At 38.5% G+C, this 72,089-nt stretch overlaps 1 protein-coding gene across 2 annotated transcripts; it reads right to left on the minus strand.

Annotated features, from left to right (window-relative positions):
* Positions 1-3,738: 3,738 nt before the first annotated feature.
* cplx2 (complexin 2) lies at positions 3,739-45,868 on the minus strand. 2 transcript variants are annotated; one of them, XM_036548684.1, is made up of 4 exons: positions 45,733-45,868; positions 22,708-22,873; positions 7,683-7,858; positions 3,739-4,420 (listed from the first exon to the last, which is right to left on the minus strand). In XM_036548684.1, exons 2-4 carry the CDS (start codon positions 22,736-22,738, stop codon positions 4,223-4,225), a joined length of 405 nt encoding a protein of 134 aa, XP_036404577.1. In that variant the 5' UTR covers positions 22,739-22,873; positions 45,733-45,868; the 3' UTR covers positions 3,739-4,222. The 2 variants fall into 2 exon arrangements, with proteins under 2 accessions (XP_036404577.1, XP_036404578.1); XM_036548685.1 differs by lacking the exon at positions 45,733-45,868 and adding an exon at positions 26,507-26,630.
* Positions 45,869-72,089: the final 26,221 nt, after the last annotated feature.

Raw genomic sequence — 72,089 nt, forward strand, 5'->3', positions numbered from 1 at the left:
CATGATTCTGGGGTTTATGATTTTATATCTGTTGTATTTCTGTAATTGGCACATTGTAGCACTGAAAGCCATGTGGTGTCCTCTGAGTTTCTGCTCAATGTGACACTTTTACAGAGAACTGGGGTTGGATTTGAGCACGTCAACTAGATTAAGAGACATCTACCAACAGGGACAACATGAACTAACAACATGAGTTTACATCACAGACAGACACATAGACACACACACATACATATAGTACAATACATAGAGACATCATCACTGTGGACTTTTTTCTTTTTTTTTTTTAAGAAAGACAGCATTTTTCAGATGAACTATTTATAGTGTATATATGTATATATACACGTACATACATACATACATTTAGTATCTAATGAGAGAGAGTCCAATGGTAGATAGGTAGATAGCATCATTAGACAGAGATTTTCTTTACAGAAAACAAATAAGACTAGAAAGATTTCCTATTCTGATTCATCCTTTTTTTACCATTTTGATAAATTATTGCAGTCTAAACAATATGGCTTTAACTAGTGAAAGGTTCCACACAGCAAAAAGAAAAAACAAAGAAAAAAATGGCACCCCCCACTAAATACAAACATTAAGCTTATTTCTTCAGCATTTATCTAAGACACAAGCTCAGTTTATAGCTAGCGGCCTTTGGACAGGAATTTGAATGACTTTAAAGGAATTCAAAAGCATTACTCCCCCATGTTGCCTCGGATCAGATTCATCCGACACGTTCTTTTTGGACAGGTATAGTTACAAAATGAGGTCAATATTCAATTGATTTAAATTAATTTTAAGCTGGGTGCTGAAAAAAGCAGCTACTACGATGTTGTATATACTTTTGCTTTAGTTCATGCTTAATTTATTTAGGATCTAAATATCAATTTATTTTTACAAATAACTGTAGATCTTTGTTTACATTTTCTCCCAAACTAACAGTTTCACATTTGACAGACAAATTTCAAGGCATTGACTGTGGACATGACATGTTTTCTTTTTTCTGCATGCATCAACACTACTGTCTAACAGCAGTAACTGTAAAATTGTACGTGCTGTATTGTTCATGTGTACAGTATAGTGATTTACAAATAGTGTATTCATATGTATTTAGTGTGTTTTGGGATCAGCACTGAACCATCCTTTACTACTACAGGTACTCTGGTTCAACTTGGTGTTCTGGCAGATTTTTTTTGTTTGTATCTGAATTTATGCCCTCATTACAAAAAATAAAAGACAGCCATTAACCCCTAAAACAGGCAAAAGAATTCTATCTCCAGCCCCATTTCAGTCTGGTCTCATCCATTTTAATGATGTCTTTTAACATAACCGGTGGATACAGGTAGAGTTTAGTCTTGCCATGTTTGGAGCACTATACTATGTGTGCTGAAAAATGAAATGCTAGAATAATGAAGTTAGTTAACTGTCCATAATTCCTGCAACTATTTTATCATTTTTTAAAGGCTAACCTGAACCTGAGATTTTTTAAACTAAACACATGACTACATGCCTACAGGAATTGACACATAAAGCCAGAATAGATTACCTTGTTTACACTGATGTGAGTAACAACTTCAGAGTTATTCTTGCCTTCTTCTTTGGTCTTGGTGTTAATGAACACAAAAATAAAGGCCTTCATAGTACCTATGTCATTGAACCCTCACAAAATACACTAACGAAAGCCAACCTCTGAGCTGGATGTATTTCAAGTAAATGCAAGATGTATCTGGGCTTAAATACACCAGACTAATATTTTATGAAAAGAAAGTATGCATTCATATGTTCTGCACACATATCCTTTTAAGAACATATATTTTTAAGTGTTACACATAATAGCGCAGTATTATTATTGCATCATAGGGGAGGTTTTATGAAAATAATGTTTGGGCTTTATTTTCTTGAGTTTCTCTCAAGAAGAACAAAAAATTATGGGCATTATATTTTTAATAAAATTGTCTGTCCAAAATATATATACATGTAGGGAGAGTTATAGAGTATTTACTTTACAAAATTCATAAAATATTTCAGGGTAAATTTGCTAAATGTGAATGATATGGCATTATTTCAGGACAGACACCGATAGGGAAAGAGATAGAGAGAAAATTATACTTAGATTGTTATTCTAAACTTTGAATTATTCAGTATGGGTATGCTGTTCTCTTTAATGGTACATGACTACAAGTAAATATTTACTTTAAAGGTGATGTACAGGTTTCCATGATAACACCATTATTTGTGTAAGAGGACCCTCTCTCCACTCTCCTATGGCAATTCGTATTAATCTAATCAGACTGTAATCCTCAATTCAAATAATTGGTCCCCATTAAAATCTGTAAAATAGTGCCTCCCTTTGCTGATTCCTTAACTGGGTTGCTAAAATTATTTTGTAAAATATATTCATAGAATGGGAAAGAATGTAAACCTTCATTACAGAAAGTCTGTCTACAATTTGGCAGTTGTTGGATTTCATGGAATTTTACTTAGTTCACTTATCTAATCTAAAAGAGGCATGAACATAAGTAACTACACAAATAAAATGATAGTTAAATGCATACTGCTTCTTGTGACCACAACAGTCAAAGCTGAATTCAAGAGATATAACAGAGTGTCAGTGCATTCTTGTTTATGCTCAAATCTAAAAATCTTGGTCCACCTAACGTTTAAAGGTCTTTTTTTTCAGTACCAGCACTGGTAATGTATTAATCAGCAATTTTTGAAATAAAGATCATAACATATACTTTATAATATGCAAACATAAGCAATATCATGAGTGAAATGTGAAATGACATCATATATCGGCTACTTCCACTTATACGTAGTGGTTGTGTTTGATTGTCTTTGGGACTGTGTTAACCACTTCTAGAAGAAGATCATTCACACAGTTTTCAGGAATTACAGTTGTCATAGACACCAGTGACCATTAGCATTAGCAAGTTGTTAAATGCATTGTAATTGAAAAGTCTTTATCTTTATAGATATCATATTTTTTTCACCTTTTCTTGGTTACCTGCTATTTTGTCTTTTTTTAAGTAAACTGTTCTCTGAAATCACACATCATTTCATCTGGAAAAAAAGTCTTTTTAGCTATGTATTACAAAGTCAACGCGTTATTTTCTTTTCTGGCAAGAAAATAATGTAAATTAGAAATTGGTAGCCGATTCATGATTACCTAAACACTTACTTTGGTTTTAAAAGGCAACTAAAAATGAACAATCTCAAAAATAGCACAAGGCAAAAGCATACTGCCAGCGAACAAATGTTTTTCAAAGCATTGAGGTTGTTTGGAATGGTACTAGAGGGATATTGTAGACAGTCCTATCCCCAGTTTACCATCAAAAGTGGCCTCAATGTGATGTAGCTAAAAAAAGAGGCGAAAAACCTACGGGCAACTTCACATCAAAAACCCGTAGCAACAGCTGTTTGGTAACTCCGGTGTCTCAAAATGGAACTTTTAAAAGGATAGGCAGCTCTTCAAACTCCAGACTGAACCTGAACTGCATTTTCTGCCAGTCCATTTAGAATCATTTGCCAATTAAAAGCCTCACATGAGTTGCAGACCAATGCAATCTCAAAACATGGTAGACCTTTAATGTGTTGCCGTTCCATTTACATCTATTCCCTTTTGTGAGGGAACAAACAGTGAAGGTGCAGTCTAAACTAAGTGGCAGTTTTTAAAGTTAAGTCTGAAACATACCTCCACAGATCACAATATATTAGCTAAAAAAAGACTCTTAAAGCAAATATAGAAATGTTATGACAGATCCAGCTTTCCTTACACAGGTATGCCAGATATCTCCAGGCAAATTACTGCCAAGGTGGACAATAAAGTGTGTCCCTCATCCATATACTTTGTACTTATCAGTTTTGCTCAGCCTCACAGCGCAAGACTGATGTATTATTCTTCCCAGTGCAACTTTAAATCTCTTGATGGGTGTATCAGAGCTCCTAGTTATATGGCCTGATAGATTTTTTTGAAAGGAGCTAAAAAATTCAAACAAACAAATAAACAAAAAAAAGCAAGACAAATATGAATATTTTGTAGACTGGCAGTTAAGAGACCAAATGCCATGTGGTTTTGATTGTGTCTTTTTTTCTGGCAGTGTAAAATAACAACAAAAGCCTGTCAAGGCTGTAGATAGCCTGATTTATCCGGAGCCACCCCTCCCTCCCCCCAGTCCCGGGCCTCTCTGCCCGACCCCTTGCCTGTGCTGCAGGTCCGTTACTTCTTGAACATGTCCTGAAGAGGGCCAGGCAGGAATTTGAGAACGGTGTCCAAAATGCTCTCCTCGTCCTCCTCGTCATCATCCCCGCACCCAGCCGGGATGGCTTTCTTGGGGCGTGTCAATGACCCCTCACAGGCCTGCTCCATGGCTGCTTTCTCCTCTGCCTCTTTCTCCTCCTTCTTCTTCAGCCCGTACTGCAATAGGAAAGGACATAAAGGTGTCAGTGGGGGCTTGATGACTCTCTGTGCTCTGATTGGTGGGCCCTGGACATGTAGACCACAAATGCGGTCAGGTATTAGAGCTGGAGCAGGAGCACCAGGGGCCGGTCACTAATGAAAGTCTCATAACCTTTGGAACACAACTGATAGGATTATAATTATGGTGATTTACTAGATGTGCATGATGTCATGGTCTCTTCTCTCTCTCTCTCTCTCTCTCTCTCTCTCTCTCTCTCTCTCTCTCTCTCTCTCTCTCTCTCTTTCACACACACACACACACACACACACACCGATTATCGAATTGTTTACTTCCCAAGATGCACAACATTTTGTCTGGCCGGTGAAGCGCACTTGGCTATTAGACTTCAGTTGAGCGACTGCTGCAGCAGCAAAAAGATTAAGTCTGTACACTGGGCTTGTTGTTCAGCTAAAAAGCACATTTCAAGCTTAAATAAAACATGCCAATATTCTGTGAATACCCTTTTTTACTACCAAACTCCAAATTCCACAAAGCGAGTGAGGCCTTTGGTTTTGCTTTTTATTGCAGAAACATCATTACACATGATGACATCTCTTGGTTCTTTGGCTCAATCAGTTTTTTGCACCCCACCACAAGGTACGGTCTTATAAATGTGGTAAGATACAGTTCTCCATGCCTAATGAACAGAAATAGCTGACTCGTCCATTCTGTTGCATAGTAGAATGGAATTTGATATTTATAGCTTGTCATCAACATAAATCATTGTATGGGTGCCACAAATATTTTCATCAAGAAATTTTAATCTTGCCTTGGTCTAACAATAATTTATCGCATAGTTACTGTGTGTATTGGGACATATTACTCAGTGAAATAAAGCAGAGCATTTTTCATTAATTTTAAATGCAGTGCAGAAACTTCTTAACAATGACCATCTACCAGGGCATCTGAAACCAATACTCTATTGTCTGGCGATATATATGGCATGGTCCAATATGTGGATGAAAGGTAGTTGTATCATCTCTAAATCTGTAATTAATTTCCTGGACTTTTTCTAAGAGCAAAGAGAGTGCTGGAGAGGCTTTGGATTCCTAGTAAATCATTTATATGTCCTTTATCAGTGGTAGATATGTTGATAAATAAATAACAGAGTTATTGCTGCACTGTTAGCTCCACCATCTTCATTTACTGAGGCTTATTGCCATCGCTTTCAAAAATTTCCTTCGCTGTTGCAGGACTCAAGAAATGTAAGAGAGATGCACTCTTCAATATAAAGTATAAAGAAAGCAATTCATTTCCTGTTGTATTTTTTCATTAAAGAGGGATTGATAAAGCCACGATGTTGAGACTTTGTCAAGTCCTGATTGCGCATATATATATATATATATATAGCTTTAGATATTTTGTAATATGTATTAGAAAATATCTAAAGCTGTTTTCTATATTCTTGCTTTAAAAAATGACTGTGGTATTACTATATGGTTTTAGTATAAAACCTTAATATGGGCTCACAACAAACATATATTTAATTCCAAACCCAAAAAGGTTCAGTTCATTGTGCACTAATTCAAACCTTTCAGTCTCTTCTCCCTCCCATGATTGTGTAGATAAACAGTAATCACAATGATATGAATGATATGATAATGAAGGCTGACAAAAATGCTCATATTTTGATTTGCTGACAGATTGTTAAAGAAAGATTAACAATCGTTTTTATCCTTTTCAGAGACGTATTATACAGTATTGTTGCAGTACACTTGAGTGATGGTGAGCATGTTTGTTTCTGATGACTCTGAAACCGAATCAATATCACTTTCCATTTGAATAAACTGATGTTGAATGGTCATTTACAAAATGTACATACATTAACATTAATATACATACATTAAGAGAGAGAGAGAGGGAGACAGACAGACAGAGAGGGACAGAGAGAGAGAGCTCTTTAGACAGTCACTACATTTTTGCAGTGGATCTACCTAACCCAAAGAAAATAGAGTTTGTGCTCTTCAACACTGTCAGCATAGCCAAACAAGCAAGGCAATATGGGACTGAACAGGCTCCACCATTCAATGGTCTGAAAGGCACTACTGTAATGACTGTGTGGACCAGCACTGCCACCGACATGCTGAGGGCCTCAGAAGAGAAAAGAAACATGGAGCAACAGGGAAGAAAGAGAACAGCAGTGACAGTGATTTATTTAGGACTTGTAAGTACATTTTTCATTCGGCCCTCATTTAATGATAAGGAGCAGGCAGCCGCTCTGGCACCAAAAGCCCAGACATTCCCTGCCTTCTGTCATGGAGATGCAAAGCAGAGAGGATGAGCGGACTGCAGGCACCCGGCCACCACTGGGCACAGTTTCCATGTTCGGGTCCCTGCTAGTCACTGGAGCATGTCAACGACACTCACCCATTTATCAAAAGCCTGCAACATCTACCCCCCCACCCCCCATGAAAGATTGACACAAGACAGCCCGGCCACATCTTGGCACGTGCAAAACTGACACCATCACAGCAGGATATGAAATTGTGAAATGATTTCACCATATAACAAAATCCTGCGAGTGGTCCTTTGATACATCAACCACCCCAGGCAAAATTATTTCAATGTCTAATGTCCAAGGGCCACGCTAGGGTTATAAATATTTAAATTGAGGCAAGTTTTATGCAGGTTTCATGCTAGTTTGATGCTAATCAGTCCTGACATGGGTGTAAAATATAGATGACTATTTTACTTACAGTGTTGTTTTATTCACCATAAGGACACAGACTAAAGGGACTACCCACCCAGTCTGAACTGAACATTTTCTGAGCACTGCTGTGATGTTATGGTAAGAATTAAAACGGGACAGAATGTACTATTCATTCATGTGAGGACTTTTGTATTTATTGGAACTTCTCAGGATTGGATTTAGACATGTGACATCTCACTACACAACAAGACTGCCAGTGAAACATGCTTGGACCTTGACCCCTATAATTGAAGAGTATAACTGATTTATGCATGTCATTTTAGCTCTCATGCATTATTCACGTTAAAATCCACATCTAATCTATGTGAAATTGCATCCTGTTCTTAGTGGGAATGTCAACAACACAATGGGATTTGCTTTTAGTAGCCACAGCTAGACAAAATCTCTCAATATTGCTAATATTTGCTTGAAAACTGACTTTACAGAGTTTGCACTTTGTCAGGCCTATTCCCTGGATTATTGTCTGCATGCAGCGAAGATTTTGTTTCTCCACACAGAGGGTGACTGACCTTATCCCGGATGGTCTGTCGTACTTTCTCCCGCTCTGCTTCCATGCGGGCGTGCTTTGCCTTTCTCTCCTCCTCTTGCTGCCTCAAGGCCTCCTGTCTCTCCTCCTCCTTCTTCTGGGCGTCTGGGTCCTTCTCCTCCTCTCCGCCCAGCATCTTCCCCATGTCTTTGGTGGCACCTGGCAGACACGGAATCACAGAATGGGTCACGCACCCCTCTGAAGCCACAGTCACTGAGGACACAGTGCTCAAAGTCTCCAACTTTCTCAAAAAAAAAAAATAAATATGATACAGGAATGATGTCAGAGTGAAAGTGAAAGAAGAAGAAATGCATAATCTGATAGCAGGAGGACTCTTTGTTTTGGGTACCTTGTTTAAACTTTTATTTGACACAGTAGTCAGAAGCCATTAATAGAGGAATCGGCTTTTGTTGACTTCCATGCCATACAAGTGGTACTAAACACTAAAGGTTAATAAAAAAGCCCTCATGTATTGTAAATATTGCAAACCAAGAAGCAAACAAATTCAGCAAAATATAGCATCTCTATACTGTATGTAATCCACATTCAGCATTTCAGATGGATATTTTTTGTATAAAAATACCCATATCCATTTAACAAAAGCATGACAAGTAAAAATAATTAATTAATAAATAATAGATTCAATCTGTCTTGTATCTTGTGTTCGGGGTCTGTGTAAATGGGAAGGGGGTCTTAAATGTTTCTGCTTAAGTTAGTTATTAGCGTTTGCTTATTATAGGCTTAATGACTGAGTCATACACCACCCTGCTGCAATGATTACTATTTAATTAGCGATGCAGACACCAAGACAATTGGTTGAAACAGATTTGTTCTCATGGTTACAGGTGACTACAAATAACTAAAGCTCCCCCACCATTGTGTTAAATTAATTTACTTTTGATCATGATGCCATCATGCTGTATGCATTTCTATGTGGGACCAGCAGAGGGCACATTAAGAGTTAATGCTTAGTTCTAGTGCTTATAGTGAGATGGAGGACATCACTACTGATGTAGTAGCCATTGTGAATGCCGCCCTTCAGATCTATTACCAAAATGCAGTTGTTTTTTTTAAATCAAAATCCACTACTGTCTGTTATTTCTGAAAACATGAGAGCCCTTCCTTATTCATTTATATAATAATACACCAATATAACTTCAAAAACGGCATTCGTAAGATTTGCATATGACATTCACATAGGGACAGACATCAAGATCACTGATATAAAGAGCTACTTGCAATTCAGCTTGCATCTTACATGCTATAGTGGAAAAATAGTGGATAGTGGAAAATCTACTAAAATATTCAGGTCTCCTGCAGGGCATACTTTAATATACAAACACTCTCTCCCTCTCTCATTCTATCTCTCTACATCTCTCTACATCACCACACCCAGATCCTAACTGCTCATTCAGCTACAGTCATTACTGCTAATACAGCTACAATCATCAAAACACTCAACCTTGGTGTGATGCTGTGTTTAGGGTTAGGGTTAATGTTCAAAGCACATTATACTGTCCTATCCTGAGAGCTTCTCTTTTTGAAAATGAGTGACATATAATGACTATATATTGGCAACTAATTGTCAATTTTTTATGTCAGTTTAAAATGCCGCAGAGGAGACATTGGATATCGTTCTACAAATATGAAAGGCAGGATCAGTGTTTAAGTGGGTGTGGTAAAGAAAATCACCTAGCAGATTTTCCATGGAATGCTGCTTGAGATGTCCGTACAACTGATAAAACACTACAACTAGATGTGTTCTTCCGAGAGTGGCAGACGTAGAACAGCTTTTGTGCCCTGCTTCTAAATCTAAATAAGGTTGTTTGATTTTTGGGAAGTGAATTTCACAGCTACAGTTGGTTCCAATACATTCAAGTTTGAAATCTCTGTACTCATTAGAAATGTGCTGCAGTTAATTGATTTGACCACTGGGAAATCAATATGTACTCTAAAGCACTTTTAATCACTCAAGATGAAGGGTCCTATACGGTGCTATTGAAGGATCTATACAAACAGTGAACAAGGCTATTAATTGCTATGATATTTTTCAAGCCACATTCAGAAGAGAACAGATAGGTCATACTTTAAAAAAAAAGTCAGTCTGACAGATGACTGTTCTGTTTTTCACCAAAGCACACACCAGTGAATCAATGCCGATATATCAGGCATATACTGCAGCCCCCTAAACGTGAATAAACTGGAATCCAAACAGAAAGCAACAACCTCTTTCAATTCCAGTTTTCTCCGGGGTAATGAAAGCAAAGTAAACGCTTTGATGAGGCTCGCCTTTGAAATCCTCTGCGCTGATAAGCAGCTCCTCAGCGAGGGGGAGAGTGAGGAGTGGCTGGAGGACAGGCTGAATGACAATGTCTCGCAGAAAGCCTTCCCCAATGTGTGTCAAAGGCAGACGATCTTGAGAGTTACATCAAAGTGTTGGGAGTTACTGTGTTTGCGCAGCCTTGTGGCACCGTCAGCACCGTTGCCAACCCCCTGCTCAGGATCTGCTTACGGTGTGACAGGAGAAAATTGGCATCAGCACTCATCAAGCTCAAACATTCTACCCGGGCCAAGGGAGAGGGGCGCAGGTCTGATGGACACCGTTTATATTCGGACAGACAGGGGAATCCATCCCTCGGATGAAGCCATTGTCCTAAATGATGTAATTGGTTCTGCAGCAAAGTGCATTGTGGGATTGACACAAAGGGAGGGACTGTAGGTGAGGAGACAAGCTAGGATAAGTTTATGCTGTCATAACTAACGATCTCATCTAACAGCAACATAATTTTGCAGAAATGTGTGATTAAGGTTGTTGTAAAGGTCTCCGCTCCTTGCATATATTTCAGGTCTTCAAAGGGGAATCACCTACAGCAAGCCTGCTTGGGTGTTATTTGGAGACGCGGTATCCTTGCGATCTGCAAGAGCAGGCAGGAATCGTGACGTAGAAGGTAGGGAGGTAGGGCCAGGCCAGCTGGAGAGAGCCACGGTCACCGGAATGAAGCGCGGTTCTCTCCACTGGCTGCCATCTGTCTCGCTGGCACCGACAGTGGCAACCCTTCTCCCGCTGCCAACTCTGACCAGCAGAGCTCAGTGCGACCTGTCAGCAACCTTGAGAGTCTGGTACTACATTTCACATGGCAAGCGGGTGTATGGAGCAGTTGTGTCCTGAGGGTGACCCCAGACCAAAAGTGAAAAATCAGGCAAACTAAGAGACTCTCTGTGTCAAACAGGTTTTCACTTCAGTGTCTACAGATATTGCTCCCAACCTCAATCTTTCTTATCTGTAGTATAATTGATTGGTTGCTCCGTTGGTAAACTTGTTTAATTCCATGCCTGCAAAATCATTTTTCTTTTACAAATTTTACTCATTTTGAGATGAAATCTCATCCAATTGCATGTGCAGAAATGAGGTTCACAAAATCACAGATATAATCAAAGACACTTGAATGACTGAAAAAGATTGCAGTTATGCTCTAGACTGATCTGTGCTCCTTGCTGATGAAACAAAAAGAAATGTGTCATTATTTTTTGCGCTGCAAGATTAATAGTTAATTTCACAACCCGCAGTCTTTAGGGAGGCCAGAGCTATCTGATTGGAAGCATGCATGGCTAAACTACTGAGAAAATTTGTATCTAATTACCAGACCATCCCCCACTTTTCCACCCTCCCTTTCCCTCTCATCCTCTCTCTCCCTGTCTTTTTCCGTAGTCAGGAAAATCTCTCTTCCTCTCTCTTCGAGAATTCTGGGATATACCAATATTGTTGTTCACATGTAAAAGTGGAATGATTGCTAATTATACCAGGCAATTTATAAGTTAATTAAAAATCTTCTCCTTTTAGATTTCTACATACTTGCTGAAAAAATTAGTCATTGGAAAAATTATGGGACAACCAAGATATCACCAAGCAGTGCCAATCCACTGTGAGCATGCAGAGATAATCAAAATACAAGATCCATAAAAGGTAAACTATTATTGCCAAATGCTGTACGTTGTTACTGTAAAAGCATACACATGATAATTCTGCTGTTCTGAGCTTTTTATTGCAGCAATCTTGATACTTATTTATATTAGTTTCATTTATGTTAGAGTGACCTGCAATGGACTGTCAGCAATAGGAATGAGTCTCTACATTAATCTATATTTATGCTTCATGCAAAAGAGCCATATTCATAATTTAGTTTCGCCATAGTGATTCCATGTTTTATGGAAGAAGAAGGGTAAGATAAGGCTCTGTATAGCTTTTTTCATATGCTGATATGGTTGACATGGATACAATGAATGGAAAAATGTGGCAGAATGTCTTTTTCAAATCACTGTCTTATTGGGCTGCAATTCTGGCTGAGACACAGTCCATGCAATGCTGTTTTCCAGAGCAGTATTCTCTAGACTGAGCAGCTAAACTGAGGGTTTTGTTACTGATGTGTAGAAACTGTAACAATGGACTCCATTTTAAGGTCAACAGAAAGATGTCTTCCTGATAAAAAGGTTGTTGCCCTCTTATTGAAAACAATAAATAAATATACAATAAATAAATACAGAGGAGGGAAGAGGTCATCCATCGGCAGGTGACAGTTAAAACAGACAGATCATTGGTGGAATATATGATTGTTTACTGAAGTGGACATGGTCAGTGGCTACCTACCTCTGAGCCTCTTTCATAGGAGAGCAATAGCAGTATTTAACAGTCAATCAATCAATTTAATAGTTGCGGTTAAATTGGAATTGCTATACTGCAATCAATATTCAGCTAGGAACCTCTGGAGCAAGAAAAATGCAATAACAATAAAAAACAAGGAGGCACAAAGCCATGGCAGATATGATGTGACTTTTGTGTCAACCAAGCCGAAATGACCTAAATGTTAATATGCTGAATGCCTCAGCATCTGTGCCACTGTGCGGCCCAGGCCAATTAAGAGCAAAAAAGTGCATGGAACGCTGGTGGTGAACATAGCCCAACCACATAGTATCAAGCACGTCATGTGTGGCCCCTCATTTGTGCATTTGAACACAAGTCAAGCTGTATATGCACATATGTTCTGTTGCAATCCTGACACAATATTTCAACAGTCCACATTACTCTTCCAAATCAATAAAGAGCTTGGGTAAAGCCATCTCATTTTTCATTGCTGGTGTACACATACAATATTTTGTAAGGATTAATACTCATTGCAATCATTGCAAAGATAACCACAATCCAGTCCTCAGTAAATCACACATTGATTTAAGTGTTTGTAGCAATCCAATGATTGAGATTACTTTGCTTTTGCAGGATAATATCTGAAGGAAATGTAAACATCTATGTATGTCATACACACCTAGTCATGGAAAAAAGACACCACTTTCACAACTTACACTATGACCGAGGTCAAATACAATGTCTGCAGTTTCTGTGCTCAGAAAGCAGCCCATTGCTCAATTGAAACTGCCAATTATTAAAGGTGGTGAGTCCACCAGCTTGGCACATTACGGTTAAGCTTCTTGTTTTTTGAAATTCATCTTGAATATGAATAATGAATAAGTGAATAATTTTTGCCACGTGGCAACTATCAGTTGAACTTCCCACTTTCCTCCGTCATATTGACTGTGTTGTTGTTACTAGAGCTCAATCGATGGTAAATACAGGACCGCCTGAGTGAATATGAATTATGTATATAGCAGTAGGGGGAAAGCTTCAACTCTGTATTGATCTGTTTTACGGACACAGGCAGAGCCTGGCTGCTGGCCAAGTCTGCTGCAACTATCAATGCTGGGTGCATCCAATGAAAATAATAGAAGGTGAATGGGTTTGTCAGTGCCTAGTAGAAAGGAAAACCAGCTTAAAATAAAATGATTGCATTGCCTCTTTGTCCTCTGTATCAGTCAGGACATTAGTCTGTAGCCAATATAAAATATTTCTTTTCTTGTAATATGAGCGGGGTCTGGCTGTGCTTATCCTCTCCTTGTATTTTATCCAGTTTGGGTGCATTAAACCATGCATGGTAGCAATGATAACAGTCACAAGAGAACAGCAAAAGTCATATAAAGCGCAAAAAAGTTTGTTGAATATTCTGAACAAAGAAGACAAAGGCCCATATAGCCTTAGATAATTTAAACATAATCATTACTATAAATATTGTTTCTGTGCGTGTCTGTGTGTGTTTTGTTTGTTTCCATTTTTTAAATAAAGCTGGAAAAATGGATTAAAAATTCCTCTCTGAACAGTTGCCACAGGAGAGAAGTGTGAATATTCCTGACTTTCTACTTTCAGCCCTGATAGCTAGATATGAAAAAAAGCCATTTGGTCTTTCAGCTGTAGAGACATTAAAATTCAAAGAAAATCTGCAATCTCTTCAATTGGCTCTACAAGATCCTGTGTACTGTTATAGAAACATGGAGCAAAAAGTCAGCCTACAAATCACACCTCAAAATCATAAGGGACTCCTCAGACCAGAACATGATTCTATGATATATATGTAGAATTTATTTCCATATCTTTTCAGAAGACCTATAAGATGCATCAAGGGCATCTAAGAGTGGCTGGAAATGGATATATAAAGGATGGATAGGACAATGCTTCATGCATCACTCCACACAGGAGTATGTCCTACCATCCCACCAGTGTCTCAGTCATCTGTTCTGCACAAAAAGCAGATGAAAGGCACTGGCCATCCCAGCTCAGTTGGAGACCCAGGGCTCCTGGGGGTCCAGCCCTGGGGGGCGCTGGCAGTCTGTGTGAATGTGTTTCCTAATTGGCAACACTGGGTGAATGGCAGGAGACCTGGGGGGGACAGGTTCCTTCTCAGTTGGAGGTGTGGAGCTCATTGTAGGGGCTCACACCTCTGCCATTAGGCTGTATGTGATCCAGGTCAGGGACCAATGTCACTGTGACCTTGGGTGAGATATCATCTGTTTTTCTTGCACTGTATCACTGCGTACATAATTTCAAAGATTTACACTGATTCTAGAGATGCACAGTGGTTAGTGACAGTGGTGGGTCAGTGACAAGTGAGGTAGTTTGTAGACAGTGATCTTATTTAGCATTGTTGCTTACATACAGTTTCTTCCAGCTCTGTCACACTCTGTCTACATGTGTATAGGACAGGCATACTGGCTACCTTCACTAGCTACAATAGCGACTTGTGGTGGGTTAAATGTCACCACAAGCACAGCAGGAGGGAGGTGAAGGAGTCTGACCACAGTTACGATAGATTAATGTGTGCAAGCTCCCCTGCTTAATTATGAAATCCCTTTGGTCTCAATGGTGCTCGACACCATGTGGCCCCAGAGCTCCGACAGCTGTTTAGGGAGGACAAAAAGAGGGTAAATAATCCAACAGCCCTCATCCAAATCATTTCTGTCCTTCACGCAATGCAAGGCCACAGCCTTTCCTGGGACCGGTAACTAGATCTTTATTTGGCTTGAAAGAGAAATTTTCTTTGAAGAACTGATTCTACTGACGATGTCTTATTTTCCGCTATACGTAAGATGCAGACTCACCCTTTTGGGGAACTGCAACATAGTCATGCCTTAAGATTTACAAAATATAATTAACCTAGGATGAAAAGAATCCAGAAAGGGTTAAATGCTAGAGCCTTTGCTGTTCAAAGACTCTGATGGATTGGGCCCTCGAAAGGCGGCGTACATTTGCTGTAACAATAGTCCTTCACAGAACATCTGGCTGCACAGAGATAAGTAGTTTGCTTTAAGGGATTTCGTACTGGCAATTAGGAATTAAGGAGAAGCTTTGGGATAGGCGACTCAGGATAATATGGGCACTGTTTTATTATGTGGATGCTATTGCCCTTTCAAGTTTGAAAAATTAACATCTTTTTTTTCTTGCTGAAAAGTAAATGACAAGGTGGGTAAGCACCAAAAAGCTGAATCAGGTACAATCAGAGCAGCTATTGACTCTACCTTGTCTGATTTTAACAAGTACATTTAGATTTTTTTTTCAACTAGCACATTTTAAACACTTTTATTCCCAAACATGTGCCTGCATTCCACCTTAATTCTCCATTAGCTTTAATAGTCACTAACCTGCCCTGTCTCACCCCCCTTTCCTTAGTCAATTAATGCATTAAGAGTGGCATCAAATGAGAAACTATTAAAGCTAAGAGCATCAAATTGCCTTTACGCACAAAAACCAGAGGGAAAATTATAATCCTTCATGCAACACAAACCTCTTGCAATTTTGCAGTTCATGCAGATTCTCTGGTATGTTAGCTGAAATCACTTCACTATTTTATGTTGGACAGTATCAAAACTATTAAGGTTATACAATAGCCATGTTTTTACACCATGCTGTCAAAGTTATGCAGTCACAGTGTTAATCTTGGCTTAGGGTTTTGGGTTGGATCCCATAGCCCTTAGCATAGTCTTTTTGATCTCCTGCGGTATTCAGACTCCACGAACATAACCTGTTCATTTTCCGCATCGTCCTTCTCTTTTATCTGTCGTTTATTCTTCATAAAGCCCTCGCCATTGTGCAGAATACACATGCCTGAAGGGGACTGCCAAAGTGTTTGGGTAACTCCTCCATTGTGGAGCTTGAATTATGTAGGCCATCTGACTCCCCTGCTTTAAATATTCATGCTGTTTACCTCTCTTTGGGACCAAGCATGGTCCTCAAGCCGGCGGCCATCTGGAGGCCCGCGCTCAGCCATCCAAGCCACCCCATCGTGAAGATGGACCCCTCTGCAACCTTTCTAGCACACTGCAACAGGGCCACGCTGAAGGACAGAATGGTGGCTTAAAGCAAAGAGACTCCTCTTGATCGAAGGAGTATTTTATAATGCACAGACATATTTAGAGCACATTCAGTCAAGCAGAGGTGGTTGGAAACAGGCCTGCTGTTCTTATATTTGGGAAATCAATTATATAGGCCCCTATGGGACCTGCTTTTTGGAGAAAATGGATAGAATCACAGTGCCGAGACATAAGATATAAAGCAGAATAAGCAATTTCTTATAACTACCATAAAATAACCTTAAAGAAAGTATGTATTTAAACAATAAAAGCCTTAAATGCTGTAACAAGAGCCATATTTCATGCAAAAAACTCTGTTTAAACATAAGTTAAGGTTGGGCAGAAAAAAGTAAAAAAGTCATATAACAAAAGTGATATTCATTATTTGCATGTTTTAGGTAAAATGATGCATAAAATGACATCTAAGGTGACATCTAAGTATTGACATTAAATTTTCCATTAAATTGTAACTCCTTGTACATGCATGATATGAATGGTATTGAGTGTTCACTGAGGATTTTGAAGATAACTGGTCATTTGAAATAACGTTACATAAAAATTTTGATAAATAAATAGAATGAAAAAGTGTCATGTTGGTGTACTCCTGCAAATAATGATAGTACACAGAGAAATCAATGATCATCCCATGATTTTATGTAATCAGTGTTTTTCAGTGTGCTGGTTTTCAGAATCTTGCTTTTTTAATATCTTCCATTTGAATATAACAAAATGAAAGTATGTCTTACAGATCACTCACTACATGAGCCCTATCAGTTTATTTATTTCTTTTTTGTTGAAACAAAACTCATCAGCTGATAACATAAGGCAAATATTTCTTTTTCAAAATGGAATGGTTCCTAGACAGTCTCAGTAGATATAAGCCAGTTGCACAGTAAAACCCCCCGTGACTAGAGCGTGAGAATACCCTAAACTTCTGTTTGTGGTTGGTGTAGACTTTTTGAATATTGATTACTAAGTGAAATCTGCTCCCAATTTTTCACAAATAACATGTTGTTCCTGCACTCAACAGCTGCTCATGAGGAGCAACAAAAATACTTGTAAGCATATGTAAGATATTATGCATATACTCCTCAGGGAAAATGTGATATTATTTTTTTTTATTCTTTGATGCATTTAATATTATTAATATTATGCATTACTTTCATTAGTTATTCTTTATTTCCATTCTATTCTCAATATTAATGTTTCTTAGAAATACCTGTCACATTGAATACGTGGTTTTAATAATACTTCCTCTTCATATTTCAAATCACTGGTATTCAGAATATATAAATAATGCATAAAATGTTTTTGCACTTTGCCTACCATCCTCTGTAACATCACAGACTTGTTTTTGTGCTCTGTTGCATTTTTTGAAAGTGGAAGAAACTAGAAACGTTAGTGGTTTATGTATATGCCCCATAATCTTTAAAATAGATGGCATTGCCCTTTGATTATACTTCCTTCTTCCTTACTTGATTACACCACAGTATAACTAACCTACTTCCACATCAGGTCATTAAATGATGGACCACCCGCCATTTGTCCATGCAGACAAAAAAGGCAGTTTAAAGAAATGCACTAGAGGGCCTAATCTTATATAATGTTTGCTCTTGAAGCCCATTACTTAAGACGTTTTCACTCCATCTCACACAGCTCTTACATTTTCATGTGAGTGGCTGTAAAGGCTGCCTTGAGTAGGAACAAGGCCGTGTTATGTAATCACGTGCACATTCAAAAGCATCTGAATGGAAGTGAGCACGACAGGAGACAAACATTGCATGTCTTGATCAAGTAGGCAAGCAATTGCAATTCTGAGTACAGTATCATATGTTAAGATGTGTTTGTGGGTTTTCCCTTTATTCGGAGAACTGTAGATACACATGGGGGGCTATTACCCATGAATCTATCTCTCTATAATCCAAAATAAACTCAAAACCAATAGTAAACTCTACAAGAATTTTTGTTGCAAAAATATGAGTTGTGCTTGTTTTCAGAGCTGACTGTTATCAGTATTTCCTTTTCCATTGTGGACAGCACTTCCTCTTTCTGTATAGATATTTAATTTTGCACACAGGACAGAAAGAATTAAGATTACCATCAGATTTCCTATTATACTGGTGATTACTATTACTGTTGCATATGAAAAATCACATCCAGGCAAAATACATTAAGATCAATCACATAAAGAGAAAGGAAATTCATCTCACATGGTCAAACACATTAGCTAGCTTGATAAAGAATATTGTACCTGAATGCATAAACAGCTGGAGAGGCCAATACCTCTTAAGAAGGATATGTACCCCAAAGTTTCCTAAAAAAAAAAACTGTGGCCAAGTTCCCCGTAATGATTTACCCTGCTGTGTATGATAAACCCATGTGAATAAACCCAGAATGTGTGAATCATCAACACTCCACCCCATTGAATTGCCCTCGTGCAATCAGCACATTTTGTCTGAAATGAAGCCATATATGGTATGACATCATTTTGTAAAGGAGAGTACACTGGAAAGCTTTTATGCGGCAAATGTGAATTGCCTTGCTCCTCTTGAATTTTTTTTACAGCTTTGTCTAATGTCATGGACACTTAAAGCTATCTTTTCTCTGAAAAACAAACAAAACATACATATATATGTGTGTGTGTGAATTTATATTCATATATGAATTATGTATATTGTTTATGACAAAAGCAACTACATTAACATTAAGCAACTAAATTAGCTAAACTAAATCTATCAATATTGCAAGTGGTCTGTCTTGCATCCTCTTCTACACACAAGCTCTCTCAGTGGACCTGTGATGTGAAATGGGCTGTGCTGCTTAATAATTTGTAAGACCTGAGAAGGATTGGAGACTGTAACGTTGGTGCATAATAGATGATCCTCATTTCTAAAACAGGCATCTTAACACAGAGACAGACAATCAGTGCCTTATTACCAGACATTTCAAGGCATTTTACCCCTGTTTGCACAACCAGAATTATTATTTTTTTTATCAGAGTGGGAGATAAAGGGATGTGACTAAATGTGCATTCAACAACCATACCCTCTATGCTCCAAAATAATTTCATGAAGCAAATAGAGTGTTCAGACAATAAAATAATTAGGCTGTTGACTACCCCCGGTTGCTCTTGATGTAGACATTGTTTATCTCCCACAGCACAAGGGTGCCTCAACAGTCTTGAGGCATCATTGTCAGACACCAAACAACAATTTAGGAAGTAGAGATCAGTTGGCTCCTAAGTTCTAGTGTCCTTCTTAAAGCATAGACTTCAGATTCTAAGCTTACTTCCTACTAAGGATAGACTTTCATTTGTAAGTCAATTCTCTCTCATGCAAGTGTTTCTCTTTGCCGATGATGACTTTGTTTTTCATTGACTGAAAATGTAAAATCAATCTCTTGACACCTCTCGAACAAAGCGACTGCTCAAACATCTAGTCCACATATAGTTTTCTCCCTACGCATAGGTCCTGACTCTCTCTGGTAAGCTCATATTATGGAAAAGTGATGAATGACACGCTTCAGCTAGCTTTCAGCTTTTGCCAAAACAATGCTGAGAGCTGATGATTCCACCCACATTGGTGCTTAATAAGAACTGCGGCCTCAGTTATTGCTGGATTCACTGGAACTTTTTGGCACAATTAGAACACACAGTTCCATTGAGACTGGAAACCCCACCAATGAGAAATGAGATCTACACTTCACCTTTCTACTTTCTCTGACCTTACTCCAATACCACTGTTAAGATTGTGGAGACTTTCAGAGGTCCAAAAAATACACTACATAAAGCTGTCAAACTGCTGACTGGGTGGATTTAGAAAGGGAATTGCAGCATGCATAAATTTAGATGGGATGTTTATCTTTGTGGGGTTGTGTGAGGCAACAATCAATGGTTACCTCGACTGAGAAGTCAAGAGCACTCCACAATTGTCCAGGTGGACTAGCATCCCGTTTTTTTTTTTTTTTCTTTCTGATGACAAATTACTGCCACTGAACATTTGTCATGGCAACCTGGATTTGACTTTGAGAAAGGGGAAAGGGACTAGGGCAGAGGAGTGAGGAGAATAAATGATCTCATTTAACTCAATAACGCTCATGTTCCTTGTATTCTTGTTAGACAAGAGTCTTCAGCAACGTACCCCTTTTAGCCAGCCTGGTTGGAATGGATGTGTGGGGGTGCTGAATTTATAACCAGGGAGCACAGAAATATTGGTGTGCTTTAATTTGAGTATTTATGTCTGTTCATTCAAGCTAGTAAAGCAGTACTGTGTAAACAAAGTGCTTATCCAATTGTATCTTAAAAAATGTCCCTTCATTTAGAGTCTAAGTCCAATATATCTTATCACTTCCATCTTCAGATGTCTATGACCTGGTGGGGTGCTGCTGTTGCATACTTGAGAAAGGTACACAAAACTTAATTGCTTCAGGGCATATCTGACTGTAGAAATGTGTTTGTCCAACTGATGTAAATCTGTAGGCTTTATAATTTACTCTGGTTAAGCATGTCTTCTAAGTACTGGTACAATAAATACAACTTATTATCTTCTGTAATTGATTTTGGAAACAGATTCCAAGTTAGGAATTATCGTTTTTGATGCTGAACAATTCCATGTTTCACCTAAAGGGGAAAAAATAAATGTAATTCATTTTTGTTGGATTACAGTTAGGATTACAAATGATAGGTATATTTTAATATAATACTAACCATTTCATCCATCACATCACTTACCAGATAATTATAATGAAGCTGAAAATGAGAGTTACAAAGAGGATCCAGACAGTTTTTTTTTTTCCAGTGTCCAGTGCATTAGTCCATTTCCATGATCAATTAGTTGATGTTCAACAGCTTTTTCACCACATTAACTAATATTTTGTTTGTTTTATACTAGGGTCCTGGGACCCCAAAGCATCCATTAAACCCACATAGAGAACCGATCAGGTTATCATACAATAAATTCTAATGCAAATAGTATAATTTTTAAAAGCCAATTGTTAATAAGGTGTATTAAAGAATGTGGTGTCTGCAGGTCATTGAATGTTATATGCTGCAGTTATAGCTAACATATAATTTTATTACACCAGTATTAACATCCAGATAGCATGCTCTCTCACAAGCTTACTTTCACTGTATTTACTCTGTCTTAAAGAAAAAAACTGATAATCACACTATTAAATTTCTCTTTTGTTGACAACACATCTTGCAGTGTATCAATGCACAACCGAAGTGCATTAGTGAGAGGTAGCCCCACTATAGACTACTGAATGACTGCATGACCTGAGTTGAGAAGCATAACCTCCCTGAGCCAAGACCCAATAACATCAAAATCAGCACTAAGCCAAGATGAAATACATAAAAGGTTATCAGATGGCCACGGTCTCCTTTGAGAAGGCCATTTGCTGCCTTTGAGCCCGTCAGGAGAATTGATGGGATGGGTATAAATCTTGTTTTATTACTGGCAGCCATCCCACTGATTAATCCAAATCTGGAAATGGATTCATGGTCTCGCTGACCCACAGACAGAGAGTGCCCTCTCAGAGATGAGTACATCCACAGCGCTAGTATAAAGTAAGCACTCAATGGACGGAAGTCATCTCATTGATAGCAGCCAATGGACTCAAACTCAAACCAATGAATTCCTGGCTGAGCTGACTTTTAATATGACCTCTACACACCATTCAGGCAACATTAGGTGTGTTAACAACAATGCAGTTTGAGAATATATCTTTATAAAAATATGGCTACAATCTTTAAATACCATATGCAAAGAACATAGTCATTTACATTGCAGGGACCAATCTGTCAGAACCTAAATATTTTGGATCTGTTTAGGTTCATTTTAGTTCTGTTAGCACCTTAGAACAACTTTTACTTAGTGGGTGAGTGAAGCATTTAACTTGGCTGAGCAGCTGCCCACCTATTGTCTAAGCTATTGATAGCTATTGGTTAGTAACTATAAATCTGAGTTATAAAAGAAAATTCTCTTGCAAAGGTTCAGCCATGTAAATAATGTCTAATGTTGTTTGGGGGGAGGGGCAATCAAGGGTATGTCCATATGGTCATTGTTACAGCCATCATGATTAGTTTGAAATGCCAAGGTCCTGTTCTTATAAAATAAAACCTTGCTGTATTAGTTTCACATGTGAGGTGCAGCTGGAGTGTCTGTATAGAAAATAAAGACTACCATCACAAAATTAACTAAAAATATTAGCACTGTGCTCGTATATACCCTTGACTATACTATTGAGTACAAGAAGTACAGTTGTAGATCTAGGGCACTTACCGCCTAAAGCTTGCTTCATCACAAAATCCATGGTGCTCTCGGTGTTCCTAGTCGTCTATAAGCTGAAGAGAAATGTGCACACAGCCACTCTTCTTTCCAAAACAAACCCTTTTGTCTTTTTCCTGTCTCCTGTGTGCTTTCTTCTTCCTTTACAGTGTATTCACACCTACGAGGGAAAAAGTAAAAACAAGAACAGGAAGGAAGATGAAATTCTTTCTCTCAGAGCAGAAATACACACAGACACACACACACACGCATGCACACAGGCCCCTCTGTATACCCAGAGCTGTCTATTGGAGATTGGGCCATGTATCCCATCAGTGAATGGGACTGATGATCACCAGAGTCAGTCTGTGTCATTACCTCATCACTGAGATGGATTATGTCAGGGTCTCTGGCCAAAGCCCTGTCGACCCCACAATTTTTAAAACAGCGCTGTCTATTTGCAGCAGCCATGATGCTCTGTCTGTCTCAGAGGAAGACTGTGCGATTGGAGAGCACCAAGACGCCTCTTATAATTCATCTTTCTCCTCAGAAACATCATCCCTCATTAAAGCAGCTCCAAAGAGCACAAAAATTGAAACAAAAAAAATCTTGATGCACTCTTATAAGAGACAGATGAAAAGTGAAAAGGGACTTGAAACTGCCCTGCAGGAGGGCCCACCTAGATGGGTGGAAGAGAAAGAGTAAGAGCACTTACAGCAATACGCTGTTTCTGTCTTTATTTATAGATCACTGGCTAAATGGCCCAGCACTTCTGACTGGGGGTTGCATGGCTGTGGCAATCAGCTGAATTACTAGGATGCAAGGCATTGCTAGCCCTTTGGTTCATATCCCCCATACCCTTTTTCCAACTGTGAAGCACATTTGCGAGGGGGCATGAATGTTTGTATGCAAGCTAATACTGAGTGCTGCTGCTAGGTCCTTGCCTATAGTGCAGCCAGTGTAAGCAATTATTTATTTTAGAGAGACTACACATTTGTGTCTCTAATAATACATGGTCCACTTTCACAAACTGGTACATGTATCCCATAGCACTGAATTATAAAAAGTATGCATTTTCTGTCTTTTTTGCAAATTCTTGTACTACATTGAAGAAAATCAACTTGTTGGTGGATCCTTAAAAAACGACCACTATGTTTGCTGACCTTCACAATTAGAGTGAATTATACTGATCGAAAGGACAACAACCCAAGAGTTAGGGCTTTAAAGATCTTAAATTTTACTGCTCATAAAAAGGGATCATACAGGGAATTACTCAGATGAATAGTGGAGCATTAACTTGGCTTCTTTGAATACTGGAAAACACTGGACTGTGAAGATAGCATTTATGTCCTTTAGTCCACTTGTGTGCAGGAAAGTGCAGGCTTTGGTCTTTAGCTTTGTGCTGCCATTACCAACATGACCTAAGTCAGTTTTAAGACCAGAGACTTCTGGTTTATTACACCCTGGTGTCTGAAACATCAATTCAAATTACAAACGTCTCCGCACACCACTCTTTGATGGTGTGAGCTAATGCAGTCTTAATTCTTGCTGTTACTGACTACATAGCATGGATGACTGAACAATGGCAGCCCTTCCAGATAATGTGTCAATTTTACAATCACCAGCCTTCTACACCACCCAGGAGATACTGAGGGTTAGACAGACCTGATCTGAGACTGCTCCAGACAGGAAGACACTGTCTTGAAGTGCAAGCAGGAGTTATAGCACTTTACAGTTGAATCAAATTGATGCAATTCTTTTATCGGCATAGTATAGACCTTTTATTTCTATACAAGGCATATAATGAATAATTTACTCTGAATATACGATACAGAATCAATGCAAAATTAAGCCTTTGTAGCAGTGATGGTAGATTCACAGAGTAATAACAGGTGATGAAATTGTGAAAATGTGAAATATATCTATATCTGTAACTGTATACCTATATATAACGACGATCACTGCACCTACAGAGACACCATGCGAGACGCTTTGATTAATTAATTCCGTTTTCACACTGTACATGTTTCCGTGTTTATAACAATCAAAGCTGCTTACTAAAATATGGTACCACATGGATACAGTGCACAATAAGCAGAGAATACTGAACTTCATTACACTGTATGAGCTTTATAGTGCGGGTGGATAAAGTACGCTACACACCCAAATTAAATGCACCATTTTCCTTGCGTAGGGCTCATTCCACTTCACTGGATACATTTAAAACCCTCTTACGGAGTATCTATTATGAATGCCAAAATATGAAACCCACAGAAAAAGTTTAACTTTATAAATTCGTCTATTTGCCCGTGTGATTCGTGTGTATTTATTGAAAAGACGCCAACCCCCAGGCCGAAATTAACTCCAACGTCCTCGTCATGTATATGATGAATGCGCAACTTACCAGTATCTACAGTAAGAAAACTCCGTTTGAAGACGTTTTGCCAGTATTACAACAAACTCCACTGATGAAAAAGGCAAGGAAGTGGAAAAGGGGCATAAGACCAAGTAGCCTACTAAATGACATACTCACCAGAAGGTGAAAATAATGTATGTCACTATCAGACTGTTGTCCAGCTACAACAAGATTTTTTTAAAAATATGTTTCAGGCAACGTTATTGTGATTTAATTCACTCCCTGTTCACGTCGCATCAAACTCCGAGCTCTCCCGATTTCTCAGAACGGACCTCTTTTCTCTGGCTCAGGGGTCGTCCGTTATAGCCGACGTCCGTATGGGGAAAATGTCACCAATGGTGTCTTTAAGGATGCCATTTAGAGACACGTATCTTGTGATTATTCTGATTTTTCGAAAGTAGAATTTATTTCTCAAGTTTAATTCCGAATTGCCAATGGATGCTTTATATGATTTCAATCTATCAAAACATAAGAAGTGAAGTATGAGGGGGCTCGATTTATAAGAATGCACGAATGCTTTCGAGTTCACGTCAGGCTTTTTACAAACAAGCGGCGATTTATCAGCAATGTAAGAGAAACCGATTTTTTTCTTGGCAGCTGGAGTTGGGGCGCTCTCCGTCGTGGACCGCTCTGACAGGACAAAGAGCACGGTTAACTTGTGTAGTTCAGAACCTTGGCTAGCTCCCACATCTTATCTGGCACCTTTCAACAGCTCATTGGCGATTCGAAGAATTCAGACCTTGCAAATGTTAATCCACTTGCATCAAAACGTGATCTAAAAACACTTTGGATGAGAATATGACCATTGGAATTGAAACTAGACAACGTGTAGGCTAGATCTTTCTGTTAAGTAATGGCGACTCGAGAATAAACAGAAAAAATAAAGCCCCGTAATGACTACGCTTAACTCAGCTCCGTAGGCGCACAGCAAGACCAAAAACAGGCACTTGAATAACAAGGAAGCAAAAGACGTCCTGTCCCGACAGCAGGAACACTTTCTCACACGGAGACGGAGACCAGGAACGGCTTATTTTCACAAAACCGAACCAAGAGCTGTTCTTGCAGCACCGCGCACATTAACGAAACTGTTGCTGATCAGAACACAAGTAACGTTTTACCAACATGCTTATGAATCGAACCTTGTAAACAAGAATTTAAAGGAATCAATCTCCTTTCAGTAGAGCAGCTTGCAATTACAATTCCTTTTAAGAGGGACGTGTCCGCTTTTGTCCCAGTCGCAAGTCTGGTCACCATCCAATCATTAATGTTTGCAGACCTATGCACTTTTGAATAGTCAGTGAAAAGGATCGGGAATATCAGAAAAAAATATCTGATTTCTGCATTTTCCCACAACAGGACAACCTAACCATAAAATGCACAAATTCGCCGAATACTGACCTCTCCTTCAGTTGTTTTTTTCCAGCCTTCTATACCTCTCAGCGTGTATCCAATGCTTCAAGTTATAACTTCAGATTACAACCGCCTCTTGGCAAAACCATCGACATCCACGAGGCCCCCCGCCCTTCCCTCTCTCTCTCTCTCTCTCTCTCTCTCTCTCTCTCTCTCGCTCTAACCTTCAAATGTCACCTTTCTAGCCTCTCCCCCTCTCTCAAACACACACGGGCGCGCAGACACACACACACGTTTTATACGCGTTAACAGTGCAATAGTGTGCTACGACTGATTTTTACCGTCTTTGGAAGTCTTTTTGTGGGGAGTACTATTGTAGCACTCACGAGCTTTCCGAACGATACACTTGCTCATATTTGATTTCTTTAGCTGAGTCTGGGGTCCACTATTAATTACGCCTCGCTACTTCCCATGCCAGCTCTGGTTTCAGTGAGAGGAGTTCATAAATTACTCATACTGGCAGTGGCACCAATAAAATAAGTGAAGATTTGACTTGCGTTGTCCTATTCTTCGCTAGCTCTTTCTGACGCTTTCAAATGCCTTTGTAGATACGCGTTTCAACTCGCTATTCAATACGGAATTTGTGATTCTAACAACTTCTCGTTCATTCTTTGAATAAGCATATGCTATATTGTAATCACTGTACTGTTAAAACGTCTTGATGATTCTATCAAAGCACCCGCATGCGCTTTACTCCAGCGACAACACAAAATATAATTTACTTCACCACGTTCATGTATGTAAATTATAAATATTAATGAGCGTTTTGCAGTAAACACAGGGAACATAATCTTAAAGCAAACTATATATAATTGATTCAGGCTGTAGTTTCCAAGGATTCCATGCACTAATTCACACGTAAGCCCTGTGTCTATTCATGCATGCAATAACATGCAACATAAATAAACGATTACGTTTCAGCATGATTTTAAAGAAGAATCTGTCAAAGCTTTAGTCAGGATTCCTGTAAAATGTTACTCACATCAGTCGATGTAGGGAGGCAATTATACTCTAACTGTGTAAGAGAAAATGCAAAATAAGTCACGCGGGCAACAAATCTGAATACTGGATACTTTTTCTGAGCTGTGTCCGATTTGGAAATTTCAAAAGACAATAATTTCCAATGGGTATCGCAATCACAGCTCTGTAGAATTGTGCTCCGTGAGTATTTCACTCGGTGACTTCAAATGTCTCCATGACATATCCTTATCAAGGTAGTGTACGTTGGGATATTTGTATACTGTAAGCCTATAATAGACATCCTCTTGAATGCACCCAAACCAGTATTTCATACTGCATCCTTGATAATAACAGAGGCCATTATTTTCATTATTCTGTTGTGTGCGTGTTTTTAAAATAATTCTACTCAATATTGAAACAGTGTGTTCAAATATTTCCTTGAAACGGAGCAATATTAATGAGATCATCAGTAGGCTATATTTGATCATTATTAGAATAATATTCTTAGTGCTCATTGTCGACTTCAATGTTACTAACAAGAGCTCTTCAAAATCAATTCACTATTAACAAGCTTATAATACATAACCCAGCAATTTCATATCACACCATTTATTCACTCTGCTCTGTGACCTTCTTAATTTTGTTTTAGATATTTAGGGAAACTGTAACCTTTTTAGACACCACTTTCCTTTTACTTAAACTGGAAATAAAAGTACTTTAATTTTAGCTGGCAATAAATAATCTCTATGTCATCATTGTAATGTTTTGCTGCATATGCACAGCATTTGACAGCGGCACTAGTATGTGTTGACATTAATTAAAGCAGATTCTGACAACTCCACAGTTTAGGTGATTTTATGATATCCTCTCAAACCAAAGAGAGGACTGATCTCATAAGATCCCTTTAACCACTCACACACACAGGCAATGGGATCTGGATATATTCAGGGCATCCCCAAAGGCCAAATACATTACATATAAGCTATCTGAACAGACATAAATGACACACAGGCTTAGTTTTACAAGGTATGATGAAAAAGAGTCAACTTTGTGAGCCAAAGAACCCTGGGTTATATCATCCAATACTTTTGCTGTTTGGTTGTGTGGTTGGTGCCCATGGCTGTATAAAGAGGAAATATGCTGGCACAGAGGCCAATTGTGAGTTCCTGGCAAGATTTATATTGGAGAGCAAATATGCAACCTGCTCATTTTGTAATCTTACAATGTTAGTCACACAGCTACTGCTAAAAGATATTTTTAATGAAGACAGGGAGTATTCTTCTATAAGGTTTTCACAAATGGACCACTTCGTCAAGTGAATGAATGGAAGCTGTTTCTGCTCTATGAAGCACTGAGGTTTTTTTTTGATGTTACTGAGGTAATAGTTGAGATGTCTCAAGTCAATGTAACACATCTGCATTAATGTAGGTGTCTGATAATCCAAGAAATACATCTCCATTACACTTCAGTTTCCTATCTGAAGCCTTGATTTCAAGGTCCTCAACAACAGCAGATTGATAAAAATGTCTTACATACTGAAATAATTAAGTACTTCATTTTCAAAACTGTGCCAGTTGTGTATGCATGCTGTTTCCTTATTTTGCTTCTGACTGAAATCAAAGGATTAGCATAAAATTGTACAAAAATTGAAGAACAATCTCCTAAAATGTCTAATTCAGTTAGTATCATCAATAGTTTGTTGGCAACATCTTTTGCCAGCCAATAACAGTGTTATACTGACATATCTTTACATGATTGTCATTTGACAGATGCTCTTATCCAGAGCAACTTACATTTTTATCCATTTACACAGCTGGGTATATATTAATCCAACTGTGGGTTAAGAACTTTGCCCAAGGTTACAACAGCAGTGCCCCAGTGGGAAATCGAACCAGCAACATTTCGGTTACTGGCCCTGCTCCTTACCACTACACCACACCGCTGGCCTTAATCTTACTCATATATATTCTGCCAGATCCAATGTCGGCAGAGTAATTGAGGAATGTTACAGCATGGGTTCAATGGGAGGGAGCACAGCAGCAAATAGTATTCCTTTGAAGTGACCCTGAATCAGAGCGGCTTATATTTAGCCATTTATTTTGAATAGAAACAAAATCAGGAAAATCACATTGTGAGTATCCAATCACATGAGACAACTGTAAATGGATATTTCATCGTCCCTCTTAGAACACAATGAGTGATACCGTATTTAAAAAGATACAGATACACAAAAGCGACACACAGAGGGCAAATGTATTTTCTCGCCCCCCATGAAGGTTATCACGCTGCAGTCGTCGGCTCTGTTTTGAGTGCACAGTCTACGCGGCTCGACTCAATGGAGCGCGCCCGCTGTGCCGTGACACGGAACCTGTCAGCTCATCATTGCCCCATGTTAATGTCCTTCAGTGACCTTGGAGCCGAGCACCCTGCCTTACCTATTGTGTGTGACCTGATAGCTGCTCCTGCTGCAGCTGCCAGCTCCAGCACACTCAAACAGCAGCAGCCCCCCGCCCCCCCCCCCCTCCACTTCCCTGCTACCCCTGGAAAGCATGAGCATTGCTGCAGAGGGCATTTATTATTCTATATCATACCTCGGCAAGCTAACAGTTCTGTCTGCCTGAGCTCCTTTGGGTTTTAGGCCACTGCAGTGCATAAGGGGATTCAGAGTGATTCTCGAGGACACAGCCCATTGAAAATGCAACAATAAAAATGCAAATGACAGTGTTTGTGCTGTTTCATCTGATACAATTAAATATATGTTTTAAGGCTGTAAAATTGACTGCTTAAATGCTGTTCCGTTACAATGTGGGAACCGTTATTAAGTATTCAGCACGATTCTCTCACACTGAAGTATATTTCCAAATTTTCTTTGATGTTCTTCCACTTTGAAAAAATGAGGACAGAAAGACTGATACCATTCAGGGGTAGATTGAATCCATTTGGTTATATATCTCAAGTAAAATGGAACCCTTTTCTTATTCCTCCAAATACAATAAGAGGATTTTCAACAAATGACTTACATAATATCCCTTTCCATGGCCACCTACTGGAAAGCTCCAGGGCATCCCATTGTTACACTGGGAAATCACTGATGTGAACTGGGAAGTGTGCTTATCTGAATGGGACAGATGCAGCCCCATTAATTGAAGATTTTTTTTGCTTCCTGCATTAAGTAAATAGGTACAAATTCAAACACTGAGACTGACATGTCAGGAAACCATCACATGTAGGTTACATGTGGAGAAAATTACAGTCTTAAAATTATTTCAGTACAAAGCACTGTACCTGAGTCATAATGTCATGCTGTAATTACAATTACTTACAATTAATTACAGAATTATAGCCTTAAATTAGTACAGTTGTTAACCAATCAACAATCAAGTTTATGAACATAAAATGATCAAATAATATATATATATATATATATATATATATATATATATATATATATATATATATATATAATATGGCACACACCAAAATTAAAATACACTTACTTCCACTCCTCAGTATATAATCAGAAAAATGACTGCTAGGCCTTTTTTAAAATCGCATGTAACATCTTTGTTTCTTTGTTTGAAGGAGACTCAGAGCAGGCAATTCTGACAAGTGTAACAGGTAAGCATTTCTGTCAGGTTGCTCCCTTCACCTCCTTTAGTGATGAACCAAAAAGCAATAAAATGCTTAGCACAGCAAGAGTGCTGTAAGGGCATAGTTTTACTTTTTATTCATGAACCTGAATGCCTCTTCATTAGATCCTACACTATATACCTTATTTTATCAAAGGAATCAAAGTTAGCATGGCTCCTATGGAAAGCTGAAAAAAGCAAAAAAAAAAAAAAGTCTCTGCTGACATTTTATCCCATATCCCAGATTTATCCCAGATGCATTTATTAGTGATTAGTTGCAAAGCAATTAGAGACTGTTCAGGTAATAGGCAAATACACAGAAAAATATCACTGGCATAGCTTCAACAGCACACTCCACATGCTCACAAGAGGAAATGATAAGTTTGCAAGTGCCTGGCTGAAAGCTGATAGGAGGATCCTTGTGCTGCTAGGACAGGCTCTTAAGAGTGATAAGTGTGGTCAGCCTCTGCATTGGTGACCTCTATGGAAAACTACCCTTTTCATCCACAGCTTAATGGTTTGGCCAAGTGGGGCCTGGAGGTGGAGAAATCAATGACCGCAGATAGATGTCTGACTTAATGTTCCTCATAGCTGCCCGGCGGTATTGAGCCCGATCACACAACACCGGAGCATATCATCGAAAACACACCCTTTGGTCCGGTGGAGTCTGCTTCCCCATCTGTGAAACAGGCCTTTGTGGGTGGAAAAACGTAGAGCAGAGGACGGGAGCGTGGCATTTTAGTCTGTCTGCCCTCCTCTTTTCCTGGATGGAGTTTATTAAAAAAGGCCTAGGCCCACTGTAAAAATGTAGCTTTAGAGGAATGGATGATGGGAGATAAATCTTTAATAAATAAAATATTACCTCTAATATAAAACAGCACATTCACATTCCATCCTTCTGCCAGCAATTACTTTGTCTTGGACTTAATGTTTTATTTAGTTTATATGTGACAGTTATGGCAGAATTTGTTTTGTGTTGTCTCTATAGAGTATGTCTCTCTATGTCTCCTCCATCTTCCATCACTGAAGACTCATTGAAAGGACACAAATTGCTATGGCCACCTACACAACATGCTCAAAATGTACTCTAATCCCTACAAATCTTGACACTGGTATAAACAAAACAAAATCATTTTTCACTTTTTGTTGACAAAACTGAAAATGGAATTTCCATATGAAAAAAATATGACTGCAACACATGGGGTAACACCTTTCAATACCTTTTGAATAAGATCTGAGAGCAGAATGCAGAGAGGGAAGAAAAGCTTCTGTTGGCAAGAGGGTGCTTAAGTCACCATGATTTCCCCCCTTATGTGAGAATGTCTCATTCAAAAAGGGATTAGTAAGAATATTTGGTGTTCTAAAACCTGTTAAAAATGGTGAAGGGTATTAATACATCATGCAAAGCCTGCTCTGAAAGAGGAATGTTAAACCCATATTACACCACTCTGTTGACTGCTGCTGATTTTTTTTAGAAGTTTTCAGCACATGAATTTCCAGCCTTTGTCATCTTGGAATTGAGACAGATAAGTCATTCACTCATGAAAATAATGTTTATAGTGACCTCTACAGGAACTTTCAATGCATGAGAGTAAATAAATACCATAAATAACAGAAGTTTATTATTTGTGCAGTCAATTTTACTGGCCTCCTCTATGGCTTTTTGCCTGTTAGTATTTTGTTGGGAAAGCAGTTTTGCACATATAAGATGAACAATTAGCATACCAGTCCCACCCCCTGCTGTGGATTAGAGGGTTGCCCCTGGAGGCCTACAGTCATTTAAACGAGAGGGAGAACAAAATGATGGAATGTGCCCTTACACCCCCACATCTACAGCCCTGCAAGGACAGCATAGGGAATTAATGTAGACTTCTGATGGAAATGCTGTTTTAAGATGACAGGTCTGGTGCATATTCCTGTGTCCACACCTTCTCATTTATTGCGCACATTTTATGGGGATGGGGGCATGCTGTCTCGTGTGATGCCATAACAGTTGTCATCAGCACACCAGCAGCAAGTGATACAGATCACACAGCAAAAGACCCAGTGATCAGAAAAATCCGGTACCATAACCTGAAGTATTTTCCAGGATAACACTGGGAAAAGTGAAAGGATGAGTCATATTTCCACAACTGCTGTGTAAATAATGGAGACAGCTATCCCCCTTTTACCACCTCACTGCTAATGGAGGTGTTATTGTCTCAACTCTCTGCAAGACATGCCTACTTCATCAACACTTTGTGCAAGTTTACAAATAAATAACAATGGTGAGCGGAGAGGCCATTGCAATCAGGGACGGCATCACCCTCGAGAGGAAATGAGATGAAAGTTGACATTTACTATGACTGAAGTTCTGAGATTATGGAAAATATGATCCCTAGGCAAATTCAGAGACTCTTTTCTTTGTGTATATATACATATATATAATTTGTCATTTCATATTTTGCCCAACTTCAGAAAAAAAGCTATTGGTTCAAGGCAAAACATATTAACATTACATTTATCCCCTTTCTGGAACCACGCCAAACTGTGCAGTGCAGCACAAAATGTTAACACTGTCAAAAAAATTACACATAGAAAAATAAACAGCCTCAAACAGAGTCTACATAAAATGCAACTTCTGCTGCACCCACAGCATTGCTTTTATGAAGTACCTATTTTCTCCTACCAAACATTTCTTTTAGATGAATTCTACAAAACTGACATTTTCACAGTCAACCTACTAACTAAGCCTTCAAGAAAAATGCCTGATACAAACATTGCCAATTACTCTGGTGCCATTTAATAGGTAACCTTCACGATCTGGGTGCCTATGGCGCATCTACACATTGAAATCGCTTAAATATGCTCTGTGACATTTAATTCCACATTTTTTTATTTTATTTTTCCATTGTTTCTGTCAAGATCTTAGCTACAGCAAAGCTTTATATGTGGTGGCATATTTTGACTGCAAGGACTATAACGGGCAGTATTTTTGTCAGACTCTTAGGTGGAGTTCTTCAACTAAAGGAAAATCTGGGGTAGACAGCTACTCAGGTACTCACTTATTCCGGCAGAAAACGTTTTGTAAAACGTATAGCATGGGCACATGCAAGCCATCTACAGAATCCTATTTACAGAAGGTGACTTTGAGGCAGCCTTACCTAAGAAGGAAATGAGAATGGAATGAGAATATTTTTTTCTCTTTTGTCTCACTTTTACCTACTGTTGCTACTTGTACCATGCTCTCACACTGATACAAGGCCAGATAGACTGCATGGGTGCATGTGAGTGTTAGATCCCTGGACCAAATGAAGTGTGATTCCTGACTGGCAGGGTGATTGAGAGGGTGGAAAATACTATCATGAAGCAATTGCACAGAGACAAGGCAGAGAATGAGTGGCAGGCTCAACTCACAGCTAACTCTGTTTCACTAATGAAATAATCTTTCATTTATGGTCCTGGATCATGATCTTTTTTGTCTCGGTATTCAGTAAGATAACATTAGTACAGCTTACTCTGTGATAGCCAGAAGTCTTTACTTACCCGATCTGATTATCTGACTGGCCTTAGAAAAAAAAGAAAAAGTTTATAAAAGAGTTTTTTTGGTAAAAACAAAATAATTGAAAATATAACTAAATATATAATAAACGGTTAAATAATTCTGATACTAATATTAATAATAGAGCTTCTATTACTAATAATTACTAAAATTATCACACTAAAGTAAAACAAAACTAAACAAATAAATTAACTATTCACCAAATAGTTTTTTATTGATATCAGTTTTGTGGGACTAGACTTTTTTATAACTTATTTATTTGTACTGCTACTATTTTGGAGCTCATGCAACTGTAAATGCTTTTAATGCCAAATTGTACATATCGTAGGTAATCAACAATATTTTTCACTTGAAAAATGGATGGCTACTTCATAAATTTTCCATGTGCCCCATAGATACTGTACAAAGTCCAGGACATTAATACTGCAATTAGAACTGGCAATATGTAACTGCATTAACACATCATTGTGTTCCATCAGAGATGGTTTTATGAATATGCACACTAGGTTTCCACTTAGGGCCTTGCCTTTGGGAAATCCCCCAGCATTATCCTCATTTATAAATGGAAGCATTTTACACAGTTGTGTCCTGATTGGTCAAAAGCACAGCCTGCCTTGCATGGGACTCTTTTCTTAGTAATGATCAATTATTTAATTGTCATCATGAATTTGTCATGGCTGTTTTTCAATTGGGCCACATAAGTGCCTTTCAGTGAAAATTATGAAAAAGTAGAGCTTGCTATAATCCTCAGAATGACCAATTATCAAAACAGAGCAGCATTTCATATGCACTGGAACAAGAGATGTGTGACAATTACTTACAAAATTTGATTTGTGAATTACTGATTTTTTTTAAGTAGGCTACATTGTTTACTGAAGACAATTTCAGTGCAGCGATCAAGCTCAGGATCATGTGACATGGTAAAATGGTTATAAGGACTCGAAGAGAAAATGAAAACACCTTGTTAAATATATCATTTTTTTACTTTGTCATAATTGTCACAACTAAAACTCTAATTTCTTTTGTTATTGTATTTATCAATATACCTGTGGACAACCTCCTTTTTAGGTATATTTTTAGGAAAAAGAGCACTCATCTATACAAGCCCTTTGAACATATTGTTCTAGATCAATGACTCAGCATCTCAGCAAACTGTAGAAAATGGGCGCCATACCTGAACAATAACTATGAATTAAACTGCATACCATGAGTGATAAATTCAGTATTGTATTGCAACTGTCTATCACTTGTCATAGATTAACACCCCCAGCTCCATGAAACAGACATAACAATGACTAAAGCCACTTACCTACCGTCATGTATTTCCAATTAATGCAAGAACCAGTCTGGGCGATAAACAGAAATTATGACTAGATTACTCTCTTTTAGCAGAGGCACCAAGACACTTATATGCAATGAACATATTATGGCAAGGTGTCAGGAGAGTTAATACACTTACAGAGTGTTCTGCATTAATGCAGGGTTTGCATAATTTAGAATTCCAATCAATTCCAAAAACTGTGAGATATAATGATATTTCTGCAATCAGTATGCATGCTATATAACAGCAGCCTGTTTCACACTTTCACTGTTATCTCAACTCTAACACCGAGAGGACAGCACTCTGTATTATTCATCACATCTCTTGATTATCCCAGTAGCACCAGAGAGATTTTTTTTTTGCTCTGATGTTATTGGAACCTCGGACACTGCCAAATAGACAGAACACGAGAAATCCAACAACAAAAGAAGAGGAGAAGATGTGAAAACCATGCAGAGAGAGGAGAGGCTTGGGTGAATGTTCAGAAGAGTGTGTGCGTGTGTGCGTGCGCGTGCATGTGCATGTGGTGGGGGGTATATAACTGAGAGATCATAGAGATGGGGTGAGGGGATGATAGAAAGGCCTATCAGGCAACAATCAATACAATATTTCCTTTTCATAAAGAGTCTGACAAAAACACAAGGTGCCTAATGTGTTATTACAAAAATAAATAATAAAATAAAAACTCTCTCTGCTCTCTGCCCCTATTACAGTGCAAGCAGATCATAGCAAAGGCACCAGCCAGAGGGAATAGAGTTCAGCCAATCTATAATGAGAAAAAAAGGAAAGCAATGAAATAAAATGGGTTGCGAAATTCAACCAAAATTATGGAGAGACCAAGCATAGCAAAATGTGAAGAGACTACAATCTGTGGGTTTTTCAGTGCTAACAATACAATATTCGTACAACATACAATATGCATGAGAACCATGCACATTAAACTTGACCAGACTACAATAGCCAAGTTGATGACACAAAAACATTTATTTCATAATGCTTGTTTCCATCTAATTTGAAATAAATTGCAATGTTAATGCAAAAAGAAACTATTTCACTAATGAATACACATACTAATACTAACATCTTTTGTAAGTTCTCTTGTCTGCAGCTCTAGGCAGTGCAATATGTTGTGTGATCCTGTTCACAACGGGAGATGTCCACTACCACAGAGTAAAGCATGGAGCAAGACATGGAGGCAGGAGATGCTTCAATAAATGTGTGCGTATCTATTTTAGACTTCTACAACCAGCTGAAGTTAACATTACATACATCTGAACAAAATAAATTGCATTGATCTAAAAGCCATGAAAAACATAAATCAGATCAGACACCTTTGTGGTCCATAATATTAATCCTGGGGTTAAACACAGGCCAACCCCATGGCATGCAGTTGTACACTAAATCAATATCTACCCTGAATACAAATGTCAATTAACAATCACTGGATAAGCAAATCCAGTTTACAACAAATTCAGAGACAGTACCTCTGCCTTAAACTCTGTTAACTGTTATGACTATGCCAGAAATTTACTGCAAGATTTTAAAACAATTTTGCCGCAATTCACTCATTTCCAAGATCATAGTGAAATCTTTACTTTGCAAGTGACGATTGGGTGCCTTTACTCACACAATGTGACTAAGTCACCAATGTTTGTTTAATAGTCCCTATGTCCTTCCAGTCACACTATGATGCCCTGGTGAAAAGTCTGACATGTTAGAATTTTAGTCACCGCTCCTGCAGTGTAAGTAATACTATGACAGGGTTCCTGAGTGACCGCTGTCACTACAAAATAGAAACTTGGCAGTATGGAAAAAACAAACAGCGGCAAAGAAGAAAGTGGCTACTGCAGCACCATCTGCATTGACCCAGGAAAGTGGGAAGAAACTATCAGCTATTTGGTATCTCCTGCCACACCTACTGCAAAAGAGTAAATGACGATCACTGCTGGAGAGAGATAGTGTGGCACTTCAGCAACCTGGTATATAAATAGTAAAAAGCAAGATAACAAAAAGGTAACAATAACAATATCATTTCTAGCTACGTAGGCACAGGAGATAGGATGACAGCATATGAAGCTCTCTGCCTGCACAAATGTGCGTGGGTGTGCGTGAGTGCATTAAGGAGAGTATGGTAGCTAGTTAGCCATTCTGACTTTGAATTTGTACATTGTATTTCCAGTCTAAGGTAGACCACATCTACATTGGCAGGGAGGAGAAGCACTCAGGGTAGCCAGAGGAAATGCTTAATACTTCTAGAATGCATAAGTGTCTTTCATGCGACTTTCCCATGCGCTAACATTGATCCAAACATTCAACAAGGGGAGGGGAAAAAATGAGCTTCGGTATCTTAGAAGCTTTTAATGCTTCCCTGTTATTACACCTGAGATCATCTACTCAGTTACACATGCACATGCACTTCTAAGAGTCTAAACACATTTTGATGGGACTTTAGCTTTTGAAAATACTAATGCAATCCCTGGATTTACAGTGTACAAGTGTTTTTTTTAAGTGTTACATCACTTAGATTTGTTAGTTGATTAGTTGATTTGTTAGTTGATGTGAATTCATTCTGTGTTTTCCAGTGGTAATTTCTGATTACTTTCTATCTCAATTAACAAGTATGATCCATAATGAATATTTCTTTGGCAAATGCACAGATGTGTGATTTTTGACACTAGCATGGATACCGTGCAGTAAGAGGTAGAGGAAATGAAACTGCATTCATATCAGTGGTTCATGAAAAATAAACAACATGTATAAAAGGGCCATCACCTCAATTTACAGTCACAACCTTGTTTATAGTACAAGTAATTCACCCTATGTAAGTTGCCTGTGGTCCAATGAGTCATAGGCTCCCCTTGGGAGACTACCATATTGACAACTCCGTTTCCAGTCACCTCCTCACAGGGCACCAACCAGTCTCCTCTATGATTGCAAGCACACTGGTGAACATGAAATTCAATAATGCGCTTGCCATGAATAATGTCAGCCAGTGAATCTGAAATGAGTGCCCTGCTGATGGTCAGCGCAGAATTTAAGGTGTTAAGGTAATTAGTGATTGCTTAACATCAGATTGATGTAATGTATTTAAGACTGCACACACTTTGCCATCTTGATTGCTGCTCTCTGGTTTTGGTTCAATGTTTTTTTCCCCTCCGGGATACTGTATCATATAAACCCAAAAGTCATCTCTCAATGACTTACAGGAAACAAAGCTAGTTATGTTCTCTTTCATGTCTCTGCGATGTTAGTGCGAACTAATATATTTTTTCATATATGCCACATATGTCAGTCAAAAGTTTTGGAATGACTTCCATCACACGCATGACTTCCAGGTGTTCTGTGCAACATCAGAGCCCATAGCACCACAGTATGAAGCCAGGTGTTCTGTGCAACATCAGAGCCCATAGCACCACAGTATGAAGCCAGGTGAACGGAATCAGCCATACAGGTTGATGCGGCATGCACGCCTCAAAAAGCCTGAATGTGAACCCCTTTCCAGCTCCAAGCTGATTACAATCCTCCAATCTCTTCACAGCTAGCAGAAACACATTAAGAGGCATTATAGCAACAGGTGTGAGGAGTCGTTTCCAAGACAACCTCTTATTATGAGAAATGCTAGCTCTGAGGAGCAGTGACCTGAGAACCCAGGCAAGTGACAGAGCGACCACAGGGAAAGAGGGATATCTTTATTACTGCTGACCTCCGTGAAGCAGTACCTGGGTGACCACACGGATATACTACTACACTACTGAAAGGCCAGGTTCTCTTGCAGAAAGGGAATTGAGGGGAGTGCTTATCAGGACCAGCTGTGACAGTCATCCAGAAGGTCTCTGTGTTCATCCCAGCTCCTGGATAAACTCCCCCTGATCTCTCAGCTGGCTGCCACCCAACTGTGGCAATCAGTTTTGGGCCACTGTCCAGATGCTTCTTCATTTACTTTTCATTGCAGAACTGTGGCTTCGCTTTGGTGCTTCCAGGAGGCTACTGGAAAATGAAAACATTGGCAAATGCATTTATATCTCCACATTCATTTATTGCTTCAAGGTGTGATTAAGACATTCTGGGACTTTGCCAGGTAATGCCAGTAAGAGTTCAATACAAAACAGAGGTAATCCTGCAGCAAAGCCCGATGATCATCCTATTGTTACAAAAGACTGTTCAAGTGCGTGTGACTTACAGTGAATCAAAACATCCTTCATCAGCTCTCTCTCCCTCCCCCTCCCATGCAACTTGATAGGTAGGACACTCAAGAATATCTAAGTAGCTGTGTCTCATAATAACAACATAGAGAGATACAACTTTCAAGGTCACAATTTATATTAAGTAAATAATTTCGCAATGTAATTACAGTGACATTAAGGAGTAAGTAGCATCTATGTAAATATGTTCAGAGACAAATTGTCTAATAAAATTACATAATTTGGGCTTTGGAACATATTGACAGTTATTGACTAGAGTTGAGGTTTAGAATTGGATTTGGGGGTATATGCTTCATGGTATATGCATTATATCAGAAGTGACCAAATACAGCCATGCCACATATTAACTTTATTATACTGATATTGAATGTTTGAATGTTATTATTATTATTTGATGACAAATGACATTTACATGTTTATCCTGGTTACAATTGATCAAGTTTACCTACAGTATGGATTCATCACATACAAAATAGGCAGGAAAAGCCAGGAAAACAAGAAAAAAAGATTGTTTCTTCAGAATTAGTCATTATCAGCTTTGCCCTGCACTGTGTCTTTTTTGGTTTCATTTACAGCAACCAGAGATTTTCACTAGCATACTGTACCACAATAGACAGCCAAAGCCTACCGCATTAAAATTTAGATCACACAAAAAGGGCTCATCATTAGTTTGGGAGGACATCCAAGTTTTCACTCTATACTTCAGGAGAGGAGAGCTATGACAGTCATGTTTGATATTTCAAAAAAAAAAATTCCCCAGCCAGGTCTGCTGCTTTTCCAGGGACAATAACATATGCTTCTTTACAGCCAAATAAGACGACAGACATTTTCAGAAGCAAGCACTAACCTACACGGGAGTTCAGGAATCGGTCAGGCCACCCGTGCTTAGACAGCAGGCTGCCTTCTCAGTATTGTCCTAATTAGCGTGGCAGTGTGGCACCACTGGGCCTCCCTGGAGGATGGTGTCTCTTCCTGTCCACTCCTGCCTGTTGATGTGTGCCACAACAGCCACACACACTGTGAGGGGACCAGTGCCTAGTGCGTGGGGCAGAGCCGGGGTTTAAGTGAGGGGATCTGCGTGTCTGCTCTCGTTGACTCCCTGCCAGGAAGGTGTTGAGGCAAAGCAGCAGGCTATAGGCTGAACCCTGCTTGGGCGGCCACGGGAAGGCCAGTCTCCTGTGAGGGCTAATTAGCTCTGATGACAAGAAAACACCATAGCTAAGGGCACATAACTGCAGCCTGAATATGTGTTTGCAGGTACGAGTTTCTTTGTTTTTTCATGTGCACATGTGACAGTGTATTGTTGTGAAAGTGGGAATATGTGAGTGCATGCATGTGTACCTGTGCATGCCTGTGCATGTGTGCTTATGCATGTGTGTGTGCCTATGTGTGTGTGTGTGTGTGTGTGTGTGTGTGTGGGTGTGTCTGCGCAGACCCAATCTGGGAAGGGAAGATAAGCCTGTAGTTAATGTACTTACAGCCAGCCTGCCATTCTAAGAGCATTATCTGCATCCCCTTTCTGCCAGATTAGAGTGCCTATCCAATTACAAACAGCTACTTTAACAACACACTGGATTTAACAACAGCTGGATCCGGTGGCAGCCACATGTGGAGATTCCACCCCAAAATAGCCTAATTTTTCACATTCATTTTTGTGTCTGTTCAAGGAGTCCCCAAGAGACTCATGCCCATTGAATTAGAGAGGTGAAACAAAACTCAACTTCACAATCAGCCCTTGAAGTTTAGGCCTGCAAATAATGTGTAGATCTATGGAGTTTTTAGTACAAACAAGATGGTATATAATGAAGCAGAGGCTGAAGATGGAGCAGGTGTATTTGTTACACGTCTTTAAGGAGAGATTTACCAAACTACAGCTATTGCATAATTTATTTACAACTGCAGCAAGCAAATCCTTGTCTGTTTTAATCAGTCTTTGGATAATCCTTGATTATGCTGAAAACAGGTAGGGGTAGCATATCCTCAATCCCCGATTTAATGAAGGATCGAAAGGAATTACATGTAAATGGATATAACAGCTATAGATGCAGCTATAGAACAACAATACATATAACACTGGATAACAGCTCTGCCCATCTCACTTGTACCAAGAGTCAAACAATTCTACATCAGATCTAAGTGACTAAGTGGAGGAGAAATGACCACTGTGCAAAGTCAAGCACATACCAAAAGTTAAAAAAAAAATGCCCCCATGATACCTGTCAGCTCACATCCCAGCCTGCTCAAGGTAAGGCAGCTGTTATCTCCTACACAGAAGATTTGCAGGTAATTATCCTAGAGTGGTAGTCCCACACATCTTGATTGAGTTCGTTTCTAAGCGGACATAAATAATTCATCACTCACATTCTCCCCGGCTCAGCCCCTGCAGCAAGGCCTCTCCTGACTGCTTAGGGAACAAAACGCATGGAGGAGTCTTCAAAACCCGCTGGCATGCACCTGCCACACAAGGCAGCCCCAAAAACCCTCCTCGACAAGATGACTCGTGTTGTTCAGATTAAGAGACAGATATTTCTCTGTGGAGTCACTCTTCCCACAGAACACAACATGCCGTTTACATTTCGCCAATGTTTTCCTTTGTTGCCTGCTGTTTCCTATATAGTATGCACTGCTTTTATGCGATTACAAAGTCCGTTGAACACTGCTGCCTCTGGTCAAGTGATCATAAGATTTAAAGAAGTCAGAGTACACACAATGAGTGGTGCTGTACACAATGTCCCATATTGATTGAATTGAGTGAACCCGTGTTAGGCTACACTTCAGGAGTTTCCATTTTGGAATTTGATTCTGAGTGTGTTCTCCTGTCTGTCGCATTTTCCCCTCTAATGTTTATTTATGGTGGCCACAAAAACAGTTTTAATAGTCTTAAAGCATAGCATGCTGCTTTGCAGAGGCTGTATAATGGGTAATTGTCCATTTGCACACATAGGGTGTTCTGAGTGTTTCTGAGAAATTCTAAATGCAATCAGACAAGGACGGAAATGCCATCTGCTACCTATGTGTCAGTGCAATATATGTCGAAAACAGATGAAAGCTACAGTACATGAAAAATATCCCTTGTGGAGGATAAAATATCACTAACATTGTGATCTAATGCACAACTTAACAAAGAGCCCATTTAAAACCACAACTACAATTACAGCCATGACAAGAACAACAAACCTACAGGATTTTTTACCATTTTTTTTTTTTACTGTTTCCTTTACTATTTTACTGTTTCTAGAGAGAATACTGAGAATGATCCATTCTAAAATGTTTTGTAAGGACAACATCGGAATGACGAAGCACTTTCTGTTGTATTGCTGACATGATAGATGCAGAAGTGATACCTTTGCAGTGTGAGGCATGGACCATAAACTGCATCTATAAATGAACATTTACTTACACCTTAATTTTAACCTTCTGCTTAAGGACTGCTATGTACAACATCATCCTAATGGTAATTTAGGAATTAAGAACCACCCAAAACATGTTTGCTTTTGCATTGGAGTTACAGTCTAGTAATTCATGGAACATTATGAAATGCTGAACATTTTAAACACAGAAACACAATCTGTAGGTGAGTTTTCTGTACCTTACAGCACACAAAGCACAGAACAAAGTTTGTAGAAATGTATTGTGAGGCCTCTGTGCGCTCTTTTAGAAAATAACAACATACTGCTTAAAATTAATGCTGGAGCTGAGAGTATGATCTGATGTAGTCATGAAAAACTGTACCTTTTACAAGTCAATCAAAATCAGTTGTACATATCTGTATACTTGCAATTCTGCACAATTCAGTGGTAAACACTTTAATTAAATTAGTGATGATACAAATCCACCTTGTTGTGCAGATGGGTAAAGTATTGTAATATTACATTCTTCTTAAAGGATTGTTGTCAGTTATGATAATTAAATAGAAATGACCAAACTGCTCGTTATAACGTAATGCCATAATTCAGTAAAACACTTACGTAGTACTCTACACCACATCTTATGTTGTCAGTACTTGCTAGCCCCAGAAATCCTAATAGACTAATATCCCCCGCTATCTTTTGTTGCAGACTGGGCCTTTCCAATGATATCAAAGTGTTGCATCAAACAAACGGTCTCTAAATGTTGTGGCATGCCTTGGCATACACTGGGCATCTACACTGAGCATGTTCTTTATATTAGGTTTTAACACAGACGTCCCATTTTAGGAAAATGTATTTTAATATCCGTTCCATGTCACAATAGTAGCATTCCAATTTGTTCAGCCTTTCACTAAGTAGGTTCCCAAACGTGTTCTACCAAATGTACCATTCGCAAACGTGTACCGTACTCTGCTGTCCCGAATAAAGGTGTTCAAAGTATTACTACTATTGCAACTACTGCAACTACTGCTATTAGGAACAGTCGGTTATAAAGTTCGTGTGCTTACTTTAAGAAAGAGTAGTGGATTACATTGGATATATGCCATATGGTCAGAAAACGAGTCGATTGTGGGGTGGGGTTAAATTTACGTGGACGTGAGCTAAAGCCTTGTTAGAAACTATGAGTATGGTAATCCATGATTTGTTGTAGTGCGCAAAAGTACAGTAACAGTAGCTTTCTGCAATTAGACTTCTCCATTATAAATACCTTGGGACGTGTAGTGGACATTATTAAACCACTCCCACATTGATCGAATCTCAGCGGAAACCATACGAATGCAAAGCACAAATAATAATATAAAAATACAATAATCATAAGGAAAAACATTTCCTCACGGAGACAATGTGTGAAGTAATGGCACTACCTCTTTTACAATATTACAAAAAAAGAACACAGAACGGTGCACTTCTTGTGCAAAGAATGAACCCGAGGCATAAAGAATGAACACAGAAATCAATGCTGCAGCGAATGAAATATTTACGAACTCCGCGTTTTGCAATGATTTTAAGACTTCCTCTGCAGGGTGTAGGCTATCTGAAATTGAACTCAAAGGACATTCTGGAAGCAAAGACCCGGAAAAGACCACCAAATCTATTGAAAAGAATGCCTATCGATCCAGTATTTTATCAGCGTTATTCAATAAACAGTACACGATGTGTATTCATGTAAATAATGTAAATTAAACATCAAACAATACGTGATACAGCTGCCGAGGCTTGGAACAGGCACGTTTATTTTCCATAATAGGGGATGGAATACCGCTTATCGGTAACATGGGAAGGCGAAGAGACATTGTATAGGGGGGCCGGCCCTGTTGATACGCCATCTCCCACAACCTGAGAACACATATATGCACAGTGATGCACAGGATATATGCACATATATGCACAGAAACCATGACCACGTCGCGACGCAGACACAGAGGCTGTCTCCTTAGGACATGGTGCTGAAACTAGCTCACGCCTTTTTTCCAGCATGACCAGACTGTCTTATCCCCAGCGAGAGAGTACAGTTGTAGCTAAAATCTACCACAAGGGCCGGGCCTTAAAGCAATATGTCTTCAAAGCGACTCAGTCAGACAATAGACATCACTTCATTCATCAAGCAGTTCCGAGAAAAAAGAGACATGCAAGAATGATCGCGTTACAAACCTTGCTGAGAAAGCGAAGCAGCGCTTCCGTAACCGTCCTTAATCTTCTGAATTATGGTTTGCATCCAGTGATCGTATATTGCATCCTACTTCTCCCTCTCTCTCTCCTTCTCGCTCTCTCTCTCTCACACACTCTTTGTTGCTCCCTCCCTCCTCACTATTCACACTCTACCACTTCAAGCTTTCCCCAAAGAAGGGTGTTAAAAATAACACAAAGCCTGCACGAAACTGGCATGTGCGTGCATTTTCTAAATTTAAACTGTACTGCATATGTACCAGATCGAATCGTATACATTTAAGAGCGAAACATTCAGGAAATAACTTTCAGCGAGTTTACCCTTGAGGGTGACCTGTCTTTGCAGGTATATGAAAGGACACCTTATCAAGGATGCGCATGCATACCCACTACGAGACTGAAGAGCCACATCAAACATATTGCATTGTGTGCCTCTCCCAAGGCATTGCCTATCTATTTTTATGAGCAACATATAGCCCAAATACATGTAACATAATTATATAGCTATTTATTTTAGTTATTTAATATTACATTTGTTTTTGTATCTTCAGGCAAAATGAAAGCTGTAGCATATAAGTAATACATAAAAGTAACATAGAGAGGTATGAAGTACAAATATCAATCATGGAATACTTTAGTTGAAAAGCTTAACTTTATACAGTAGCATGTACAAATATGCAGCTACTACCATGAAAGACACTATCCAGTCAATGAGTCAACTGATAACACATGCAAATGTAATATATTCTTTACATGTGGTGGTCATGACTCCACAGCTAATAACAACCTCCCAAAATTGGTTATCTAAACCAGCACAACTAGGCAGTATATTAATGTAGTTTTGCCAGAGTAAAATTAAAGCATGAACATCCTCCCTTGTGCACTGAGATGGCTCTGACTTTTCAGTGTTCGATTGCTAATCGTGCCCATTTTCAGGTACAGTAAGGGTAAAACTCTGGATTGGCTTGGTTTCTTCAGCTCTACAACGCCCAGGACAGAACACCCATCCTGAATGCTCAATCTCTTCACCAGCCAGGATGAAACCTCCTTTTCTCTATGCATGTGTTTTTTTTTTCATTTTGTGGATAGTGCCCAAATCTATTATTTGGGCTTTTTATCTGTCCTTGTACCCACTCATGAAATATGTAAGGTAAAACACTGTGTTGTCTGTTTGCTTCACAAGGCGTCAGTCAATGGGAGTCCTTCAGCAACAATAGCTTTCAGTCTTTGTCATTGAAATATATTTAATCATGTTTTTTTCCAGGAACTGTTTTCATCATGGCCATTGAGATGTGAATGAGAGGGAAAGGCACAACACTTCGTACGGCATTTAGAAAGATACATGCCAATTAGACCTTTGATCTTTTGCGACCTTACGGTATCACATTTATTCAATCAAAAAATGTGGAACTAAATACATCCATCTGTATTTCAGTCTAATATTATAAACATAAATTGCTTGAATTATAGGAAGAAACTATAAAGCAATGTATTCAATGGGCTTGAAAAGGAAATAGGTAACAAACAACAGCGACTCCAAGGAAACATGGAGTGATTGCAATTTTTTCTAAACATATCACACTATATCCTTCAACTTTACAATTTCCTTAAAATGTCAGACCATTTAATTATATGCCAATTTACCGCATGTTGTTGACATTTCTGCTGTAACCAAGTAAAGGTCTTAAGACATGGCATTCACAACTGGTGAAATACTTGAGTCCAGCACAGTTCAAATTATTGCCATGCATAGTTACAGACTTTCTGATTTACTGAAGAGATTGAGACCCAAACAGCTTTGTGATTTCTTGAACAAAATATGGACTAATAAATTTTTAGGAGTGATTTGATACTGAGGAATACTGAAGAATTCCTCGCTTACTGGGGAATAATGCTTCTTCCGCTTCCTCTGCTTAAAGAGGAAAAAATACTTTATACAGCCCTGTTTTGTAATTGCCAATTGTACATTGTCTAACCACTACAGCCTCTGCAGGAGCCCTGAAACAAGACTAATGCAATGATTTGTACCACCCATATGAAGCCAACAGCTATTTTTCACACTGCATGTTACATAGTGCACCAGAGTGAAGTGGGTGGTCTTTTGAGGACAGATACTATTCCACAGATGTCATTCTAGCAACTCGCAAGCACCTGATGAATTGTAGTTTGCTTGAAAATTGCATGACAGGGAACCCTGGCCAACCTATCCATCTCCAAAGCCAAAGCCAATTTGATAGACCAGGGATACAAACATATGTACATACAGATACATATCCATATTGGCTGCTGTTGGACACACTAGTTAAGAGTCAGGTACCTATAAGTGTAAACAGTACATGTACTATCTGGAACTAGAATTTGAATATCTGCAGATATTCCCAAAACAGGTGCATGTCTGTACCTGGTACAGACTGCAGTGAGATTGGGATCAGCTTAGTTTGTTAACATCCCACAGGAGTGGTGAATATGCTTCATGAATATGTTTAAAATTTATAAGTTGCTGTCCTGATTTTTTTTTTTCATGAAGTGATGTTTTTGCCTTGAATGTATTGAAGCCATTATCTTGAAAATATTATGTATGTGTATGACTTTATTCCTCCTGAGTTGAAGGGGAAAGGGTTATTTATCGAACACCATGAAGCAGTGGAGGTATTGCCAAAGCAAGGGCCCAATGCCTGGAGCTGGAAAGACCAGTAATAATGTATGAAACTGGGGAGCAATAGATCACAAAATTGTTTTGGCCTTGGTAGTGTTGTGTTTCAGCCTTTCTTGAAGGACATATTTAGAGGCAATGCAGTCAACCACTTTCCGCAGCATTCAGTACAAAACCCATGCTGTTGTGAATTGCACAGTACTGCACACCTGAGCGCACACTTACTAATATAAAAGGTTTATGCATAATGACAGTAATTGGGGGGGAAAATGAAAAAAAAAACAATCCCACAATCACATTATATGAAAGAATGTAGGAAACATTGGGTAATATGTCTTCGGGATACTGATTGTTTAGCTAGTGCGAGGCAATGTGGTCTGAATTGTTTGTTGTGACTTCAGGAGAGTTTCTAGGATGTATGGGACCTTGACAACAACACTGTGAACAACAGCAGGACCAAAATACTTTCTATAAAGTAGAATCAAGCCATTTGTCTATACACCTATCAGTCATTAAAGTCCCAAATAAAGGATGTGGCCCTCCTGGCACAGTGTCATTTTAAAGAATGGAGTAAAATAGCTATTTAAAATTTTGACAATTAGTTTAGTATTGAATGACATTGCATCAAACCTTAAACAACATACTCTGAAAAGTCATCTGCTTTTTGCAGTCCTAACCACAACTAAATGATTCATTCTCTAGCTATTTTTAGTGCATTGCTAATTAAAAATGCACACCGTTGAATTTATAGTGGGAAGGGGTAGACTGAGTTTAAAGATTGAGATCAAGGCTTTGGAAGTGAAAGGTGAGAGCAAGGATGTATAAGTGGTATTGTCTGTAGTTGAAGCCTCTCCTTAATTTTCCTGCAGCTTGCTACTAGCTTTATTAAAAGGCTGTTTAGGTATTTGGATCATCCGCTTAAGAGATTATGCTTTTAGCTGTAATTAAATCTTGGGTGTGTGACTAAAGGAATAGTTGCATTCAATATACGAAATTAAGCCATACAATATTTCAGCTTCACAGATCAGAAAACAGATCAGTCCCATGGAAATGTTCATTACAGTTTCAGTAATGCTCTACAGCACCAGTACAACTTGAATGCAATGATTTCTTCATATTTGCAAATTTTGACAGCCAAAAAGGACTATGAAAGTAGGGGGAACAAAATTCTGTTTATATAGTCAAATAAAACACAATAGAAGACAACTTCAGGCTTGCATTAAAAAATACATCAGTTGTTCAGATCTAATTAGGTGGATGCTGAGAAATCACGAGAGACTCACATGCATTATAAATTGCATTATTTCAGTTAACATAAGATAGGAGAGTATACTTCCATACCCAACGGACTGAACCTTTCTGTTTATTTGTCTAAAGGTCCCAGGAGCTCTCTAAATGTTTTTTCTCTTCAACTGAGAACATTCTGCCTGTTGAGTGTATTTTTCTGTTGCTCTTATTGAAATAATAAAAGTGCAAAGACAGTGTCCCTTGGACTAGAATGCATATTAAAGTAAGATGGAGGATGACACATTCAGTCAGCAGTTGTGAATGGCATACATTTGATAATTCAGTGGAACAAAATGGAATCAATCTTTTTATGTAGATATGATTCATTTGCTTTTCAATGTAAAGAAATACAGTAGTTCATATTATAAGCTAAGTGCTGTGTATAACTAAAAACACATAAATATAGTTATATCACGGTGGAGATTCAGAGTCTGGTGAATTTGCCTCTGTGGTTAACTCTTGGCAGAAAGCCATGGCAAAACAATACAGTTAGTCTAGTGTTTATTTTGTGAATGTACATAACCTTTGTTTTCAGCTGAGGACATTGACATGCCATATAAGTGCTTGATAAAAGCTTTCATTGTGGCAGTATTATGAGAACATCTGTTTGGCAGGGCCAAAGCAAATATACCAGGCAGGTGGTGTTCTCTTCAGAGTATTCTTATCTAGCATTTTTTTTTTTTAAGTTAGGTGGCAATCAAATCCTTTGAAAATCAGTAAAGTCTGTGACTATCATCTTTCAGTCTCAGGTGCAGCTGAGGTTTGTGAAAGTGTAATGAGGCCATGTGATAGGACAAGTCTAAAGGGGGAGTGAAAGTGACATCAGCGGGGTAACCCTAGACCAACTGTAATCCTAATCCAAGGGAGAGAGTTCTGAAAAACTGAGTCCTATGTATCACCTCTATCTGTACTTAGTGTCTGAAAAATCTTTATTATAGACCACATGTCATGGCCATAGCTTCACTAGCCAGGATTCATTTCAAGGTCATAAAATCCTGTCATGGCAATTTCTACAGCAGACTTACATCCTCTGCTTGTGCTCAGTTTTATTGAGGAATGGAAACAAGGAAAAATCTGCCACACCAGGTACCCCCATGCTTCACTCTCTCTCTGTGGATTCCAATGCTTCCAAAGCAATCTATATATGTGTATATGTCTATATATCTATATGTGTTTTCTTTTTTGCAATTTCATCAAATGACTAGGATTATTGTTTGTGTAGATTAAAGTACAGAACCTTGAAACAACACCAGCTACAGTAATAATATTTCATTATTTTATTAAACAATGAATAAATGCATTTATTAATTAAGACATTTATTTTAAATAAATAATAAACTGTTTATCAAGATGGACTCCACACAGCAATTAGGATGTAAGAAAAGTTGAAACAAAACTAAAGAACTCAAAAAATGGACTGATTAATTGATTAATCAGTCCACTTAATTAACTAATTGCTACAGTCCTAATGGTTACACTTTTTTCAATGAGTTCTCAATGAAGTCTGCCAAAACCAAATAAATATATCTGGTTTTGTGATGGTTGGAACCCCCCAAACTTTCTGTTTAGATTGCCAATTGTTATTCAGGCTATAGTTTGGCTTAGACTCAAAGCTCCCTTCATTACATTACATGCATTTAGCAGATGGTCTTATCCAGAGCGACTTCCATCACAATGGAACATTAACACATCGGTGATTCTTTGAATCACAAGTACTGAAAGAAAATGGTTTTAGATTTTAAAGTTCTTTTCACTTTTTTGTTAGGTTTAATTAGCATTCTTGAGTCTCACTCTCACTAGTCTTATTACCGTGCCCCTGAATTTTCTCTCACTAATAGGACATACCAATATGGGTATAAAATGCAACAATTAGCAAAGTAATCATCATTGTCTAAGTGATAGGCATTAAAGTACGCCAAATGCACCAGTTTGTATGCTGTGAGAAATAGATTACATGCAAATGGGTATAGCACAAACCTATGAGAACCAGCACCTGCAGCAAACCTGCATGCAGAGTCAATACCATCAAAACCCATTGAAGAGGCAACTGACTGCAGACCTCGGCAAATGACAAAGGAGAGGGAGCAGCAGCAGCAGCAGCAGCAGCAGCAGAAGGTCAGTGCAAGAGAAGCAGTGAAAGCGAGGCAGATTTCGTGCTAATGACAGTCTGGCGGGCTTCCAATGCACCTGTGGAAAAAAAGGAGACAGGCGACAAATGAGGACTTGAAACCCATGTCAAGGCACTAAAGCATAGTTAGCCCAACACCTGTGCTGCTGCTTCCCTTATTTGAGCAGGTGTGTGATTTGAATTAGAAAAAAAAAAGAGATGTGTACCTGGCAGAACCTGCTAATTAACTTTACAGTTACTTCAAACCAATATATGTTCAGTCATTTTGGCCCCCTGAAGGGTGACCTTTCGGGTAATTTCAGCACTGGGCTGAGGTGATCGTGTTTATTCAGAAGATTAATAAAGCAACATGGTTCTCTCTGCTCATTTAATGAGGTGGTGGTTCATGGTTGATAAATCTTGCGCCTGTGGCCATGGGGAAAAATGTTAAATTAAGAGCACCAATTAAATCAACACTGTTGAGTCATAAAGTACATACCCTACACAGAGCAGCTTTGAGGACTTAACAGGGACACAGCAGTTATCTGAAATACTAAGCACTGACTCTCTACAGACTTTGAGGGGCTCTTTGCTTATACCCTTGAGCAAAATTCTTAGACTGAAATGCTTCCATAAATACTCAGCTGTATTGACTTTTTTTCATAAAAAATGTGAGGTGTGCAAATCCAAGCAGATAAAATAAATTAGCATCAAAAGCTACCAAAGTCTAGAAAGATGACCAAGCAACAAATACAGAGGTATTGGATTATATGCCCCTGTGAAATTTCCTGTAGTTGTAATGAATCCTTTCAGTGTCATGTTTCTAAAGATAGGGTGCAGGACTTCTCCAAGGACAAAAACATTACTTGCCTTAGATTTCCACATCCCCCAGCTCCTCTTAGCCACATTGTCCTAGGACAGCGTGGTTTCCCCAGTATTTCTACACACAGCTACAACAATCTACAACAATCATCCATCGTTTGTCACAGAAACACATTCACAAATTAATCAGTTTATTGCCATGAAAAAAAGTTTTATCACTATCAATGCACAGTAGCTTGTTGTGAGAAGTACAGTAGGTATTGCAAGCAAGAGTAGTCCCACTGTAGTTTATGATTCATCATGTGTGACCTTAAGCTTTGTGTGTGTCTGTGAATTTATTTTTAATCAAAATTATTTACATAAGCACAAAACATAGAGTAGGAAACCTCAAAATGGACACAACTTGAAATCCTATTAATATAGTGTTGCCTTAATTTTGCAGTGGTCATAACAAAGTGTCATGACTCATGACCCTGGTAATTTCAACACTTAAGCCACTTTAAAGACAAGGTATATTCAAATAGTACTGATTACTAGTTATCACTTTAAAATACATCTAAGGGCAGAAGAAAATTTGCATCAGACTTTGGAAATGGTATATTTATCCCTGTTATAGGATATGGCCCTACAGCACATGTATATTCCAACACCGTAATGATTTCTTAGCCAGGCCTGATGGCTTTTCATTGGATATTGATTTCCAAGGTGCATTCTGCTCGAGATGACTCGTGACGAGTTGACACTGCAATTGGAGAGGCAGGTTTGCTCCACTCAGCCCATTCCTGTGACTATACAGGTGCTGTCAGTTCCCAGGTTGCTGGTGACAGGCAACTTGCAGTAAGAACTGGCAGATAGATCAGGAGTATCTCAGTCTACAGAATCCTACCAGCAGTGTCATGAGGGCCCTTTGGTCTGTGTCCTAATTACACCCAATTTCTTGGTGTCCTTCACTGTATTACATAAGTCATGGGTCAAGAGGGACTTCTCTAATATTGCTAGGTGCTATCCAAAGTTCTTGGTGGCATTGACTATACTCGTGTGACAACATGTGCGCTGCAAACATTTTACTGTGTTAATGTTCTGGTGGCAAGTGATGAAACCTTGAACCACATCAATGCTGTGGCATGTATGCACCGGCATACATAACAGCCCATCTGCCTGCATACTCAACGGCTGGTGGATGTACCTTTCGCATACTGTCAGAAAGGGGCTGTATACACTGAGAAGGTTTGTGACATTATCATGGCTTGTTGTGTTCTCATTAATATGGCTGTGCATAGTACAATGATCATGTTGGCTGAGGACATGAGGCAATGACAATGAAATGCTAATGGACTTTCCAGTGGTGGCCCACAACATCGCTGCTGTTCAGCAGAGGTCAGCAGGCATATGATACTTATCAACTTTATTTCTAAAAACCAGTGTAACCAAATATCACACACAAAAAAAATTATTAGTGTTTTTATTTCTTTGTATGCAAAATCTGACCTCTCTGTGTATTTTTTTTATTAAACTCACTGAAGCAGTGAGAGCCAAGGGGCCTAATTAGACAGTTCTCTCTCTCAATGATTGCACACACAATGATGGACACTTGTTAAAAACTTTCTTAAATACTTTGTCACTACATCAATCATTCATTAGTGGTGGTAGGTCATATGGCAGATGGACTTTGTCTTCATTATTATTGTGTCATTAAGGATTCTGAAGTAAAGTCGCATCAAAAACCAGTGAAGAAAGACTCGGTGATAACTACTGGTGTATACATGTGTATTTGTATTTTCAATTCAGAAATAAGTAATACCCTGTTGTAAAACAAGTTTTTCAATAGTAAAAAAGTGATATGTAAAAGTGCATTGTGTCTTGTTATTCCAGTAACCCAACAAAAAACAAAATACTGTGGATTAAAGTGAATGTCAAACAAAAAATATCCTCCACATTAAAACCAGATAAAATTGCCTCAGACAGTGACCTCTTGTCATTTCCTGATTTCAATGATAATTTATCTTAATGGGAGGAAACACTGTCTGGAATGCATTTGGTTTCACCATACTTCTCCAATATTTCAACTGCTGAATGCTATGCCACATCTTGCATCATATAAAATATGATGACTACTTTGGACCAGTTTGTTTAAATTATTAATAGTTATCTATAATAAACAGAGCAAAAACCCCTGCCTATACAAATCTAGTAAAAAGAATGACACAAAACTATGCATTTTATGTCAGATTTTAATCAACATCCATCTAGTGCAATCAACATGGCAGAACAAATGCAAATGCTATGAAAAATGATGAGATAAAAAAAAGAAAAATAGGAGAAATTGAAACTGCCCAAATTATTTTCACCCCACACCAATCTCGAGGTCTCAGGAGAGTGATTGCTTTCTCTGAGCCCGGGCTGAAACCTGTAGCCTCTGCAAGGTGTACAGATAAATCATGACTGTGGGGCGGACAACCTCAATCTTGGGTAGTCACGGCGAAATGCATCCGTTCCTTTTCATCTCTGATTAGGGGCCCTGGCATCATCAGGCAGATGCCTATCACCCGCCTCCTCACTGACACAGCCGCCAGTCAGGCGCCCATCTGTGCACCCCCAGCCAGTTCATGACTGGATCAGCATGCAGGGTCCTGCACTCTTCAAGTGAAGAGTCAACGGTCCCACAGCGCTGCCAGAGCTATCTGTGTGGGTGCACTGCGAGGCCTTTGACCGCTTAATAAAAATAGATGAGACTCATCTTTAAGACAGAGCTATTGTGTCGTGCTTCCTCTGTAGCAATTATCAAAGTGTGTTCAGGAGATGACTGACCCTTTTTTGATTAATTTTTGGCTTTGGTCAATTATATGTAATTGGCTGGTGGTTATGGTGTACCTGAGTACGTGGGAGATAGCATTTCAATGGTCAAAAATACAAGGATCAGCTGGGGGCTTCTTGTCAATCCTGCCTTTGTATCCCATAGAAACTCATTTTACTGTCATTCTACAGCTTTTTATCCCTTTGTACAATTTACAGGACCCCATCAGGTTAAACTTTTGCTTTCTGCTTTTTCTCAACTACTAATACTTCTTGTATTGCAGCTCTGAAATGTGTCACCACTTGTAGTCTAAACACATTTACGATTACACTATTTCAGTTTTTCACACATCAAATCTGATATTAGAGATTACAGCAAAAAAAGATGAATCAGAGCCTTCTGGAGTGTTGATTTTGTTCTTGCTACACAGAATCAGGACAGATTCGGGACTGGATGCATGAGTCCTATCTGCCCTGATGCACCATCAGAGAATTGTAAGTAGTCGTCTGGAATTACTAGTCCAGGGGACTTATTTAACAACATGTGTATAGAACTTCTATTACAATTGTTCACATGCAGACAATGTAAAATATGTGTTCACCTGAATTATCAATCGTGTGTAAAAAACACATACGTGCTTATTTGTATATTATGATTGAAAAATCCCATGTGCCCTGAATTATCTTTGTACAGCTATATTTTTGGATAAAATGTCTCCCTTTTTGCCATGTATGGTGATTGCATTCCTTTAACAATAAAGTATGGATTTCCAGTCCACTCTAATGGAATGAAATGGCATCATAGGCAATTTTAATATTAGAAGTTTTATTTTAAATAATATTTTCTGCAGGTTATCCGTCAAAACAATAAAAACTGTAAAAATGTGAAATGTAAAAATTTTGTACATTAACACACCTCAACCAAAAAAAAAGGCCTGAGATATTTTTCAGCATGAAATTTGAGTGAATGCTGCTTGTCTGGGGTTGACAGGTTGACTGACCATAAGAATGGTTTCAAGAATACAGGTAGCTAAGCTGATGCGTCCCTTTCAGCTAGGATGAACCCCATCCCTTCCCTTTTAGGAATCCACAGTTCCAACTCAGATCAATAATGCACCTCAGCTGCCACTAGACCTCTGGAATATTACAAATAGACACATATCAGGTAACTTTCTCTGCCATTGTTCTGGCCACTGCCTGCCTGACCAGGTGAAACCCAAAATCCCTACTGTAGGCCCTTCATCCCCTACCAGCTCTTAGCAATATGCTTCTCTTTCAAGCATTCTTCCTGCCAGAAGCCCTCTCAGGACTGAGTCTGACTGACATGCTCCAACTGCACATGTCACTTGATAATGGCTTGGGGTTTTACCTTTGGCCTGCACTCTATGAATGACATGGGTCCTGCCCTTAGGTGCCGAGGTTATTGCTGCCAAGGGTCGGGGGTACCCTCTGTTGGTACTGAGTATTGGTGCTTTTTTAGGCTTCCTTCCTCTCCAATGTCACCAGTGAGGTCTTGTCCCAGTGACCACCATAAAACAAGCCTGCCCCAAGTCTGGGGTATGTCACCACGATGGAATGTGCAGTGTAATGCACTATGGAATAGTCTGCTCCAACCAGTTGATGATCTGATCATTGGCCAAGTTGTAGTTGGCATAACATTTTCCAGAGGGTGGTGTCATTGACACGGATGCCATTGGGGCAGAATGATTTAGAGGTGAACTATGGGTGCTTAACTGCTGTAGCCAATCCAGACATTGCAATTCCCTCAAAGAACATGCATCCTAAAGATTATGTGGCATAAACTGGAAAGTACTGTGGAACTCAGGCATTCTAAGAATCCACACTCTTTGAATTGTGAACAGAATCCATCTTTTATACAAGCTGGTTGGTGTCCTTGACCTTCCATTCTGTGGTGATACTCTGGTGAAAAAAGTGTGTCGTCCACCCCCCCCCCCCCCCCCCAGGAGCCATTCTCTTATGCTGAAAAGCATAACTGAATGGGCTGAACCTCACAAACATGATGGACAAATGTATGAAAATGTTTTTTTTTTAATATAGGCTTGTTCTGCTCCAAGTTAATGGGCTATCTGTTCTCCATATGTCTGCACTTCATGTTGCCTTGATACGCCAAGACATTCTATTTTTGACAGACACGATGCTCCAACCTAGCTTGATTTACACCCCAGGGCCAACCAACCTTTAATCTCATTGGTCACATATGTCACTTTCTCTCTCTTCCTGGCTCCTGGAGAAACAGCACAGTGTGTGAGGTCAACAGAACAGTAACTATGTATGTCCACAAATTGAGTATAGGTACAGATGCATCCTGTCATATACAGATGTTGTGAAAAAATCACACAGAATACCGTTAGATGGCCAAATTTAAAGAGATGTCACAAATCCTTAATCAACTGAATAACTAGGCCTATGCCATTTAACTTTAGGTTTTGTATCAATGCAGCTAAAAATGTCACTTTATCTTTTAAAACTGTAATTTAATTTTGAACACATTTATAATGTAAGTGTTGACTGAAATGCTGAAGTAGTCCCGAAGGGATATTCTCTTAGTCAAATATATGCAGATACCTATGTGAAATATAACAGGCCTCTTGTTAACATGACATGATGTAGGAGAGCTATAAGCGATGTCTACACAATCACTTTCAGCAACTTTTGCACCATTTCTTTATGGGAGCTAGTGCTGATTGTTCTTTTGGAACGGACTAATATGGAGACCTAATGCATACCTGTGTCTTGGCTCCACGATTCAGCTCGAATTTGACTTGAAGTCACATTTCACATGTGAACACTTGCAGTCATATGCATATTAATTTATATTATTTTTTACAGGTTAAACCCTCACACTATTCCCCACCTCTTAAAATGATGTTTGCAACAATCAATTGGAGTTCATAAAATAAATTTGCTTCTGATTCCCAAAAATAATCATCCATCTCAAGGGTGAAATTTGTTTATCTCGCTGTGCAAGCTGGTATGTCAAATGATTCATTTGCATGTCATTAATTATCCCTTCAGCAGTAGTAAACAGTGAATATCTTTGTAAATGAATCTCCATAACCTTTCACTGTGAAGAAAGGAGCCTCCATGGATTAAGGTTTCTTCCGGCCTGCTGATTTGCCACACCTTTGTATATAAGTTTATACAGATATTTCAAGTAATGTATGCTTTGATATGTTGATAACGTTATGTTCTGAAAGAGAAAATTGCTGGTTCCTGTTTGAGGGTAAATCACAGACTTAGATACATGGTATTTATTTAAAATATCACCGAATCATTATAAAAATGTGGAAAAAAAATCAGTATCACCTCTGTGGCCATCCTTCACACTATCAATATATTAGCCTGACAAACCATTTATTTTTATAGGGGTGGTGTCTTAAAATTAATAACAAATTGAACCCAGGATGAAGTAAGGGAGATCAGGGAAAGCCAGCATGCTTTAACTACTTGAGTTTACTTAAAGTAGCATACCAGCCCATACCATTTCCATCAGCAGAAAAGGGATACCGCTTTTTCCTACAGTACACACCACCAAAAATGTTCCCATATGGTGGCTGAATTAGTGTTAAAAATAACAAATACTTGTGCAAATACTGCATACCTGTACACACACACAAAAAAACACTCATTTCATGTAGTTCTGTAGGGAAATTCTGCTGCCTATGAGCTGTATAGATGTCGCCACTGCAATCAAAAGCCAATTTTGGCCTTAGTGTCATAATTCTTGCCTGCTGTGTAGGGGTCAGCAATTTTCTATTGAGCATCTGTTACTTAGGTATGAATAGGACTGGAACGGATCCATTTAGCAGCAGGTGGCCAAGTGAAAATAAAAAGATCCAATAACAAAAACACTCAATAACCTTAAAAAGATAGCCTTGTGTTACAGTTTCTCTATTGAATAGACAGAAAATAAACTCATAAACACTAATCCAGTAAAACCAGCTGACATTATTGCAAGTGGAGTGTTCAAGAGATGAAAAGTGATAAAACACACTGTACAGTATGCCAAAGAACAAAGCATCTCTCTCTGTGTTCTTTCTCTGTCTTTATCTACATACCTTAATTGTCTTTGTATCTTCATCTCATTTTTACTACTGAAAAATCAGAACGCCTGTCTAGCGAGTCATGGTGACACAAATAAGGTCGTAAGGAATGAAACGCATACAGAGCTCAAAACAGAGGGAAGGAGGCAGACAGACTGACCTAATAAAACCTCTTAGCCTACAGAGACATGTGGCCAATGTAACCTGGTAACTGGAGTGTGCTTGGGAATACGAACATGGAGATAATGCCACTTGCTGATGTAAGCTGGGCTGCTTGCGTTCACCTGGGGCAGATGCAGATTTAAAACACTATGTTTTAAGTTTGGTTTCATTACATAAAATGGAGATAACTACAGGGATCATTTTCTTTCAGATAAAAAAGTGATTTCTCTGATTAGTGTTGAATCTAGAGCTGAGTGTGATTTTTCTACACAGTGTGCATTGTCCAAAGCTGTTCCAACCTTCTAGAGAAGGCTTTTGTACATAATGTATACTGTAGTAATATGGTAAAAATTTGACTCTCCAGAAGAAAAAAAATCGGCTTTTCCTTTTTGCATATGTTAATGCTTTGGTCGCTATGTTCAAACCATGTGCATATTAAGTGGGTGGAAATTAGGTCAGGGATGATTGGGAACGGTCTGCCATTCAATAAGCTGGTAAAAAGTGAATTATAAGAGTACAGTTCTCCCAAGAACATCTTCACCATTGCTGCTCTGGCTCTTGTTTTTTTTAATTTCCATTTCATTTGCATGAGAGTGACCATAGCCATCTGAGAACATCTCGACATTTGAGCCACAGTGTGGAAGTTTTTTCCCTGCCACCTCAAAGTAGAGCCAGCTTAGTGTTAATCTAAACTGGTTTCCGCTCTTGTGCTCATTGGCTAATGCAATGAGGTTGAGTACAGCGCGGTTAGCCATTCAGTTACTGGGGTGTTACTTTGTTTCAAGGGAAAGGTGCCATTGTACCTTAAAAAATAGCTCAATTTTCAGCTCTTTAAGATGAGAAAGGGCCTATGGGGTAGGTGAGGGGGGCAGTAGACATTTGGTTATTAGCCAGGTGACGTGACTGCTCATTTCTCAGCCTCTAAAAATAAGATGGAGGGAATTAATCCTCCTGATTAAGGTTTAATGTGTACCCTGGGCAGAACTCAGAGGGATGTGGGTTATTAGATTTTTATCAAATGAAGGCGATCGATCAGTCCAGGGCTGAAATGGTTGTAGTACGTGTCCAGGAGTGGATAATAAAGATTAAATCAGATAGCATGGTGCTCTGGATGGATCTGGTGGGTGACACCATGGCAAGGAGTGCTTTACAGGCCCTATACTGAAGGACAAGTAACCATACAGACAGGACAGCTTTTTCATTGAGGCAGGAATCAGCAGGTGGATGGCCTGCACTCATAAATGTCACCTTATCGAAGTAAAAAAAAAAATTACTTGAATACAGTTCATGTGTTTCTAAAGGAACACATCCATGATGCATTTGCAAATTGTATTTTAAACATTAAGCATTTACATTAAGTATTAAATGTAAATTATTTACATTAACATACATTTGCATACATTAAAAAACACATTCAGTAAAAATCTTTGTTCTGATAGGTAGATGCACTGCTAGATAATTGATGATAATTACAAAGTGATTTGTTACCTTGACTAGAAAAAAATCTAACAGTGTAAAAAGGGGATAACTTAAGAGACTACTTTAGTGTACTCCCCACTGTATGCCATGAGTTATCTTTCATTTGGAAATGGTCAGGATGCTACATTAATTCAAGTGCTTTGGAGGATGATGACATGCCAAATAAGTACGTCAGCTAAATTTTTCTTCACTTTTTCGCCCCGTCATTTTTCCCCAATTCTTTAAATGTCAGCTGATTAGGTTAATGGTCAATCAGCTAGCAAGATGCAAGACCATAGTTCATGCTAATTAAAGCTTAGAATTGGTTGGTAACAGCTAGTGTGGATGTTGTTAGCCATAATAATATGTTAGTAATCTTTTGTGAAATTTCATGCTATGTACTATATAATTACTTCATAATTACTGTACAATACTATATACTTTTTCTAGGTAAATGTCTAATACAACTGCATAATTCAGCTGTTGGATGCAGTAAAGCAGGACAATTAAGCAGACACGACTTCATAGTTGTGGTGTAGTATGCAGATTGTGTAAACCGTAGAGCATTTGCTGAAAAAGAATGCATATGACAACTACACTTTTCATACTGATGCCACTGAATTTAAATGTGGTTGATAATTTGGGGGAAAAGGCTTCAACATCTAGCATAAATGTGTCCATAAAGGAACAGAATGGATTTCTCATTAAAACCACACTACTTATATGCTGTACCTAGCCATGTCCTATCTGCATTACATTAATAATTCAACATATCTTCAACACATAACTCATTCCTGGACTCAGAGATTTTTTGCTGAAGTGACTAAGAAAAATATGACTTCATGCACATAATTTAACATTCTATGTAAGATTATTGATATTTTCCATGAAAGTTCAATCTACCAGGCTAAATAATTCAGGGATGGATGGGACTAGAATGTCTTGATTCTTGTTATATGAAAATGTTATACCGGAGTAATAAATTACCCATATGCAGATTTAACTCAATGTGCTTCAATTTCTATATCAAAGCCTTATACCTGGATAACAGGTCAGACGTGCCCTTCTGTATAGTTTGGTGACTTAAATATCAGAGATTGTTTTACGTTGAACATTATTACATTTGATGAAACAATGTATTAGATTACTCCCTACCTTGTCCTCAGTTTTCAGTTTTTTGGTGAGTCCATTTTTCTACAAAATTATCAATCTGTCCAGATCCTTGCCTGGAAAATAAAGCCATAGTGTAACACACAGGCATGACACAATTGAACGGCGTATTTGCTTGCTGAGAACTGTAGCTAAATATGGTAACCATGTTATGTATTTCATCAATCAACTCCCTTTTAACCAGTGTAGCACCAAATGATTTTTCACCCAGCTCATTTCATATGTAGATTATATGCTGTAAGGTGACCGGCAGCAGCTGAATGTAAAAAGTGAGAGTGACCAACAGTTATTCGACATCTGGGGTGAGGTAAAAAGGTTTTAATAGCACCTAGGATAATGCATTGTGCAAACAGTACCCCAGGTATTGCATGGAAATAATAAGATCAATACAGGCATCAGAGGATTGTGGGAAAAGGTTAAAGAATGGGATTTGCAATCATACCATTGGAGAGATGGGGTCCCATGGAGGGACATCTGTCATCTGTTCAATATGGCCACTAAAGGACTATGTGCACAGAATTGTCTGTTTTTTCTGTACTGTATAAGATAAATTATATTTGCCTTGCTATGTTAACATTTCCACTATTTTCCAGGAGTCTCTGGACTACCTTTTCCCAGGGAATAATTTTCTATTTTTTTCCTGAGTATTTTTCTTTTTTTAATTCCCTCTGGAAAATCATGGTGCCATTGGAAAGTGCTTTGTGACAATCTGAATTGTAAAAATGCACTATAACAAATAAATTACCATTTATTGCATTTGCTGTAATATCCTTCAGGAAATCATTTTTCTTATTCACTAAAAGTATTTAAAATTATATGTGGTAAATAATGAAGTTGTGACTTCTACCTTCTATCAACTCTCTGTTCTCTGAGCTAACTTCTAGCCTTAGAATGAATTTACCCTATGTGAAAAATAATGGATAGGTGAGTGGCGCTCTCCCATTCACTGTACTGGTCTCAGTAGCCATCTGAATCCTACCCCCACCCCATAGCACAGCTGGTACAGATTTATTTAGCCATTGGCTGGATCTAGCTACACTCTGTCTATGGTAGGGCTATATCAGGTAATAGCCCAGGGGTCAAATGTATCAGTAAGACATTTTTGGGCAGCTGCTAAGAGACAAGCACACCTGGATGTCATCCAAGTAAGGAGAAGTCACACAGGTGTACATGCTTTAGGCTGTCTATCATTTCCCAGTAGGATGTCAGAGACAGGTGAAAGAGAAGGCTAGACAAAGGAAAAAGTGAGCAAGCAAGCGTCAGACAGGAAAGCACTGAAGTTTGAATGCTTTACCATCTGGGAGTTAGTTTGATGTATTATTTTCTTCTTCTTCTTCTTTATTTATGCTTCTTTTAACATTAAAATATTTGTTCTAAAAATAAACATTGTTCTGGATACCATGATAACTGTTCAATCTGGTCTACCATTTGATCATACGTGAATTAAGTGTTTTTGGACAATTATTACAAACTTAAGGTAATTTATCAAATGTTGCTTGAGAAAGGGATGGAGTTAACAAATCAGTTAGCATTAAAATCTGCTGGCATTGCTGGTTATTCTACCTTTGCCTAGTGTTCTCTGCTCAGTTCCTGAGAATCCATACATAGTCATTTAACCCTATATTGTACTCCCCTTTATTCCTAGCATGTTAAGTCAGTTAGTAAATGGTAGGCTGACATCTTCATCTTGGCGTTGCATCATACACACTGCCCAGTAGCTATCTTTCTTCTACATAAGAACAATTATAAGTCTCATGTTGCTGATTATATTTGCTGCTTTTGCTTTATTTTCACCCACTTTATGATATACAGATGCACTGTAAGGTATTTTACCTTGTGGTAAACCAGCGGATCATGCTTCCAAAAACTGGATGATTTGGCAACCCAGTGGCAACTGAGTGCTCTCTTGTACTTTCATTTAACATGTAAAAGTTATGGTGAAAAGGAGGCCTGGGAAACTCAAGCCTAGAGTGCTCCATAATCTCCTGTCTTTCTCGAATTAAATTTCCAGGCTACAAGGGGCTGGAGCAAGCCATCCATGCTTCCGAGAGTATTTATCTTTCATACAGTATGTTCTTTTTACTCCAAGCAAGTATTCACTACTGTAATGTTGCCGTGAAAGAACACCATCTACCATTCTTTCTGAAGTTCACAGTAAATATTAATTATGTAAACATTCTGAATGTGAATGATCTCCCAAGATATGTCTAAAATGAGCAGTGAATAGTCAAATTGATGTGAAATGCATCATTGGAGACTACTAGGGAAACAGAGGAGAACCTTGAAGGGTCTACATTCATAGTTTTGGTTATCAACACTGTATTGATAATAAAATGTTTCAATATTTTCTGTGCTTATGTACCTCGTGAAAAATGCCAAAGATATTAAATATATGGTATTCTGTGTATGTTTAAAAGCAACAGTTTAGAACTAAGTTGCTCTCTCATGTTCCATCCAAAAATGTATCTGACTGTACCAAAAGAAACTCATGAGATGATGCCTCATGAGAGTCTGCAAGGAGTCTTTTAAACAGCACATGTGAAAATAAAATTTTATCAAGTCTCTATTCTTGCTAGGTCCTATGTATACTGTGAAAGCACTGTCCTTGTAAATGGATGATTCCATACCTGAAGCATAACAAAATAACCCCATTTGGGTCTAATGCGCCTCTCTTGCTCTCTCTGTCTCACCGATTTCTCCCCTTTTGAGATCATATTTTAAAACTCTGTGGCAGAAGATATACGCCTATGTGAACCAGCCCTCTGTGTCCTGCGTTATAAAAAGAAACACCGTAATAGAGAGCTCTGGGCTGAGTAATCTGCTGGTAAAGCTGTGGCGCCAAAGCTGTTGGAGCTCAGGTGGAGGAGATGGGAGACAGGGGCTAATTAGACATCATCAATCTAGCCCAAATTACCATTTTAATAAAAAAGGAGCCTCTGAGACCCATCAGGATCGGGAAATGAGATTCAATCACAAATGGGCAGTCTGTGGTAACCAGAGGGATAATGGCTATTTGCTCTGGACTTTTCATCGCCACTTTGGCTGCTGGGAATGACGACTTGCTTGATGGAATGGAATCTGTTACTGGGGGCATTTCCGAATTTATAAAATTGTGCAGTTTAAAAGCACACATACGTAGCCATCTGCAAAAAATCTAAACAAAAGTGTAGATATTTGACATTATTAATAGTCTTCCCATCTTGTTTTCTAACAATATAAGACAAATGAAATTAACTCTGCATTTCTAATATGTGCCATTGGCAAAATCTGTTCCACCTGGGTCCCAGCAGAATCAATCTACATCAATTACATAGAAAGGACACATCTGAGACAGGACAGATTCTGCATGTTAAAACATTTTGAGGCATGCCATTGATTATTTCATAGCTGGGGTTATAATGGACAAGTCACATAATATCTGTGCTGTAATGTGAGTGGCTTCCTGTGACTTCCTTTTTCAGAAATACATATATGTCTAAAAGATCTTTAAAATAGGAAATATGCCTAGTACGTAATGTACTGCACATGTGTAAATACACCCACAGGACACGTGGAAAACGCATCAATATTCAATTATATGTACAAAAAAAGAGAAATTAATTATTACAATACAGGGCAGCAAAATCTAAGGCAATTGTATGCTTCAATGTATGTGTGGGTGTACTCAGTGTATGTTCTACTCATCTATGCAGTCTCTTTCACAGGGCCTATGAGATTTATATACTTGCCCACAATTTCATTTTAGAAATTAAGTTTGAGTAGCTGCACAACAGGTAGAATTTCCAGGGAAAATGAAAGAATACTGAACCCAAAATGAAATTCATATATGTAGTATACTGCACAGCTGTTTGTTTCTAAAAAAAGTCAGTGAGCTCATGTGGTCAGGTCAGAAAATCATATTGTTTGAATTACTGTATAAATGAAACATATTTTAAGATGTCAGGTGTGTGAGCGAAAGCGCACGATGTGTTCCCATTTTTTTATTGTGGTCAAAATGTAATTACAGCCACCCAAGCTCACACAGAACGTTCCCACAATGCTGTTATCACGTTATGTGCCCATTACCTGTGTGGGAAGAGAAGCAGTGGGCGTAGAGTATCCAGCGTTAATGGAGGCACAAAACAGGTCCATCACTGCAGGGCAATATGTTGCTGACAGGATTATATAGAAGTTTGAATATTTTACAGTGGGCTGCTTGGGATAGGCCTCCACCGCCAATGCTGCCAAGTGGCAATCTTACTGACGGATCGCCCCCCTTCAATGACGGCTAATTTTAATCACAGCGGAGGCTGGAAGTGGTGGCCCTGGCACTGCCTGGATTTGTCATCGCAGACACTGATGACACACAGACGAGAAAAAGTCAGTCGTCACCTCAGGAGCCTGAATGCCTGGGACTTCCTGTTGTAATAATCTACTTTTTGCATCAGAATTAGTTAGAAAAGAATACCAACAACATGATGAGTCAGATTTGGACATCTTTGCATTATACAATATTGATGGATTCATCGTAGTTATTAAAAGGAATTTAGCATAGCCTGGTTCTTGACATGACAAGCTATTAATGAAATCTCACATCATTTTACATTGTTGAACTTCTTTAGCAGAGAGAGATGATGACCTTAATACTCAGTATGAGGTACAGTATAAGCAACAGAGCCCTCTTTAAATTTGCTATATGTTTCATCTGCACAAGTGCTCTTATTTAGATTCCATTATCAGCTTTTACATTTTGTCAGTTGCTGATTATAAAATTGCACTCAAGATAATAACTAATTATAGTAGCTATTATAAATATGAAACTAGGACAAATTTACTGGCAATGGATTTTCATGGTATGCATGCACTGATAGTGGTTGTAGTGACAAAATAATTTTATGGCTTAAGCTTAAGTATAAGTAAAAAACGGTTTTCAAGCTGATTGAGATTCACCCCACAATCAGTTCTTGCAACAAGAACTGACAAGGATTTATAAATTGCCTTATACATATTGTAATCATATTCATGTATATAGCTTGTCCTGGGATGGCCATCTGAAAAAATGCTACAGTGGATAGGTAGACATATTTCAAGTCCACCCATAACAAACTCCTAAAGCTCAACTTACTGAAGACTTCATTGCTCCACAGAAAAAAATGTATAAAATGAAGCTCCATAAATGCAGTAAAGAGAGGAGTACTCTGTTACACATGTTATGGGGCTGTAAAAAAAAAATTCTATCCCCTCTGGGGAGCCAGAGTCAGACATTTTTCTACAGCATTTCAACATTTCAATTCAGTTCTCCCCCACAAGCCATATCTTGGGAGCTCTAAGAAAATGTAACATTTCAGATACACACAAAAAATGTTCTTGACCCGAGCCATCATCATAAAAAAGTACAGATATAATTATCACCGCATTAATGAGAGTGGGTAAACAAGACCATGATAGCAATACAAAGTGAAAACATGCTCTTTCTTTAAGGGGTGCACTAGAGGAATTTATTCATACAGCCACGTAAAAAGACAACAATTTTGACAATTCCAGTGTTGTTTTATTTACTATTATTTCACTTAATTTGTAGTTTTTATGTGTTGGTTTATGTGTTTCAAGGGGTATAGCTGCAGATGGGGGCCTTGTGGTTGTTCTAATACATACTGTATTACAGTCTATAAGTACAATATTACTGTGTGTGTTTGTAATTCGGTCTCTCAATCTTCCAAACACATATGTGGCCAGTCTTGTCAAATTCAATTTAGTATTGGAAGTACAGAAGCTAAATGGCCAGTAGATGAATGCAAGATCCAGGAAAGTCTTCATGTAGAATATAACCACGCCACCATAAAGGAATATTACAGTGTTTGATTATATGGTCTAATGATAGTTGCTCACATTCTTGTAAAAATGTTTAGAAATTTTGTGATGGCAAATGCATTGTGTTTCATGTGAAATGTGATTTGGTTGTAATATAAATAATATATACATACTATACATCAATTATTTACATTTGTATTAGAACTGCTTGTACAATGATGATACATGTCAGACAAAATCAATTCCTTTTAAGAGGAATTATATGGTATTTTTTTAAAGGAATGTGGTAAAATGCAACTGCCTGGCCAATATTTCTCCCTTTCCCTGTTATTTAAAATGTAGAAATAAGTGCCAAAGATGTGGTATCAACCACATCTAGTGCTATTGGAGGTCAATATCTCAACAAACATGTCGTTTTGCGGAAATCAGATATCCAATGTAATTTCAAATTTTTCATGTTGTACCTTGCTAGAGTCCATAAATTGACTTATTTTAAGGCAATACATTGCATTCTAATAATTACTAAAATCAATTCTGTGACATGTCAAATGTCAAAAGATTCCAGATGCAATAATTGTTTTCATCTTCCCTTCATTCTCCCCCATTCTTTCCTCTTCCATGTTTTCTTCCATTGTCAGATTTAATGCATGAGCAAGGTGTCACTTTCCTTTCCTTACTGCTGTAATCCCATCATAGGCAGCCAGTGCATCATATACTTTTTATAGTACATAAATATTTTAGGACAACTAATTTCTTTCTTTATGTTTGTTTACATACAAGACACTGTATATTTTAACATAAAAATATTTTTGTTCAGTTAATAGGAATCAGTTTCATTTTGTTTTTTGTTTTTTGTCAATTTTTAACTATGCATCTCAACATTAAAAGAGGATCCAGAGCAGGTAGTGAAAATCACACAACACCTCCAGGGATGCAGAAGGTCTTTTCAGGGAGAAGGAAATATGCATTCTTTAAGTGCCTTATATCTGCTGATTAAGAGTGTCACTGAGACAGCAGAAGATAAATATGAGTTATAACGTGCACATTGAATGCATTGACAGATTTGCTTTTATGGCTTCACTGTGAAGGTTTAATTCCCCGTAGAACACAAACAAATGAGTCTAAGTCATGGGTATTAAAGCCGTCAACAAGAAGAAAGCTGAGTTTTAGGGATGGTTCTTGTACACATACTGAATGTAGCAGAGATTCTGCTTTCATGGTTGCCTCCTGAAAATACGAACTTCCAATTGAGATTCACTGGTAGTTACGTTTCTGGGTACAACTACATATTACTATCATGTCTGAATGTAGACATATATCTGTAGTCTATAGCACCAAATTAATTTATTAAACATTTTTTCATATCATCATTAATTTCCATGTATGGTCTAAATTTTGTTCTTAGTCCCCATCATTGACCATCTTACATAACATTTGTCTAGTGTGGTGCGTAGGCAAGGATGCAAGGCTAGTTTCAGTGAGCCATGTCTGAGTTGCTACCTGTATATAAGCAGGCATTCATTTTTTACACGTATAAATGCAGTGTGTCAGAACAGCCAACATTTCCATAATGAAATTGAATTTATTGATTGCATTTGGCTTGCCTGGTAATTATTAAGAGCACAAATGTGTCACATATTTCTTGGAAGATGATATTGGCTACAATTATTATTGTCTTAGTCTATATCTTCCTGTCTTGCTAACACTCTAAATGAAATAGGACCTTTGCACATCACGGCACATGTGAATGACATTATTAAGGTGTGACTTCTATACAAATATGCATCCAGCAGCCCCAACTAAAATCCACCTTAGATTCCAGTAGAGCAGGTGGTTGGAGTATCTGTGCTTTGCTGCACTGCTACAAATGGACAGTGCTTCATTTAAACAACAAAAAAACACTCTGAAGAGAAACCATAAATAAGACATGACACTCATTACTTTTTTAGAACAAGTTTGTATAATTTTGGGGTAACAATTCAAGGGCTTGAAGAGACAGGGTACTTGCAAGAGATGACTCTTGAATCGTCTGAGCCATAGAGACTTCACTATCTCTAGCTGCCAGTAATTTCACCCACTGCAAACAAATCCCTCTATCAACCCCATTGAAATGCCTCTTCAGAAAATGTGTCAAAATGTGAGCCTGCCTACTGGGGCTATTGTCAAGACAAACAGGATTCCCTGTCCTCTGAATAATCATCCAGCTGTTTGTGTTTTGTTTTGATTGGTAGATGCTGGCAGCATCACACCATCTCGTCAGGTGTGAAAATGGGTCTCCTCAGCAAATAGAGGCTGCGCGGATTTACTGCTCAGAGGTGTGTGGACACCAATTACTCTGTGTCACAGGATACTGTTCACGGATATAGAGGAGCTTTGCATGTTAATGAGCTTAAATACTTCAAGGACTTTTCCAGTCAAGTACATTTGCCTGTAGATATTATATAAAGATGAAAGATGTTCTGTCTGAGCAGTTGTGTATTTTTTTCATTGAAATTTTACTTCACATAGCCCTTTTAACAAGTGCCCATATCAAAACAGTACAGTTGCTGTGAATCCGATATCTGTAGTTTTCAGAGTTGTGAACTGGCTGAAAAAGATGGCTTTGTGCATTGTTCAGAAATAATGTAATGTCTTTCCCATTATATTCACATTTTCTGAAGTTCAATCTTAGTATTTCTTGTTTTTTTTTTCAATTTAATATATTCAATTCTCAATTTTCTGCACTTTAATAAAACACATTTTAAAAATGTGCTATGTCTCTTTGATACAGTGCACCAAATGAATGTTGCTGCACGTTTTCTCAACAAAAGGCTTTTGGTTGTCATTGGTTCTTCCATCGTCAGGATTTCGTGGCCTAATCCGTTTGGTTAACATAATAATTTGTTGGCTTGTATCTAGTGATGTGTAGTATGTTATTAGTACTATATTTGTAGATTCTGGATTTACATTGTTACAACATGATGTACATTATCACAACAAATTGACCTGGATAGCCAGCTCCTGCTAATGTTTTGTATCAGACTGAGTCCAGTGACTGCAAATGATGGTAACAGAGGCTGTGATGCAGGGTGGAATACTATGAAACAGACACTGTTGAATGCACAAGCTGACTAAAATGATATTAGCTAGACATTATGCCAATATCGAATAAAGACAGAAATCATTGGATACATGCATATGCTTATTAGCTAGTTGTACCAGCTAGCAAGCTAGTCCAACAACAGTGACAGCATCACATGCAAATATTGTAACTTAAGGCTAACATTCCAGAACATTCAAACTTTGTTTTTAGTGTGAGTAATTTTTCTAAACTTTTTATTTATAAGAAGAGAAAAAGTGGTCCAGTGCCCACCCAGCATTAAACTGGCTATTAGTTCTATTCTCATATTGAGCAACCAGCCAATTAAAACTCCAGCAGCCTCATTTTTTCTGGATGAGCGAAGTTCATCAACATCCACAGTCTATTTTGACGTGAGCCGTGGGTGGAAACATATTAATCATCACCTATTTCTGTGAGCTTTTCACATGGAAAGCCACGACATGAAAGAAAGCTTAGTGCAGGTAAGGTAGCAAACAGAATTGTTAATTACAATGATAAACCTGTACACAGAACTCAAGGAACCTGTGCTTTTTATCAAAGAATATGACAGATGCATGAATGATCTATTTATATATTAACACCTCATAACATATTATTAAAATGTTCTAACCATAGGCTTGCATGTCAAGCAAAAAACCGAACTAACAAATACAGCTTTGAAGCACATGGAAACACAGGCTCAAGCAACTGCAGACAGAAACAAATTACCTAAGACTGACATTTCATCAGTGATTCATCATCATAGTCAAGCATTTATTGTCTCTATGGTTGCTTAAATAGCCATTTTCATGACAAAATAGAACACAGGGATGGAAAGACAGCATGTAATCCTCTCCCTTAATTCTGAGGTGTACAGAAAACCAGCTGAGACTACACTCAAAGTCACATAGTCACAATGCTTCACCTTCCTGAAGGGGGGGGGGCAATCAGTGGCTC

Source organism: Megalops cyprinoides, chromosome 16 (assembly GCF_013368585.1).
Source record: "Megalops cyprinoides isolate fMegCyp1 chromosome 16, fMegCyp1.pri, whole genome shotgun sequence".
Lineage (NCBI taxonomy): Eukaryota > Metazoa > Chordata > Actinopteri > Elopiformes > Megalopidae > Megalops > Megalops cyprinoides.

What these genes read in the sequence shown, in the direction of transcription:
- cplx2 (XM_036548684.1), bottom strand. Translation starts at nt 22,738, where the DNA reads ATGGATTTTGTGATGAAGCAAGCTTTAGGCG. An exon ending in GATGAAGCAAGCTTTAGGCG is followed by an intron (nt 7,859 to 22,707) that starts GTAAGTGCCCTA and finishes CGTGTCTGCCAG; the next exon opens with GTGCCACCAAAGACATGGGG. An exon ending in GACAGACCATCCGGGATAAG is followed by an intron (nt 4,421 to 7,682) that starts GTCAGTCACCCT and finishes TTCCTATTGCAG; the next exon opens with TACGGGCTGAAGAAGAAGGA.